General features: G+C 27.0%; 3 protein-coding genes across 3 annotated transcripts; 2 read left to right on the top strand and 1 right to left on the bottom strand.

The window, feature by feature from the left end:
• Nucleotides 1-15,589: 15,589 nt before the first annotated feature.
• LOC135923465 (sodium-dependent neutral amino acid transporter B(0)AT3-like) lies at nucleotides 15,590-38,868 on the bottom strand. Its single transcript, XM_065458222.1, has 11 exons — nucleotides 38,760-38,868; nucleotides 38,179-38,598; nucleotides 36,714-37,738; nucleotides 32,962-33,072; nucleotides 29,271-29,512; nucleotides 28,853-29,000; nucleotides 28,598-28,799; nucleotides 26,157-26,316; nucleotides 18,005-18,167; nucleotides 17,732-17,798; nucleotides 15,590-15,994 (listed from the first exon to the last, which is right to left on the bottom strand). The coding sequence occupies exons 2-11, from the start codon at nucleotides 38,408-38,410 to the stop codon at nucleotides 15,795-15,797; spliced, it is 2,550 nt and encodes an 849-aa protein (XP_065314294.1). The 5' UTR covers nucleotides 38,411-38,598; nucleotides 38,760-38,868; the 3' UTR covers nucleotides 15,590-15,794.
• Nucleotides 38,869-48,772: 9,904 nt separating this feature from the next.
• On the top strand, nucleotides 48,773-58,345 carry LOC135923989 (synapse-associated protein 1-like). Its single transcript, XM_065459032.1, has 7 exons — nucleotides 48,773-48,970; nucleotides 49,012-49,103; nucleotides 49,150-49,299; nucleotides 51,196-51,335; nucleotides 51,560-51,726; nucleotides 52,207-52,347; nucleotides 57,884-58,345. The coding sequence occupies exons 1-7, from the start codon at nucleotides 48,778-48,780 to the stop codon at nucleotides 58,015-58,017; spliced, it is 1,017 nt and encodes a 338-aa protein (XP_065315104.1). The 5' UTR covers nucleotides 48,773-48,777; the 3' UTR covers nucleotides 58,018-58,345.
• An 8,979-nt stretch (nucleotides 58,346-67,324) lies between these two features.
• Nucleotides 67,325-68,734, top strand: LOC135924323 (uncharacterized). The gene is made up of 2 exons (XM_065459377.1): nucleotides 67,325-67,345; nucleotides 67,388-68,734. The coding sequence occupies exons 1-2, from the start codon at nucleotides 67,325-67,327 to the stop codon at nucleotides 68,732-68,734; spliced, it is 1,368 nt and encodes a 455-aa protein (XP_065315449.1).
• The last annotated feature ends 3,355 nt before the right edge of the window (nucleotides 68,735-72,089 follow it).

The raw sequence follows: 72,089 nt of genomic DNA on the forward strand, positions 1-72,089 counted from the left end.
AATTTTCTATTTGCAAAGAAAATATGATAATGATAAGTAAAAAAATATAATTCGGACCTAATTTTATTTAAAATAATCGGGTTCGGGCAGGGCCTAAAATTTTTTTAAAAAATTCGGGCCGGGTCGGACCTTGGAATTTTTTTTAAATATATCTAATATTCTCAATTTTATATTGAATTTTTTATGTAAAATAAAAATATTTGATTTTATTTATTGAAACTAAACGACATATAACATAAGTCTTTTATTTTGAAAAATTATAAAAATTAATTTCTATATTTAAAAAATTTCGGGTTCGGGCCGGGCCGGCAAAACATTTTTAAAAAAATTTCGGGTCGGGCCGGGCTTGAAAAATTAGGCCCGATGCAGATCACTAATTATGATTAGTATATTTTGAAATAGAAAAGTATGTGTTATGGTTATAAATTTGAATAATTAGTTTATAAATATTTCGTCTGTTTTATATTTTTTATATACATGTATTTTAATAGTTTTTTTTATAAAGTTGAATATTTAGAGTTCATTTAAAATTTGAATAAGGAGATATTATTATAATCCGACGATATTATTATATATTATGCAAATAATCATACTATATAATAGGATTTTATATAGAAAGAAAAAAATTATTACTTTTTAAATTTTTTAGTTTCTTTTAATTTTTCTTTTATTAAAATTCAATTTTTTATTAAAATTCAATTTTTTATTAAAATTCAATTTTTTATTAAAATTCAATTTTTTATTAAAATTCAATTTTTTATTAAAATTCAATTTTTTATTAAAATTCAATTTTTTATTAAAATTCAATTTTTTATTAAAATTCAATTTTTTATTAAAATTCATATACAAATATGTTAAAATATAATTATTTAAAAATTAACATGAAAATATAGAGAATATAATAATATATGTCATATATCAATTTAAGTTTTAAAAAAAATACAAATGTATATTTTTATAAAAAGAAAAAAAACATTTAAAAAAAAAGAAATATCAAATGGCAAGGTCGGGCCATGATGTTTTAAATATTTGATAATTCGATCTAATTATAGATACGACGATTTTCTGCTTGAGTTGGTAAAACGGAGAAATGTATGATTTTTTTATTGATTTGGATATTGTTTTAAATAGATCTAAAGCCGCTTGTCCAAAAGAGCAGGTTGATGTAGTTGCTATTGGAACAAAATGGTTATCACACATTAGGTGTGAGTATTTTATATTTTTAGAGATTCGGCTTGTTAAGGGGATCATGGGATTTATTAAATGGAGCCATGGGATCAATGCAGGTAAAATCCCACATTAAAGGCTTTCTCATGAAAAAAGGTACGACGGTTTTGCCGTCAGGGCGTTTTTTATCTGAAAAGGATGTAGGTTCTAAAATACAGGGAAAATTGGCTTTATTTAAAAAAGAAGCTATTATTGCATTTATTTTATCATGTCGGCTGATTTTTGATATAAATTTACAGTGGAGAGCGTGTCTCCCATATGCGTCTGCCGATTGATTGCATTTATTTCAAATATAATGGTTTAGGAAAGGTACGCCCAAGCGTAAATTGATTGCTTAACGAAAAGGGTCGTTATCTATTAGCTGGTTATTTAAAATACTGGGATATGAATCTAACCATTCATGGCCAGAGTTGTTGAAATTAAGAGATCTTAGGAGGGATTTATATTGGTGATCATCGCTCAAGTTGAGGTAAGCTAAGGAACGAGATATCAATCCTTGATCCCAATTTTTTTGTTTCGTTAAATCTGGCGGGCTGTGTTTGGTAAGACATTAATGTTCCAACAATGTAAGGCTTCATCTAATAAATTATCTTTATCGATAATAATAATTTGCGAGGTTATATTTCTTACTGATAAGGTTGATGAGATGAAGGAAGCAAGGGTTATATTTAATGCCGATCTTAGGCCTAGTCCTCCGAATTTACAAGGGACAGTTGCTTGAAGCCATGAGTTAGAATCGAGTTTGATGTTTAATAACTCTATCATCATTTGTAGTATCTTTTGTTCATATTCTTTTAAAAGAATTTCAAAAGAGAAGGCACCAGAAGTAATATTGGATTTGTGGTAATAAAAGGGCGTTTTTGAAAATGTAGTATGCTTGATGGATGGGTAATTTTTTTAAGATGGATAGTATGGGGAATAGTGATTGAAGGTGATTATTTAAAAAATTAAGAACTCCCTCTGTGCCTCCCAATGGGGCCCCTAATATACTGAAATCTTGTAAGGGTACTCGTCTAAAGTTATCTAATATGGTGTCTGTTGGAGGCGGAGAAGGATAAATTTCGCATTTATTTATATTTAAGGATAAATTAAGTTCATCAAAGTGTTTGTTGATTATATCTAGACAATTCTGGATTGAAGAAATGGTCCCCGATATAGTACAATCGTCAAGGTACCAAACATGTAGATTGAGTTTGCATGAAAGAGGTCCTAATGGATCACCCTGTTGGAGGCCTTCTGCAGAATTAATAATATAATAGTTAAATATGAGTAAGTAAGGAATGCCATAGCTAAGATGGATGTAATTGTAGTAGTCAGGGAATGTTTCCAAGAAAGTATCGATCATTTTATTCCTATTAATTGAATTAAAGGCATTGGATATGTCTAATTTTGCTATATAATCTTCAGGTTTGAGGTTGGATAAAACTAGTCGACTGCAATGGATTGCAGCTTTACAGCCTCCTTTTACACCAAATCCCACTTGGTAAGGAGCTAAGCTTATAATATATTTGAGTCAATTACAAATAATTTTTGAAATGGTTCGTCGATAGAAAATTTCAATAGCTATTGGGCGCACTTGATTTTCAGCTTTTTCAAGTGCAATTAGTCGAGCACCAAAGATTATTGGTGCTAGTTTATGTGGTAATTTCCCGTTGATAATAAGATTAAAAATTTTCTTTAAAGAATTAAGTAGGAATTCGGAACTGTCTAAACCCAAGAGGTCAATAATAAATGAAGGTCGAAGGTAATCCAGTCCTGGAGCAGAATCGTTTGGAAAAGATTTAATAGCGGTTAAGGCTTCTCTAGGAGTGATATTTATCTTTGAATTTATTATAGGCAGTATTTGAGGAGTGTATTTGGGGCTCGGATGTTTTTCTAAAGGTTGATTTCTTGTGGTGATATTATCAGGTGCCAAAGTGTTTGCTTTAGCAAGAGCTCGGAAAGCTCCTTTTAGATTGAAATTATTAATCTTATTATATATTAGTTTGTGTGAGGGGTTACTTGAAGTCTTTTTAGCAGGATCATTGATATTTGGTGATAATTTTTCAAAATTAAGATCAAAGTTTTCAATTCTTTCTTTGATGGTTTGGCATAGTGAGGTTGGATTATCTTTTGGTGAATTTGATAATATTAATGTTGGGAAATATATCAATTTTCTCCAATTTAGATCTTCTGAATTTTGTAAAATATTATTTATAATTTTGATATAAAAAGGATAAATTAATTTAAGGGCTGCTAGGATTCGTGATATGGTAGGGCTAAAATAGCTTGTTAAATATTTTGGGTATTCCAAATCAGGTATTGGATAATTTTTTATAAAGGTCTTTTCCTGTGTTGGATTTTCATTTGGTGGATTAAATAATTGATAGTCATTTGGGGTTGAAATTAAAGGTGGTGGTGGAATATCAGGTGAGATGCTAAGTGATGAAGGTTCAAGCAGGGGGGGCTGGAGGTTTATTACTACCTGGGCATCTTGAAGTGAGTGGTCTATGGATGGTTATTAAATTGTTATTTTTTATGTTAATAATTCTAAAGCAATATGAGCAAGTTCTCCTATTGCTCATGTTCTAGTTTTGTGATGTAGTTGGATTATGTGAATTGCCTTTATAATGATCCAAGTATGAAATTGTGATAATGTTAAATTATAAGATACTATTGTTGTAGTTTATAACTATTTTCTTGGCAACATCGTTTTTTATTACATTCGTTTATAGGTTCTTTTAAGAGGTTGACTTCATAATAAACCATAGACAGTATTCAATATGATTTCTATATCATTAATTTCATTGCATGTTTTTATATTGAAAGATTCATGATGTTATTGTCGTTTTAATTGATTAAAATATATTAAAGCTTTTTAATTTTGATTTTATATTGTTTTACTGTATAATTTATTATTGTATGATTAACAATTATGAATAAAGGAAACTTTAAATTATATTTTTATTCAAAATTGATATCTATATTATTTCTTTTTTTTATTTAGAAAGACCCAACTTATCAATTTAAATATCAACTTTACACAGTTTGCACTATAGTATGCCATATACCTTTCAGATGGGTACACTTTAAATTACTTTAATCTTGATTGGATTATTATTTAATTAAGATTTAGATTCAACTTGTTTAATTTGATATTAATTATATAATATGCCATTGACCAAGGAATTAAAAAAAATTTCATTTTTAGTAACTCTTTCCAACTGGTTTAAAATATTAGCCTATGTGAATTTAGTAAGTAAGGTCATGCAAAGTGACAATATTGAATTAGAAAGAACCATTACAGTTATAGAAAGTAAGCAAGATTTTTAGATCGTTTTAAAGAAAAAGGCTTTCGAGCTTCCCTTGACTCAGCGATGGAGCTTGGACAGGAATTGAAAATGAGTTTAGAAGAACAGTGCTTTTCTTCAATAACATTAATTCGTAGAGAAAGTTCAAATATAATATTCCTTCGAAGGAGATAACGCGCTTATATATGATCCTCAAAAGATATGAGATTGAATTTTCAATGTATTACTAGATCAAACGAGAAATTCGTTAGAGGAATGTTCAGCAGTTAAACTTTATAAAAATCATTTTGAATCGACATTCAATATACCAAAATGGATAAGCCAGAAAACGAGTATAAAAAAATTCTGATGCGATATCCTTAAGTCTACTATTTGAAATAAAACCTCCATTGTAAATTTTATGCTATATTAACATTAATTGAAGCTTTACCAAATATATCCATTGCATTAAGGATTATTTTATAATTCCAATTACCGTGGTATCCACAGCGTCTCAATGCTCAAATTAAAACCAATCTGCGAATTCTGAACCGACTTGTTAATCTCTCTTAATCTCAATAGAAAATCTTATCGTCTCATCTATAGATTATACTGATATAATATCCTTTTTTGCAAATAAAAAGGTGAGGAGAATAAATAAAATCGCAATACTTTGGTCTATGATTATATTCATTTTTATTCGGCATGGCGATGCTCCCAGTATATTTATTGTTTCGCGGTAATGCGCTCACAATAATGACTTCGCGCAAATACATTCGCTTTAGAAAACTGCTATAAAGAATTCGCGATAAAGTTTTGCTATAACGGGTTCATAATAAAGGTTTCGCTAAATTCGCTCTAAAATATAAGTGGTTAAGGTATGGAAATAAACTCTCGCGATAATGAGTTAGCGATATTGTCTTCGCTATAAATGTCTCGCGGAAAAAAATTCTGAATTGGTTTCGCGATTTACATTTGCTATAAAATTCCTTCGCGATAAAGGTTTTGCTGAATTGACCTAATACGAATCTTGGGTATGTCAATTAGAGGTGGGCGTGGGCCTAATTTTTTATTCACGTCCCGCCCGCTCACGGTGGCAATAAAAAATATTCACGCCCATTCACGCTTCCCACTAAAAAAAATTTGGACCCCACTCGCCCGCTCACGAAAGGCAATATTTTGATTCACGCCCGAAAATTCATGTTTTTAAATTTTTCAATACTTTAATGCTACAATTTTTTACACTTTTTTGAATTTATTCTAATAATTTCTTTAATTCCATAATCCATAATAACAAAAAATAAATACATATTATAAATCCAAATTTTTACTTAGAAAAAGAAGAATGGCTATTTTTTTTTATTTCAATTATGTACGCCTTTCCTCTAATAGGTGATTGGCTATAGAAAATAACCTTTCACTAGAAGCCGAATTTGCCAGGGATGACAAAATTTTACTCTAATTTTCTCAAAAAAGGAATTAAATTTTTCTGATTTCAAAACTTCAAAATATTGCCATTGTTATTTGTTTTATGTGATGAATCTTTTAAATTCACACAGCTTTCATCGGTAGATGTTGATGCTTTATTAGAATCATCTAAAAATATGTTTCATTTAGAATATGTTTTTATGAATGTAGGATGAATTAGGAAAGTTATATATGACAGTTGGCATTGACTTATGCATATCATCTAATTTTATATCATTTCACATTTTTAAGATTGTTTTGTAAATATTTTCCTTTTCTTCGTCTATTTAAAACTTAAGGCTTTTGAAATTAGGATCTAGAATTAAGCCTACCTACCTTAAGTGCTCGAGAATAAATTTTAAAGTTTAAGTAAAAAATCTCGCGACAAAACACCTAAACATAAAAAGAAAATAGAATTAGAAGCGTGACACCAAATGTTTATAAAATTGTTTTCAAAAATTTTTCTTTTTTAAAAAAGAAATATTAAATTAGAAAATATGTATTATAATTATAAAATTGCAAATTTACATTTATTAAAAAAAATTAAAATTTCCGTGATTCACGGGAAATTCATGTTCACGCACGATCACGCCCGGGAAAAAATTTGGGAAGGCCCGTCACGCCCAGTCACGCCTAATAATTTAAAATTTATTTACACTCACGCCGTGACCCACCGTGACACGATGAGTCACGCGTAATTTCACGGCCCGCGCCCACCTCTAATGTCAATGACATAATATTATTAAGTTGTGAACGAAAAATGAAATTATATCTATAAGTATAATTAAATATATCAGAGACCTGCAGAGTACCATCCCCGAATTTTTTCTAAAATATATTATATTTATTTTTAATTTTAAAATATTTGGTTTTATAATATATAGCCTTGACCGGGGTTTTTATTAAAAAAAATTAAAATACGGCCCGTAGGACTGCGCATACAGGTTTCTGAAATATATTATGTAGCCCAAATTATTAAATTTTTATTGAATTTTCTATTTAATTTATCTAAAGGCAAATTTAAATTTTAGTTAAAATCAAACAATCATATATGATAAAATGGTGAATAACGAGAAGATGGGAATTACTAATATTTTAAAAAGAAAGAGAATGATCCATTAAAATTTCAAATTAAGTTTATATCCACATTGATGACCATTTTTTAGAATTGATCAGTATAAATTTGAGATCTCATGGAGATCTGTGGCATACTACTATAAAAGATTTTAATCGCTAACCATCACCCATGAATTAGATTGAAGGATCTTAGGACCTCTGAAAGCCTTTGGCTTGATTACATTTTAAAAATAATTTTACCCTTTGTTTAAAAAAATATATTTTCTAAAAAATATAAATTCTCAACTACAACTGAAAGAATTTCTTTAGCTTGGAAAGAGAAATGCAGATATTAGTTTTCATATGTAATATGGTTCATTTTAGGGTAGCTAAAAAATAGTTGACCCCGATATTTAATTTTATCTGTTTACAAGAGGGTATCGTACCACTCAAAATCAAACAGATTAAGATCAAAGGAATGAAGATTTTGAGAATGCAAAACTATACTTTAATTTGACCAAAAATTATCAAAAAATATTTTTAAATGTTTTTCTAATTTTTATGCATATAAACCTTCAAAGTTTTTGATATATTTTTGCTCAAAATTTTGGAAAGAAAATATTCTGACACTCACTTGATGATTTTTATGAAATCCTGGCTTGTAATAATTTGTCAAAGAAAGAGCAATTTAAGTTAAATAATATTTTTATGCTCATTTTTGAATAATTATTTGAAGATCATAAAATAAATCATGAATCAGAAAAGATTAAATTTAAAAAAAAATATTTTGGAATTTTAGGTAAAATTAGAACAATCCTGTTTGCACATTCTCACAAATCGTAATTCAGGAAAATCTTCCGAAATCCAAAATTTGTAAAGATTTTTTTATTTCAAAGAGTATTACAAAGATATATTAAATTAAATAAAGTACACATTTTAAAGAAATTATTAACTTACAAATTTTATTTAAAAAAACTTTCACTTCCTGCCATACACCACACTTGGTTTGCAAATGTTTCATTAGTCTAAATTATTTAAATAACTTTCTCTGCTTTTGGGAAAACGAGTAAAATCATATTTTTATCCACGTCGATGTTATATTCTTCCATATAAATATAATCCTACAAGTTTTTTTTATATCATTAATTTTTCCGACGATAACATCCACAACACTTATTGGATAATTTGTTATTAAAAATTTTTTATGAAGCATATATATTTTTTTAATGTTTACCTAATAGATTAGATAACAAATAAAAGTTAATATTTTTAGAGTGCCCATTGTTGAAATCTTTTAACCGGTCCTCTCGCACTTTTAAAAATTATAAAAATTTAGCTAGCCTTCCCAATTAGATAGACGGGTGTGTGCTAAAAACCAGAGCTCGTTTCAGCAAAAAAATTTGAAAAATCTTAAAAATAACGACTATGACTATTGTCACTTTATGGTACATCCATTTAAATTTTAATTTAACATGTTTACAATTTATAATTTTACCCTGTGATGCTTCAAAAAAATTCAAAAAAGATTAAAAATAGCGATTATGACAATTATCACGTTTCTATGGTACATTTTTATTGAAATTTTAATTTAACATATATATTTTTGCCCATTTGCCCCAAAAAAATTTAAAAATAAACAAAAAATATAAAAATAACGAATATGAGAATTGTCACTTTACTTTTGTTCATCTTCCCTGATATCTCAAGTAGTCGGAAGAACTAGACTAATTACAACACTACCCTCCACTATACAGTGATACAGGTTTGGTTCAAAAATTTTATTTTGTGGACTAAATGGGTGGACTAAGCCTACTAAATGAGTTGCTAAAGTTTTTAGTCGATTTCCACGACTACGATTATTATTATTAGTAGTAGAAAAAACTCGACTAATTAAAAACACTATTCTTAAAAATTAGGAGTTGGGATACATCCCAGATTCATACTAATGTGACTGAACTAAGTTTTATAATAAGATCAGACAACACATATATAATAATAACCTCATTATTTATCATTATAGTCTACGAGTTTTAATGATAATAAATCAAATAGATTTCACTATATCTAGATATTATATTATTTGTAATTTGTTTATTCTTATGTTATTTATAAAATAATCTTAAATTTTAAATCATAAAATATGAACAACACATATTATTCAAATTTTTTCTAAATATTAACTAGCGCCATCTATTTTAAATTATAAATTTTATTATATTTTTTATAATTAAAAAAAGGAATGGTAATTAATTGATAAATTTGTTTTTTAGAATATTGGTTAATTTATAATTGAGCATGTACAATTCTTTCTTTCATTCATTCACTTATTTTACTAGGTTTTGCATGCTTGTTTTAATTAATTGAATTTATTATTATAAAATATTTTATGAGTTGCATTAATCCTAAAATTATGTAATTAACGTAATTGATAAAAAAATTGCTACAAAAATAATAATTATAATATTGTTAAAATTAATGGAGATATCAAATATATTTCTTGTCTTGTTTAATAAATATTTATTTTATATTTTGTCGATATTAATTAAATTTAAATCAAGTTATAATATTAATCTATTTAAAAATAATCAAATTTTGTTTATTTAATTTTTTAATTAATTTAATAACTTAAAATTTATTAAATTATGAAAAATTACAAAATATTGGATATTCAGGAAACATTATGATATACAGAATTTGCCGTTGTTTTCGAACAGAAATTCTTATTATGAGAGCCCAAAATACGTAAACAGCAGTTTTTATATTTTGTTCTCAAATTTAAACATCTTATAAGAAATCTAAAAAATGTCAATACCCATATTTTTACTGTTCTCTCCAACAAATTCTAATTTAAACAAGAATTTATATTTTTTACATTCAACTTACAATTTTTTAATTAAAAGTTAGCGGAATATCTATAAAATTATTCCAAAAGTTAAATAAAAAATAATCGAAATAATCTTGGAAAATTAATTTATCTCGAAATAATTAATATTCAATACATAAGAATAAAGTTTATATTGTTGCTTTAATAATTAATGGACGTCATGGCAAGCAAGGATTTATATTTTCCTTTACATGAAACAAATATCCTTCACAATCTAGGGAAAAAAAATATTAAGATTTAATTTTATCGAAATCATAAATTATTATTGTTTACCTTTATATTTGAAAAATTTATTAAATTCTTCAATTCATTTACTTTATTTGCAATAAAATTTCCTTCCACTTTCCAACTAATTATTCACACGTGATTTATATTTTTTCCTTTTAATGTTTTCAAGATGACACAATTATGGTCATTTTAGAAGAGGAAATTGGTTTCATATTTAACCTCCTTCATTATAAAAATTAGATTTCATATTACTTTCCAAATCTTATCTTATAAGGCTAAATTACCCTCCTACGTAAAAATTTATGAATATTTGAGTATTCTTTCTATAAAATAAATCACAACTTTCAAAATAAGTTTATAGATATTCTTTTTATATTAAAAATAAAATCATTTAGATAATTTTATAATATATTTTTATTCAATATAATTAATGCAGAAAATTATTTTAAAATAAATTTTGCTTCGAAATTTTAAAAATAATTTTATAGATATTCCTCTAATAATTAATGATCAAATATTAAGTTTATTGTAAAAAATTATGTTCGTTTTTAAATGAAAATTTGTTCGAAAGAACGGTAAAAATAGGGGTAGTGACATTTTATTATTATTTTTTTATATGATGTTCAAATAGGTTTGATATTTTAATCCACATTTCCTGCCCAAAATTATTAATTAATTATATTTTATGGTTAAAATGTAAAATCACGCATTTTGTCGTAAACCAAGGGAATTTATATTTATCCATTTTTTTAAATAAAAAGAGGGTGAAACATAAACAATATTTTTTAATCCTGGCCAATTTTTTTTTAATATTTATGACCAATCCTGACTTGTTGGCTCTTATCTTATCTACTAAACTAAAAAGATATCTAAAATTCTATCGACTCCTGATAGATTTTATCCTAAAAGGCATTTAAGCGTAGGCTAATACTTTATTTTATCTTATATTTATTATAAAAATAAGGTAAAGTTATATAAGAAACATGGCTGGCTTAACCCCAAAACCGATTTGTAAAATATTATCCTTCTTTATAATCTGGGTAGGGCCTGCAAAATATACCTTTATAAATTTTAAGAATTTTAAAGATGCATTCTAATAAATATATATATATATATATTCATTTTAAATATAAATTAGATTCTCAGTATAATTTAGGCATCGAATATCAGCAATTAACCGATAGTAATATCTATCAAATGTAGTTATGCGAATAATTTATAGGACTTTATAGCGCAAACGAATGGTTTAGCAATCTTTATTGTTAGCTAACACATTAAAAACGCGGTTCCATTTAGGACATTTTAGTCGAGATTTGATAAAACGGAGTCATAAAATATTTTTGCTGGAATCTCTAAATATGGAAGAATTGCAAAGAAGAAAATTCGATATTTTTAGATCTAACATGTAGATGAAATTATGAACTAAAAATAAAAGATGAATAATTAGGGATGCATGCCAATATTTTAATATCGGATTCGCTAAATCATTCTTTTTTTTAAATAGAAACCGATTTGATATAAATAACGGATAAAATAATCTCGTTAAAAAAAATAAACCCTATTATTATTTATTTTTTACAATACAATGCAAAATATATTTTAGAACATATTAAAATGTGACTTGAAAACTTTAACTCATATAATATTTATTTATTTTTTTCTGCTAATTGATGTTTGAATTATTATTTTTATCAGCATTTTTCTCAAAATAAATTTTAATTATTAATTAAGGGAACGATAGTGAACAACTATTTAACAAGATTCTAGTTTCAGGTGCACTTAATAGTTATATAATACTTCCCCAGTCTGACGATGCATTCATTAAATTAATACATTTTGAAGCTTTGTTGAATACAAATCAGATACTCCATTGTGGTTTGCCAAAACTTTAATATCGGATTAGCTAAATCATTCTCTTTTTTGATATAGAAAACGATCCGTTATAAATAGCGGATAAAATAATCTCGTTTAAAAAAAACCCCTATTGATCCTCTGATTTTGAAATAACCAATGATTAGATACCATATGAAATGTTGTAGTTAATGTCCTAATTGCAGAATTCAATCTTGATATTGGAGTTGTTTTGGCAAATCTCTCGCAGAATTTTTATCAAAGAGTGACATGAGAATATGAGAAAGTGCAAGGTGTTACATTTTTTGTAGAAGAAGAACGCCAATCGTTACTTGTTTCAAAAGGTAAAGATTGAACGCAAAACATTACTCGTTACTTTAAATAAAATCAGGAAAAATTATTTTTTATTTTATTAAATATTATATTTTTTATAAATAATTTAAGCCATTTTTTAATTAATGAGTAACTCGCTACTTTTCTTTAAATAGGGTGTAACGCGTCTTTTTTCACAAGGTAACGAGTAACCGTAACGCGTTCCTTTTTTAAAGAGTAACACGTTTTCTTTGAAGCAACGGTACAGCATTAATTAAAATATATTAATTTAGAAAATTTAAGTTAATTGTGGCAAATAAAATACCTTATAAATTTATGGAATATATTTTATAATAAAAATAAATAATATTTTACAATGCAATTGTTTAATGATATTGAGAATTTTTTTTTATACGTTTAACATAAGGTGTCGATATAATAGTAATATTATTGGGAATAGAAATGAAAAAAGTGAGAGATAAAGCGACATGAAGTTATTGAGGGTTAGATGTCGGGGCATCACGAGCTAGGAACTTTGGGTCCTAAAGCTCTTTTTCAAAACTAGCACCAATTTTGAAAAATGGTATAGCACTCTATTTTTTTAAAATTAGCACCCAATTTTAAATAAAAAGGACCCATGTAAAGAAATAAATAAATATTTCATCTAAATAGTTTACGAAATTATAGGGTTTATTTAAATAAATATCCATTAAGTCATTTTATTAAACTTCCTTTCGCCTTTAGCAAAAGCAAAATATAATAAAATATATTATATTATGTGAAAAAAAGTTATATTATCTATTTATGATCATTTATTAATATTTTATGACTGCGACTAAAACAGTGTATCTATTTTCCAATTTATTTAGTTTGATGTTAATTTTTGATTGCTTTTTACCTTTGCTTCTACTTATTTTAATTTATCCATTTCACAATTTAAATATATATTAAAAATGACATATTGAAATAAATATAAAACTCCTCATTCTATAAAAACGAAATCTATAAGCCCAAAAAACACAAATAATAGTATTTTAAAGTTGTAATTTGAATTTTTTGTTTTAAAAACAAAAAATAATACCTTGGGTTCTTTACTGCTTAAAAAATCTAGTTCCGTTTGACATATATCCAAGGAAAGAGATAACCATTGGTAAAAAAAACATAATTTGTTAATTAAGATATTTTTTCTCGGCTATATCAACTGGATTGGAATTTTTATTTTTCGGAAATGAAGAGTCGCATATGAAGTCCCACATATTCACCTAAAAACCAAGGCACAGAAGTTAAACAATCTGACATCAGGCCATCATCTGAAGATAAATCAGCAGATCTTAAGGATGTTTGGTATTCAGGTCCTCATAAGAGTCAGAGCTCTGCAAATGTCAAATCTTCCAGCCCGGCCTAATAAGAATTTAATCTTTGCCCAGCCCGGCTCAGTTACAATCTTTCATTAAGGTTAACCGGTCAGGTTTAAATATTTAGTAAAGTTTCCCGGCTCAATTTTTTAATCCGCACATCTTTCTACCTGAATATTTGTAGTTAAACACCAAAATAAGCAACTATTTATAAATATTGGGGAGTGGTTAAATTAAAAACATTATACTTTATGGATTATCACTTCTATGAAATATCAGAATTTATCAATAAGTCAAATACATTACAAAATATATCCAATTTCTGCCAATAATAATTTGACCTTTGAGATTAAATTAAAATTTAAAAAAAATCTAATAACAATTTGTCATTATTAAAGTTATAAAATTAGGTTTTAGAATAATTTTTTTATATTCTCTAATCTCTATTAAGCTGGCCTTTGCCCGGCCCATTAATTTTTTACTCATATTTGTCCTACCCATATATTTTCCAACGTACGAGCCGGGAACGAACGATGTTATGACAACTCTTAATTTTTCATCGGATAAGAGGTTACCTAGTTACAACTTTTCATTCTGAAGATAAATACAAAATCAAAGAACGAACTGGTAAACATATTATTCAATTTCTTGATAAAAAAATCTATAAGATAAAAGCCTTCAGAATGGGTTTATTTAAGGATTTTTTATTGGTTACGGGAAGGGTAGAACATTTGAGTTAGATTCTATATTAAATATTTTTGATTAGCGATTCATGTATATTATAATTAATTTTAGTAGAAGATAAAAATCTATAAACATGAACCGAAAGCCAAGCAAAAGCGGGCCAAAGGGGGATAAATTATATATTAATAGAGTAATAAATATAACCCTTTTAAAAAAATATTAGCACCTATTATCACCCTTTTTGCAAAAAGCTAGCCACCCTCCCCCCCCCCTCCTCTCGGCAAGATGCAATGTATGCATTACGTTAGACTTTTTTGTGAGAGTGGAGAGGTAATAGGTGCAAATAATATGATATTGGGTAAGAGGGTGGAAGGTAGACAGGAGGTTGGGCATGACTAGGATTTCACCAAAGAGGGCAAAATATAATAAATAATACTGAATTGGTTAAGGAAAAAAATGACTGTTATTTTCGATGGAAGAATAATATCCATGTTATTAAATGTCGGAACCATGGTTACAATCATTAGTATGGCTGAAACTAAAAGATTATGGCGTGAAAAAAAAATCTATCCGCATAAACAAGGGTTACACAAAATTGATAGATCGTGGATACTAATCAAATATGGGTTGAAATGATAGATCGTGGATACTTATCAAATATGGGTTGAAATGAGGAATGCGTAATCCCCAAAGATTATGTAAAGGGGTGACAAAAGGAGACATGGAAAACATAACGAAATAGGATTGTGCTAAGTTGTTAGGCCCGTAAGTAAATGGTTATGGATATTTTCCGAAGGGAAAAATAGAGAAAAAGATTTTGAATGGAGGGGATTTAAAAAATTTCCATGGAGAGGTCCATTCTCTAAAGAAAACATAAGCAGTTTATTTACAAAAGGATAATGAGTGAAAATAAATTCGCCTTAAGATATATTGGATTTGTGATCAATTTTTAAAAGGCCTAGATTTAATCGACATCGTTGAATGATAAATTATTTGTTAAAGACTTATTTTCAAAAATTGATTTTTTATTTCTTAATTTTTTGAAAATTTTAAAATATCTTGATTTATTTTTAAAAAAAATTGCATTCGTTTCGTATCTTATATAAAGACATGAAGAGTATCTTTATTCGTGTATATATTAATCGCCCATCCTTATTGTATATATAGTTGTTTTATTTATAGAAATAAAAAAAGATAATTTGATCACAATCTTCATATTGCTAATGACAGTTTATCTATAATTTAAATAGCTAATATTATACATTATATAGTTTTTATAAAACAAAATTTCAATATATCTATTAACAATTTCATGAGCAATGAAGATTAAATTCCATAATTTTTCTAAACATGGTATTATTAAACAAAGGGATCTTCTTGGTGATTGAAATTAGATTATATAAATGTAACGGGGTTCATCATGCTTATTTTACTTTATGTTATTTATTTTTTTAATGTATATCATGGTATTTCTTTTATAGTTTCTAAATAGGGTTTAATGGGCTCGATTTCGTCTAATTTGTTTAATGTAGATGTAGATGAAAGAATTTTGGCGGTGGATTCACTGGTATGAAATCGCTTAACGTTAGTGGGGATATCGGTTTCGAACTTCATTATTCGAAAGTAGCGAAGGAATGCAACGAATGGTATTGGGAATGTTCCTTAATTTGTGATGAAAATTTTTGGGAAAATAAATAATTTTAATAATTTGATTTATTTTTAGTTATTTCGTATTTGATTAAATCTAACTCACCAATTTAACTGTTCTTTATATATGAAATAAGATGAGCATGTTTATTTGGTATAAAGATTACTAGAGATTCTTGTTTATAAATGTTAAAATATTTTTATAACTAAACAAAGTGACTAAAAATTAAAAAATAATATAAAAGGCTGAATCTTAGTTCAATTTTTTTTGTCGAAGTAAATATTAATAGACTAATTTTTTGCATATTTTTAAAATTGATTGTGACGCCAATTAATTTTAAGCGTTAGAACAAAATTGATTAGTGCCAATGTTAAAAAATACAAAAAAATGGGAGCCTATTAGGTTTTACTTTAAAAAATTATAGGCGTAGTTCAATGATAATAACTGTTATATTTTAATATCTTATATATTTTAAAAGGTTATATTCAACGCTATTTGAATATTATTTTTCATACAATATTATAACTTTCCTACATTTAATATTTTATTATTGAGGTCAATATAATTGCATAATATTAGAAGTTAAATTACATAATTATAAAATACTAAAACAATTTAAAATAAAGATACCAATTGTTTTGACTATAAAAAAAACCTTGATTGATGATTATTATAGTAATCATCTTTTGACGCCATATTGATGTCTACCCGTAGATTAAATGACATTAATTGTTTAAAAATCTTTTTTTGAATAGATAAAATCAATTTAAAAAAAAAAAGTCGTAATGTCATTTAGTCAATGCCATAAAATGCGTATATACCGCTAACTTTATATGTAGATTAAACCATTTAAAAGAAAATAAATTTTAAAAAAATACCTAAAACACATCAGGGCCTGGCTTACAGGTCTCTAGTAAAATTTGCTTGTATATAATTACAAGTGTTTCAATCAGAAGCAGAAAATTTATAAAATAAATTAATGTTTTAAAGTTTAATATAATTGTACATTTCATTTTAATCCCCATTTTATAACTCTCGTAGAAAGTTAGATAATGTCGACAAAACATTTTATGTCCATGTATATAAAATTAAATATTTACAATATTGTCATATATGGAAATATATGCGGTGACGATTAGTAAAGGAGAAAAACAAAGAGACCTTCGAGAAAGAAATTGCGAAGGCATTCATTCATTCTTTTTAGATGTAATTTACACATATTTAATTTTACTCATCCATCCAATTTCATATAATATCACTTATCTCTGACTCGTATCTCATACGATGGCTCATATTTCACTTATTATTTTTTCCCCTTTACTATTCAACAGGATATACTCACTTATGGTTACAAAGTATATTAAAATTAGTTCTTCCCTTGCAGTAATTTAATACTTATGCAATTCATGGGGGTGGGCTATGTTTCTTGCCCATTCCCTTTTAATCAGCTCACAGACGTTTAAATAATAGTCCTAGGACTATTGCGCGTACAAGTGCGGCTTGCCCACAAACGTGTGAAGGTCCTCCTCTTTTTTTCTTTCCCCCTAAATTAAATCAGTTTGATAAATTGAGGAAACCCTACTGCTGCCACAACTAGAGAGCGAAACGTTTTTATCATGTATCACGTAATTTTACTCAGATATAAATGTAGCTGTAAAAATATGGAATAAAAAGTATTTAGTAAATATTTTGCTATCCAATTTCAAAACAAAACAAAATAAATATAAAATTATATATATTATATATAAACCTATTAATATTAATAACGCGACGACTCCTAGAACCCACGTGGGATATGGTGTTTTAACTAAAAGTGCCTGATAAATGAAATGTATAATATAAGACGTATGAAAAAGCAGAAGATTGATCAAAAAATATATAATTTATTAATATAATAATGATTTTATAAAAGAATATGACTAAATATTAATTACTTGCTTAATTAGTATATTCACATAATAATTATAGTTCTAACTTTAACAATAAATTAATTATTGATAATACAAATAATCGCTTATATTACCTTGGCAGAATCATAACTATTATATTGAGGCCGTTCTAAAATCCATTTAATTGTGCTAGCGAGTAATATACCGGCCATAAGAATTGGACTCACATATCGCCAAGTAATTTGCCAATACCAACCAGGATAAGTGCCTGTCATAAATTCTAGATCGCGACTAAATCTGTATGTTATAATAATTACAATATAAATATGCATAAAGTATCAATAAAGTTTTCTCATCAAGTTAAATATTCCTCAAATGATTTATAAGCATTTTTTAAAATAACTTTGCTAATATATAATATAAAATCGTCACTCATAAACCTCGTTGTACGTTTTATAAATTATTACTTACTAGTTTGCAGGGTTGGGCAGTATCGTGGATATTTGTATCTAAGATACAATTTTTTTAAATTTTGAAAAGTATCTTGTATCCAGTATCTACGATACATATTATTTAAAAGTATTTGTATCTTAACCAACTTTGTATTCAAAAAGATACAGATACTTTAAAAAAAAATTATATTAGTTAATTTAAATAGTATTAAAATTTAAAATGATATTGTTTTAATATTTAAATGATAAATTTAATCAGAATTTAGATATTTTAAGATAATGATATATGACGTTGGTCGTCATATAGCAATTTGCTAACAATTAGAACTATCATATTTTATTTGAATCGTTTTATATCAGTCTATTTTAAAATAATGGAAGAAGAAAATAGAATAATATGTATATCTTCGTCTTCAGATGATTCTCCAACCGAAAAATATAACTATAAATTTAAATTAAGTATTTTAAATGGGAAATTTTTACAAGTACTTCAACCTGATCATAATAAAATTACCACAGAATGTAAAGAATGTCACAAATCTATAAGTGGTTCTGCGAACTCGTCATCAAATTTTGTCAAGCATCTAAAAGTATAATATATAATTATATAATAAATCACATTTATAATCATATTCATTATCATTTTATATTCCATATATCTGTTGCTAAAATAAATTTTTATATTATTGATTGATAATGAAATTAAAATGATATATAAAAAATCATCTATGAAAAGAATAAGAAAACTAATATTTATAAAAAAGAGGTTGTTAATTTGAATACTAGGCCAAAATATAATCCAAATATTTGGGGCACTATTTTTATATGATAGATAGTGCTTAGCATTATTTAATCCACCTTTCATATGTATTTTTTTAAATTTTACATAAATGCTTAAAATATAATTTTCTTTATAAAATTAATAGATGATCATTATATTGCATTTAAAAAAAATTCTTACAAATGTATTTTGTAAATAGTTGATTTTACAAAAATTATTTATAAAATTTTAATGGGTATTAATCATTATTTATAAATAAGACAAAAGTTTCATAAATATTTTAATATAAATACATTTCATATAATTTTATCATTTCAAAGTAGAATTTTTTACAAAAAATTAGTAAATTTCTGATATAAAATATATTATTATTTGTTTCACTTATAGAGACGTCATCTGGAATCATATAAAAATTATATGAACCATCATAAAATATTACACAAACAGAAAAAACAAAAAGAAATTGTGAAAACTGCATCATTAACTCAAAAAACATTAGGATTTTCAAATGATAAAAAGAAAAAAATATCTCAAGAAAAATTTAATAATTTATTAACTTCATTTGTTGTTAAAGGAATGCATCCATTATCTATAGTTGAGCAAAAGAAATTTGTCAAAATGATAGAAGGTAAATTTAATTTTCTCTTATCCTTATCTCTTCTACTCAATTTATTAGAAATATTATCTTGTATTGGATTACTATTACCAATTAAAAAATTTTCTCGAAGATCTTTGCAAAGAAAAATTGATGAAAGCTTCATATATGAAACTGATAATTTCAAACGGTTATTGAAAGCTCAGACATATATCTGCACTACTGCAGATATTTGGTCTACTAAGACTAGAAGCTTTCTTGGAATGACTTGTCACTGGGTAATGAAATAATATGCTATTTTATTTATAAATTCAATTAAATAAATTTAAATAAACTCTCAGGCGCCCTTGTTGTAAGAAGATTTTTAGGAAGCCACACATATGATAAAACAGAATTAGTTGATGAAATCCATCGTGACTTTAGAATTGATGTAAAGTTATAGCAACTGTTACAGATAACGGCTCTAACTTCAAGAAAGCTTTCAAGGAGTTTGGATATTCTATGGAAGGTGTGGAGAATGATTTTGACATCAATGAAGATGAATATATAGTATTCGAAATCATTGAAAGCATTATTTAATACTTCTTTTAATAAAATTTATTATGATATCGTAAATTTAGTAAAAAATTTTATTTAAATAAAATTATTTATTTGTTTAAATTTAAGGGTCTAAAGAAGCCTCAATAACATTGCCTCAACACATTCGTTGTGTGTGCCATACGATAAGTCTTATTGCCACAACAGATGTCGAGAAAGCTATTAAGTATTCTCCTAACATTTCTAAAATTCATCATCCCGCAATAGCCAAATGTACTAAGCTATGGAATGCTAGTAATAGGCCTAAAACTGCAGAACTTATCAAAGCAGTTTTAGGAAAACAATTAGTTACACCTTGCTGCACAAGATGGAATAGTATGTTTGAGCGAACTTCTTAAATTATGTCAAAAATTAGAATTTCCAAAATTAAGAGATATTGAAATTCAATATTTAGAAGAATATTTCAATATAATGTCCCCATTGGCTATAGCGATTGACAAAATACAAAGTGAAATCAACTGCTATTATGGAGAATCAGCTCCAATATTAAATGCCGTTAAAAAAAATTACAAATTTAATTCAAACTGATCTACATCTTTGCAAACCATTAGCTATTGCAGTAGAAAATTCTTTAAATAAAAGATTTAAAAATATATATGTTGATAATAACCTTTAAAAGGGCATTTTTGGCAACTATTCTCATTCCTACGTTGGATTGATGGTGAAAAAGAAAAAAATACCTTCAGGATTTGTTAATACATGAAGCTTTAATTTTTATAAAAAAATATTGAAATTAATACGTCAACAAAATCTTCAATTGATGAAGATGATGATTATTTTTGTTTTAAAAGTACCACATCCAATTCTACCACATCCAATTCTAATAATTCAATATATGATATTGAATTAGAGGTCCGAAATTATATGAAAGATGACAGGCGCAGTATAAATATGTTAAATAGTAAATATTTAATAAATATAACACAATATTACCCTCTTCTTCCCCCGTTGAACGATCATTTAGCTTTGCTAATATGGTTAATAGACCAAATCGTCAAAGATTGATAGATAAATTATTTGAAAAATTAATAATATTAAAAAATAATACTGATTTATGATACTGATTTATTAATATTTACTAATTATACAATTATTAAAAAAAATATCGTATTGTCTTATATAATAAATTTGTTATTTTCTACAATTTATTTTCAATTTTTTTATAAATTTATATTATAGATAAGAAAATAAAGCTTTATACATTTTGATTTTGACTATTTAAAGTTTTTTAAAAAGTATCTTGTATCTTAATTTTTTTTTAAAAAGATACAAGATAAATTTTTCTAAAGTATCTTGTATCTTAAATACAAAATTTTATAAAATATCTGTATCCGAATACAATTTTCTGAAAATTTGCCCAACCCTACTAGTTTGTAGTAAAAATAATTTATATGAAGAAAATGATCAGCCAGTTTAATTTGCTATTAAAATATTTGCTAAATAAATAATTTAAAGTTGGAAAATAGCCTCATCATTTATTGAGTGAGGTTTTAAATTTGTAACAAATCTCATTTTTGCGAAAAAAATTCCAGTGTGTTTAGAATATACCTATCCTACAAACTTTAGATAACATGACAATTAATCCTAAAGTCATTTTTAATAATTATTGGCACGTAGACGTGTAGCTAAAGTAGGGGGGGGGGAATCCCCCCTAAAAATTATAATATACAATAATTCATATTTGCTAGTTAGGATGCTTTTTCCGGGCAGATTTGTTTTAGGATTTCTTAAACTATAATATAATATTTTTAAAAATTAGGCATTTTAATGAACTGGAATAAGTCTGACCATTTCTGGCAGGCGCGTACGCAACGGGGGGGGGACAGGGGGACAAATCCCCCCCCCTCCCCCAAAGCCAAAAAATGCAGATGCCGGATTATATTTTTCAAAAATATTAATGTTAATATTAATTTATATTTGTTAATATTTATTCTTATCTCATATATACATATACATATATATATATATTTAATTACATTTATTTATCACATTCATCTACTAAGTTATTTTATCAATCAATTTCGATTTCAAGTTTTCCTTGGCGTAATTTACCTATTATTTTCAAATTTTAGTGGCGTAATATTTATCTAAATTTCTAATAAAATAATAATTATCTCTGAAACTCCTTGTCCAACAGGGAGAAAAAAATTGCAAGCTTGTCCAACGAGATCGAGTCTCCGCCACAGTAACAGCTATTTTGGAGTTAGAAGAGCTGATTATTAATGCTATTACTGAAATATCACAATGGCTTGAAAGAAATATTTCATCAGAAGCAAGAAAATTATTGGATTCAATACTTATTCCAAATTTTTTTTCTCATTAGAATGTATTATTTAATTATACAACTATTTTATGTAATACTTTTCAAAAACATAACATTGACTTGATTAAGAAGATGAGAATAGCGGAGAGCATTTTATTAGAACTCAAGAAAATAGAGCTAGTGTTGTTGAAGAATTTCATATTTTATATGTTATTGTTGAGTCAAAAGCAGAGCTATACGTGTTAAATATTTGTCCCCCTCGACTTGCAGCAAGCAAGCTCATCATCAAAACATTAATATAGGATCAGTAGAAGAGTATTATAAAACAAATGTCCCCTCTCCCAACCTTTTTCATATGGTGATAGAAAAAAAATATAAATATTTGTTAAATTTTTATCATGAAGATGTTAAAATATCTTATGATGCTTTATTAGCTGAATAACTATGATTAAAAGATTAACTATGGTTGATACAGTCCCAAAAAATGCTATGGATGCTTTTTATTTCAAACACATTTTAGATTATACTCCCAATTATTAAAATGGTTATATATATATTAGCAGCTCTTTAGTAAACTAATGAGAGAACATTCACTTTTTTAAGAAGAATAATATAGCCTTGCAGAGGTACCATTGGCAGGACCAGGCCCAGATTTTTTTTTAAAAATTTTTCCGGCCCGGGTTTTTTTTTAAAAAATTTTCAGGCCCGGCCCGGCTGGCCCATCTTGAATTTTTTAAAATAAATTATATTTATTTTTGATATTTATAGCTAATAATGGCGATTTCAAATATTTGGTTTTAAAATATACAACTCGGCTCGGATATTTTTTCTTAAAAAATTTTCAGGCCCAGCCCGGGTGTTTTTAAAAAAAAATTACGAGCCCGGCCCGGGTATATTTAAAAAAATTAAAATACGGTCCAGCTCGGGGGCCGGGCCTGCAAGTCTGTGAAAAACATACCTATGAAATACAACATCTGAAAGTAGATTAAATGATTTGGATCTTTTGAATATTCATAGACATTTAAAGCCAAGCAAGGATTGATAATTGAAAAATTAGCTCAAAACATACAAAATACAATTATTCCTAAGAAACTTTTTGTGAATTAATTTATATTTACAACATTTAAATTTTTTATACTTTATATATTTTAAAAGCTCAAAAAATTCAAATTTCAATTTTGGGTCATTTAAGTGATTCATATCGTGGGTTATATTCACTTTATATTTTATGATTCACATTTAAATGCCGGTTTATATATATAATTTTTTTAATTCACATTAGTTTAAAATTGTGTATTAAAGTTATTAATCCTAATAAATTTATGCTTAGTATTTTTAATTAAAAATATTATTTCTTAAAAAAATTTATTATCCCCCCCAGACCAAATTCCTGCGTACGCGCCTGATTTCTGGGTTAAGTTAATACCCCCCCCCCCTAAAGTCCCTCCATTAAATGAATACAATATGTCATAAATTTTTAAAGAACAAGTAGGTTAATAACGAAATTATTTTTTTAAATGTAACCGGGTGCTATAAAAAACGGGTTTAAGGAGCTCTAAAATGTATTGGGGGTAGAGATCTGCAAAGTTAGGCCCGGCTCGGGTCTAATTCTATTTAGAATAATCGGGTTTGAGCCGGGCCAGGCCTTATATTTTTTAAAAAAATTCGGGCCTGGTCAGGTCGGACCTTGGAATTTTTTTTAAATATATCTAAATTTCTCAATTTTATATTGTATTTTTTATGTAAAATAAAAATATTTTATTTTATTTATTGAAACTAAACGACATATAACAAATGTCTTTTATTTTGAGTAATTAAACAAAATAACTATAACTATTAGTCTAGTCATAAATGATACTTTTCGTTCAAACCTCAATAAATTCAATTCGACTAATCTGAATAAATAAAACATCTTCTGTATATAAAATATAGGCTATTTGAAATATATTAAAATAACTATAATAAATGTTTGTACTTTATTGATTTTTATAATAGATATAAATTTTATTGGTTTATATGTCTATGAAGGTGAGTAAGTACTGCTGATTATTGCTTATATAGGGATACTTGGAGTAATATGGAGAAGGAAAGATGGGAGGAATGTATGATTGTATATATATTTCTTCAACATTTGGTGCCTAAAGGTCCCTGGTTCAGTCCCGGGTTTTGTCACCAAATGTTATGTTTGATATTTCACTGTAATGACAATAATAATTTCGTTGTAGTAATCTTGAATATCGTACATCGTCGTATATATAGAAATAATAATCTATCATCACTGATTGACTGCTGATTGATCGACAATCCTTCACATTATCACGTCAATCACAACAGTTTATATATTTTATAAAAGCTAGACTTTTTTAGAAAATTGAATCTTAAAAAAGAAGAGACCAACTATGCTATCTCTGGGTACGTTAGGACAACTATATTAGTTATAAGATAGGATAAAGGTCTAAATATAAAATTAATATTTTTTTATTATGATTTTAGATTGATAAATATTCATTGAAAATTATTTGTATTAATCAAAATAAAAAATAAATATGCAATAATTAATAACTATCCTATGACCAAACCATGGCTTAGTCTAATTTAGAAATATCATTTAAAATCTCTTTAATTCATGTTTTATGATTTTGAACAATTTTTTTATTAAGATTTTAAAAGTCTTATTTACAAATTTGAACAATAATTTTTTTTGTTACTTTTGGTATGCTAAAACAAATTTTCCTCTGTAAAAATTAAAATACTAAATATTTTTCAAATGTTTTTTAGCTAATCCTATATGACGTAATATTAGTTTAAGTTTCCAGTGTTATAAATTAATAGCTTAAATTATGTTATAATATTATATTATCTGTTTGTATATTGTTTTGCGGCTATAACTTAACATAATGAAAAGTTTATATATTAACTCTCTTTTTGTTAAATTATACTATATGCTAAATTGATTTAATATAATATATTCTCTTGTTGAAATAATATTCAAATGTTTTATATACACAATTAACTTTTACCGAAATATATATATATATTGATAAATTGTGATAATTATTATTTATCACCCCTTAAATAAATATCTTTAATTCTTGTTTAACTCGATCCTTAAAATCCATACAAATTATAATTAGAGTGGACTAACGTCCCGCAGTTTTCATCGTATCCCGGTTTCCCCTATATGTAGTTTTGGGATATGGAATCCATTGGATTCAGAATCTGAATTATAATCATATAAATCCTGTACTTAGATCAATTTTTAATTTTGACAAATCTGATTTGACTCGAAATGTATTTCAGCAAAAGCATGTGAATTTCAGATAATTTTGTCATGAACTTTAAACTAGATTTAATTTATATTAATTTTTATGTATATTTTACATACAAATTAAAAAAAATAAATACAAAAGTTCATGGCGAAAATTATCTGAAATTTCGATACTCTACAAATGCTGAAACATATTACCAGTCAGATTTTTAAAATTTAAAAAACGTCCTCAGTAAAAGATATGAAACTGTGAGATTCCGAATACCCATAGATTCTATATCCCAATATGACATATATATTATAAAATAATACTAGTAAAATGTTTCATACTTTTTGTGGCCATAGATGTAAATAACGGCAATTATTTCAAAAAACGCCACTATAACTAGGGTTAGAGTTCCGGCAAATGTATCGAAAAGTTTCACCCAATACTCTCCGGAAGATAGGACGAAAATTAAACCGGTCAAGAATGAGATTGTACATAGTATGGCTTATATAGATATTTTTTTATTAGAAAAAAAAATTAGCACATTTTAATACTTGATTTAAATTATATATCAAAATATATAATATTGTTTGATAAATTGTCCAAATTAGAACCGTGCACTCGAGCCCGATACGAATGTTAAATTAAGCCTGAGTCAGGCTTTAAAATGTAAAATAAAATAAACATCATCAATACTTTATCCTAAATCCTAGTAATATTTTATTTTAATAAAAGAAGAGGAAGCATAATTTCTATTTTCAGTTACATTGAAACTCGTTTTGTAAAAAAAAATTAATCCCAGCCAAATGACTATCGAATCGAATTACTAAATTAGGAAATTATTTATAATTGTAAGACAATTTACCCTACACCCGTTTTTGTTCAAATTGTCCGTCCCCGTCCTATTAAAGAACAGGTTTAGACCGCGCTCGAACAGTTATGCGCAAAGCTCTAGTATTTACATTAGAGATCTTCAAAGTTTAATTCTATTTAAAATAATCGGGTTCGGGTCGGGCCGGGCCTAATATTTTTTAAAAAATTCGGGCCGGGTCGGGTCGGACCTTGGAATTTTTTTTAAATATATTTAAATTTCTCAATTTTATATTGAATTTTTTATGTAAAATAAAATTTGATTTTATTTATTGAAACTAAACGACATATAACATATGTCTTTTATTTTGAGTAATTATAAAAATTAATTTCTATATTTAAATAAATTCGGACCGGGCTGGGCCGGTAAATTTTTTTAAAAAAAAGTTCGGGTTCGGGCCGGCAAAACATTTTTAAAAAAATTTCGGGATCGGGCAGGGCCGGCTAAACTATTTTAAAAAAATTTCGGGTCGGGTCGAGCCGGGCTTGAAAAATTAGATTTGATGCAGATCACTAATTTACATTGTTTTCTAACTATTTATTTTTAATACTTTATAAATATAATTATACCTAAAACGAATTATTTGTTATAAGATATTCAATTCGATTCGATTCGTATTTTACGAATACGAATAATATTCGATTCGAAAATTCGAATCGAATTCGAATAGGAAAATATATTATTCGTCGAATAATTTTTTATCTATTATTCGATCGAATTATTCGAGATTATTCGATTAAAATAATTTATATTAATAAATATCGGAAAATAATCATATATTATTATTCCTATTTAATAAAATTTCCTAGGAATAATGAAGAAACATTTTATATTTCTAAATGTTGCTAACGGCTGTTTTTATTCGAATAATTCATAATACAAAATTAACTTCCGAAAATTGTTTTATGATGGACGAAGAAAGTATTTATTTATATGTAATTTATAACAAATATACAATTATAAATAACTAGTAGCTATCCCGTCAAGAATGACGGGCGAACTAAATATTTCTCTTTTGTTTGATGATGAAGAAATCATTAATGTGACTTTTTGCAAAAACTTTGTGTTTAAAAAATTTGTTGGTATATTTGTCTTCTACATGATATTAATATTATATTGATTTTTCTACATTATATATAAATATACTATATATATGCTTCTATATTATCTTACTAATTAAATTTGTTTGTCTTTTATCCATAGTTAAATTTTACAAAATAAATTTAATATGCTATCTTTTTTAATTTATGGTTAAAATTGAAGAATATTCGACGAATCGAATCGAATAATTGTATTATTCGTTCCTATATACTCTTCGAGCATTGGTCGACAGAAAATTCTATATTAAAAACTCTGATCAAAATATATAAATGACCTCTTTCTGTTTTTATGTTTTTTTTATCATCAATAGATAAAATTATTATATGATATACAATGCATAATATATATATTGTAATGGGATATATGGAAATCATTGAGGTTCGGAATCTCTCAATTTTAAATATTTTCTGAGAGCAATTTTTAAATCTGAAAATTTTATTTGCCAGTTAATGCATTCCAACTTGTACAGAGACCCAGTTGTGAATTTTAGACAATTTTGCTCAAAACTTTCGAAATACATTTAATTTATATCCGTTTTTATATTGATTATTCAGATAAAATAAAAAAAAATACAAAAGTTTATGGCGAAAATTTCTGAGTTTTATTGGGTAGGTAGTCTATATATGCTGGAATGTGGAATTAGATTTTTCAAATTCTGAAATCGCCTCAGTACATGATATAAACTTGAAAGATTTCTATTCACGTGGATTCCATATCTCAATACGACATATTTATTTTATAAAGTCAAATTATAATACTCGCAAATAAACCTTTTTTTCATAACAAATTAAAAAATAAAACTGATTAACCTACCCGAAAGATATTCTTTTCGCAACCAAGGAAATAAATGCAAGTCATGTATCGATGTTATAAGGCCCTCCATGATTCCAAACATCGTGCCCAAGCCTAATGTTATAAGCATAGAAAAGAATATGATTGACCAAAATGGAGATCCGGGGAATTCTAAGATTGCTTGTGTGAATACTATAAATGCTAAGCCGGTCCCCTCGGCTGCCTTTATTTAGAATTTATTTTTACAATTAAATTAATAATTTTATATAGTTATACCTGATTTAAATTATCTTGTAAATTACACCTTTCTAGATCAAGGACGGAGTTATTTCCTGAGAATTTCTTAACAAAAGTATTGTATTCAGACTCGATAAAAGATATATTGATGCTTCCTTTGTAGTATCCATATATAGCTTCATGATTTCTTATATAAAGTCAACAAAACAAATTTTTTTAATTTATTGATTAAATTTTATACAAAGGTATTCCATTTCAATATACACGCACGATATAAATGGTATATAGATAAAAGAAATTTAGAAATATTAGTTATTTTATTTTAAACTTATTTTTAATTTTACAATCCATAAATCAACTAATAGAGTAAAAAAATATTATATAATTGACGCTATCTATTTATATGATAATAGCCTGGACTAGGTGTAATATAAAAATTTAATTTTTATATTATTACAATTTGATGCATGTTTCGTAATTGTTCAAAGCTTTGAAGCCTAAAACCGAAAATATGACGATACATGCGAAAATTGAGGTTGAGCAATTAATACATGACACAAGAATAGCATCTTTTTTACAATTATTTCTAGGTGGATTATAACTAGAAAATGCGATTATTGAACCAAATCCTAAACCCAGGGAATAAAAGATCTGAGTAGCGGCGTCCAACCAGACTTGTGGATCCAATAATTTATCAGTCTATTTTAATAAATGAGTTTGTATAACAATAGTTAATCTATAATAGAAAGAGTCACGGTTCCGTAGCCCGCAATAAATAAAATATAAATAAACAATTTTATATCAAAGAAACAATTAGTTTAATCTTTTAATCTCAATTCATTTTCAAAATTCATTATCACTTTTAAACTTAGTTGGAATTAATTATTTATTACATGTATAATTAAAGTGACCTTCTATTGTAATTAAATGACATGGTCAGTTTAAATGTAAACTCATGCAAAAACTGATGAAAAAAAATATTTATGAACCAAAATTTTAAGCCCGACGAGGTGCTCAGAGAAGATAGAAATATAATTTTAAAAAATTTAAAATGTAAATAAAATGAAAGAGATAGTGACCATTCGATTTGTAAAAGACAAATCATTTCAATGATGTAAGTGTACATTTTTTAAACTTAAATATGATACAATGGATGTAACCAAGAGTGGGACTTAGGGAAATCTCCATATGGCAAATTTACAAGTTTTCAAATAACACTTTAAGGCAGTTTGAAACCTGCATTGGTTCCGGTTTCGAATATTTTTTTTAAAAAAGTGATTCTCGTTCTGGTTCCTTAAATTTTGAAGTTGTTTCTGGGTTAATCCTGAATCACATAAAATTTTAAATTTTAAACCAAATATTCAGTGCCATGCTGAGATTTTTAGCCGTCCAAGGCAAATTCGGCGACCCTTTACAATAAATACAATTTATCTAAGCTTTTGTAAAAAAAATTCGTATCTTACAAAGACTAAAAGCATGTAATATAATCAAATTTATGAATTTCAATCTAAAATATGTGTAATGCACATTAAAAAATAATAATATAGTGCGTGTACCGTGTATATAATACAGACTTATCATATAATAATCATTACTAAATAAATATTAGTTTAAAATTTATCCTCCTCGCCTTTTTATTTGCAAAAGAGGATATTATGTCAGTATAATCTAACAACGATGAAATTTCATTTTCGATTAAAATTAAGGATATGCGAGGCGGTCTTGCACCATATAGGATCTTAAGTAAGTCTTGATCAGAACTTCGAGAAGCTGCGTCCCTCAAAATATGGATATATGGCTTCAAATATGTGTTAGTGTAAATATAGCGCAAGATTTCTAAAGGACTTTTTAATTGTGCGCTTACACAATATATTTATTAAAATTTTTAATCTGGTAAATTAATATCGTTTTCCAATGAATCTTGATCCGTTTAATAAAATATTTAATTGATTACAATATTCTTTTAGCTCAGCTTCAGGTGCATCCAATTCAGGTATATTGAATAAAAACCCAAAAATGATCCTTGAAAATTTTTAACTGCGTAAAAAGTTCTTCCAGCGAAATCTTCACTTGATAGATACGTTAAAAAATTCAATTATATTAATGTGTTCATTAATGATATCGATTATTTCTCGCATTTCAGATGTGGCGCCTGATGCACTAATAAATTAAGCTTCTCGCTTCTTCGTATTCGTTTCTCGGCACCATAAAATTTGTTTCCTCTTCCCATTCTTCATGAAATAAAAAATTATATGGTAGTAACAGATTAGTTCACTAAAACAGTATTATTTTTTAAATTTAATTTTCTTTATTTTAACAATATGTATAAATTTATTTAATTATAGTAATATTAAAAAATTACAATAAGATAAATTTTATTTATAAATATTTAAAATATACAATATTTATGTTTAAAAAAAACATTGTTTATAAGAGGCAATGTGTATTATTTTTTAATTTTGAATTCTTTTTTGAGCATGTCTTTTTAAACTTAATTTTACTGAAATGTATTCCATTATGTTTGGAATAGCCACCCTATGAATATCAGGAAATGTGACATGCCATAGAAATATAAATTATAAGTGACTCAAAGAATAAGTGCAAAATTGTTTATATCATAATATAAGTATTCTAAATATGCTGGAATACATTCCTGGTAATATTAGATTTTTAAGTTTTAAAAAACGCGCTCAAGGAATGATTTAAAGTTGAAAAAATAACACATTGCCGCTGTACAAAAAGAAACAAATCAGAAGTATAAAAAATATAAATTAATATACTTTTTTAAATAATGACAATAATTTGAAAATTCAAAAAAAAATAATTTTAATATTTTAAAAAAATGAAGGTATATTACAAAAATTTAAGCCGGTGAAAAGTCTGCAAGAAAAGGTACCCATTAAATTTTATAAGACGTCAATGATTGATAGATAATTTTAAATTTGAATGGCTGATTAAATTAAAATATTTTGGCAAAATTATTATTAGTGTTAATAAACGGCTTAGCCAAATACGCAAACCTGAATCTTGCGGCTTGTATTTTTAAAAATTAGGTATAATAATTCTGAAAAGTAGAAATTGTTATATGTATTAAAAGGTTATTTATATTAGTGATCTGCATCGGACTTAATTTTTAAAGCCCGGCCCGAACCCGAAAATTTTTTTAAAAAATTTTGCCGGCCCGAACTACCGGTCCGAATTTATTTAAATATAGAAATTAATTTTTATAATTACTCAAAATAAATGATATATGTTATATGGCGTCTACTTTTCTATAAATAAAATAAAATATTTTTATTTTACATAAAAAATTCAACATAAAATTGATAAATTCAGAAATATTTAAAAAATTTCTAAGACCCGACCGGGCCCGAATTTTCTTAAAAAATATAAGGCCCGGGCCGGGCCTACTTTCGCAATCTCTAATTTATATATTAGCTTAACGGGAAAAAAAGATTTACACCTGAAATACCTAAATTTATATATATATTATTCATTTCTATTATACCACGCAATCGACAATGGATATAATGAGAAAATTTCAATATCCTTTAGAAGTGCTAACGACAGTTTGAACTTAACATCTATTTAAGTTTTCTCCCGCTTCAAAATAGCAAAAAATTTAACCAATAAAAATTCTTGGAAATGATAACTTATTAATATTTAATTTTATTCAAAGCAGGAGGCGAAAATATAATTTTATATAAAAATATGTTGATCATTGAAGAAAACATTATGATTTGTCTATTAATTTTTATAATAAATATGAAACATAAGAAAAAAGGTGTGTTTTTGCGAGTTCAAGCATTTTATTAAAAGTCATTAATTTACTTTATTTTTTTAAGCACCTAAATTATGTTTTGAGAACTTTATAATAATCTAAGGCAATAATCCATCAAATATTATGATCATATTTTATGCTAAAGGCCGGGAGGTTTTAATTAAAATCTTGTTCAACATTATAAAGTGTTTTTTTAAAAACTTTTTTCTCGTTTTTCCCGTCATGTTTGAATGTTATAATTAAACTTACAAAAAAATGTAATCTAAAAAAACATAAAAGCCCTAAGATATTATTATATAAAAAGTAAACGTTTACAATTTATATTATACATATCAATTTCAAATTATTAACAGCAATTTTTTTTTACCCTGGGGTAAAACATGTGCCTTAGTCCCAAACCAGCACCTTTTAGGGTTATAGATCTCCCAAAAATGATGATGAGTACGGCATATGGAAAAGTAGCGGTAAAATAGGCTGCCTTTAAATAAAAAAATAAAATAAAATAAAATAAATGCAATTATGTATATTTTATCAGATTCTAAGTCAATTATAGTAGACATATATTCACTTATATTAATAATAAGCAACTCTTGTTTATAAAAACAAATTAATTTATTATTTCAATTCTATAATGTTTAAGGAAACTTTTAAATTTATCTCAAATATTTATAAGAATGGAAGATCGAATTATCAGGAAATATAGGAATAAATCAATATTCAAAATATTTAAATTCATAAAACATATATATAATTTAAAATTTTGGCTCGGTTTTCAATTTCAAAAAAAAGGTCAAATCATCTTACTTAAGGCTTATTTTTAACTTGTAAATTAAATCTTTCAATTCAATTAATATAATTTAAAATGCAATTTGGATATATAAATAGTACATGGTTGGCAGGCGCGTAACCAATGGGGGGGGGTGGATCCCCCCCCATCTCAAATTTGACTGTTTTAATAAATATATATCATTTTAAGCTAATAAAAATTTTACTCCCCCCACCCCCTTCCCCAATCAAAATTTTACAAATATTTGAATATCAATTTTCCAACATAAAACTTATTTTTTATAAATAAATTTTTTTAAAATTTCCTTTCCTTGTGAGTACATTAACATTATTCAAAAATATTAATTAAAAATGGATAAATTTTTAGTCAAAGACAAAGATATTGAAATCAAATGGTATATAATTTATTATTAAATATATTTATTTTAAATTCAAAATTATTAGTTAGTGAGTTAAAATTAATAAGTATTTTTAATAATATTTTAATTATTAATAAATATCTAATTTTATATTTTTCATTTTTCTTTAGAACAGAAGATATACAAAATTTAAATATGTCTGATCATCTTGGCTCAATTTCCCGATATTTTGAAGTTATTTTATATTCTTGCATGTTTGCCTATTACAACGTGCACGAATGAAAGAACATTTTCAAACTTGAGAAGGCTGAAGACATTTTTACGAAGTACTACTTCAGAATCTCGGCTAAATGGATTAGCTATGTTAAATATTCATAGAGATTTAGTTCCAACGACGAACGAAATTCTAGATGAATTGGCAACATCCACACGAAAATTAAAAATTACATTATAGTTATAGTGTTTAATAAACTTTTTGATAATATTGTATTTGATAGAAGTTATAAAAACTTGCTTTTTAAATTATTTTCTAGTCAATATTTTATACACTGTGCACAATAAAAAAAAATTTATTCTACTTATATTGTATGAGAATTTAAGCTGAGGCTAGTTTTAAAAGCAAATTTTAAAATAAAATGACATTAAACTTTATTTCAACTTTACATTTAAAAAAACTTTATTAAATATAACATACCTAACTTAAAATAATAAAAAATATTAAAAATTAATTTAATAGAAAAGATAAAACATAAGACCCGGCCGAAGGCCAGCTAAGGGGGTTTGGGAGCGAAACCCCCCAAAAATTCCCCCCCCCCATAAGAAAATCCTGGATACGCCACTGAGGGTTGGGCACAATTATCCAAAAATTAGCATTTAACATTACTTGGAGAAAGATTATGGTTGCCGCTATTTAGTAAAAGCTCGTTTCGTTAAATAATTAAATTAAAATAAAATATATTTTTTGATTTACATATTTTTTGAAAAACATACACAAAAAAGGTCTAATTTTAAACTATTCTCGGGCTTTATTTGAATTAAAATTATCAATGATAGTGAAATATAATCACCGATATTTCAAAAATTTTATTTTAATAAGCTTTATGGCCTCGTATATTTTATTTCACACTAAAAGCCAAAAATAATAAAATGGATTATATATAATAAATTATTACAAGTTTATTCATATCTAATACAATAAAAGTATACAATTTTAGGTATTCAGATCAAATGGCTGATTTCATTTGTAAGTTTAACAGTTTTAATAAAAAGATTTTGAAAAAGGCGAAAATTTATAAAGTAATAAAAATAACCATTTTGTTATTAGTAGAAATGCAACAGTTACAGTGCTCTTAGTTATATTTCCAAATTAATATATAAATATATGAGAGTTAGCAACTTAACAATAACAATACCTATTATGTAACACTATATCTTTTTGCTCATCCCTAAGAGTTTATAAATGTTGGGATATAAATTAATAATTAAAACAAACTTAAATGGCGTTTTTAATATTTATATCATAATATTAACTCACTTGGCAAAAATTAGGCCTTATGAGAGTTGACAGGAATTTTATAAACCGATTTCTCCAAGTTAATAGTTTTATAATTGAGAGATTTGACTACTCGTAACGTTATGTAATTATTATATTTTTAGCCGTTTAAGCCAATTTTTAGCCAGCTAAACCAAATTTTAGCCGAAACTAAATAATTTGAAAGAATCTAATATAAATTAAAACGCCTTAATGTTAACGGATTTTCTCAAGCAGGCGTCGGAAGATTGCACCGAATTAGCCAACATTCCCGTTACCCAACGTAAAAGTATTAATTACACTTTTTATATTGTATAATTACCTAGTGTTTTTTTAAAGATATATTAATTTTTTTTAAATAGTATAATTTTCCTAATGTTTTTTTAAAGATTTATTAATTTTTTTAAAAAATCTGCTGATTATATTATTTTTTATTTACTGTTCTATGTAGCCAGGGGGGGGGGAGGTCTCAAATTTGCTTTTATCATTTTAAGTTAATAAAAAATTCCCCCTAACATACCCCCCTTTCCCCCAAAAATGTATACAATATATCACTATAAAAGAGAATTTGAAAAAAATTAATAAAGTTAATAACTTTTTAACAAAATGACCATTATTCAGAACTTATTATTTTTATATAAAAAATAAGTGAAAAATTATTTTTATAAAAATATAATATAGCCAAAAGCCTACAATAAGTTGGCCTAAAAACCTCCAATAAAATTCATGGCGAAATAATTAGCCTAATAGTGCCCTCCCCCCAACCATATGGAAATCATGGATAGCCTTATGTTAATGTTAATATCTTATTTGTGGTACAACTCAGGGAAATAACTGTTATAAAAGCTGATTTATTCAATTTATATTCGTCTATATATAATCGCATGGCCTCTCAGATTTAACGGGTTATCAATAGAATTGATTAAACTTTGTTAAAACCCAATATATCTTAACCTAGCCCATGTCTCTCAAACCTTAATTAACTCTAACCCATATCTTTCCATCCTTTAATCATACTCCTTACCTCAGATATTTGTTTAATAATACATTTCATGTAAAAAATTTCCTTCGAGTTTAGATATTATTATAATAGCTTATATAATAAATATATTCTTGCTCTGCACGGAGATTCAATCAGATTCTGTTGGATCTCGGACTTTGATTTTAGCATTTTAATTCGGATCAGCAGCAGGCCAGACGTGGACCTAGGAAGAATTTTAAAATTATTTCGTTCTTCTAACGTTTATATTTTTTAGTATAATTTGGAAAAAAAGATATTATGTAAAAAAAATCGAATAGACCCATTTTCTAAACTGAAATCTCGGATCATCGAAAAAAATAATATTTGGATTCGAATATAGCCGGACCTGAAAGAATAGGTCCAATGCAGGGCACTAAAATATATTAGGTATTAATGGTGTTCAATTAAGTAATTTTTGTTACCTTTCCACTCGATTTAATTCCCTTCATAATGCAAATGAAGACTGTGAACCACGATAAGGCCAAGCATAACATAATTCTCCAATTAAAGCTAGTCACCGTATCTATCCCCGACGACACATCAAGCGTATTTCGATACCAAAAATATTGAGTCGAAGAACTCTTTTGACATTCTGGCACAGGCTTTTTGACCGGTATCATGGGATAAGAAGATACGTTTATATTTGACTTAGGATTAACTAAAATTAACGTATTTTGTTTAGAATCAAGCAATTGTGATAATTTGATATCATTCAAATTTAGAATTGTGTCCCTGTTTACCCTAGTTAAATTCGAAAAAGATAGATTTGAGCTAGATTTATCGTCAATGATGCTATTTAAATAGTCCGTGACTAAAGGTGATGTGGCAATTTTTAGATCCCAATTGTTCGTATTAATTAAGTAAGATGAGTTCCCTATATTTAAACCATTTAAATTTGGTAATAAATTTTTGTGATCTGTTAAATTAACGTTGGATTGATTGTACTCCAAATGTTTAATGCTCATTAAAATCATAGAGTACAAAGTTGTGTTTAGTATAGTGCTATCACCCGGTGCGAATGTTGATAGAGAATAGTTATTCCTATTTATCATATCAGCTGGATTGTATAAAAATAGTTTATCTTCTAATTTATTCAAGTTGGAAGTGAGAAATGATAGTGTTAAAGGGGTAACAGGATCAACATGTTGCACACTTATATTCGGATCAGGAATATAGCTTATATATGTAGGACAATATGCCCAAGGTAATGTCCTGCGAAAAGACATGAATATATAATACAAGCACCACGCTATTATCACATTATAGTAAAGTCCTATAATGAATGAAACTATACAGGCTGTGATTCCGAGGCCTCCTAAGATAGGGCTGATTTCATTCCATACCCCTATACTTCCTTTTCTAATTCTTTGTCCTATACCTAGTTCGAGGTAAAATAGTGGAATACCCTCGAGAAACAACATCAAAAAATAAGGTATCAGGAATGCCCCTAATAGTATTTTTTTAAACAAAAATTTAAGGATTAAAGAATTGTAAAAATTATTATCCCACATCAAAAGTGCGTCGTCGGCCAATTCACGTAATCAATGAATACGCGTGTTGACTTAGATATGTGCAGGTATTTTATATAATCATCCTATTTTAAAAAAAAACACGTTAAATAAATTATTTATAGTTGCTAAATAGCAAAATAATTTGTTGAGGACGTTTAATATGAAAAAACTGATTTTGTCGAAAAATATATTCTATTATGTATAAGTTATTATTTCAGACAATTTAATCATAAATTTTTGTGTCATTTTTTTTATACTGGCATTAGGCAAATCAATGTTGATTGATTACATGAACTGACTATTTAATAATATATTATATTTTGCAAATAATTTTTAAGACTATACTAAAATATGAAGAAAAAAGTGTTATATTTACCTCCACCGTTTTGTTGGCATAGATAAGGAAACCTCCAAATATTTCCTAAACCCACAGCGTAACCAACTATTGTCAATAAATATTGCAATTTGGATCCCCAAGCTGCCCTGGCAATTTCTGGTTCATTATCCAACCCATCATCAGGATCCAGCCAATTGATCGTCTGGAGGTTGAGCTCATTTAAGGAGGAATCCTTGGAAGAATTTAATCGAGATTTTTTTTGGACTGACATTGACGATACAATTTTGATAGATTTGGAATTTTTTTAATGTGGTAACTAGACTACTACGAGTGGTTTCATTACTCTGAGTAAATTATATAGTAACAGGTTTTTAATTGTTTGAATTTTCCAAAATTTGTTCGACATTTGATACCTTGATTTATTTATTCTATTTGATCTTGTACATTATGTATATTTATCTGTTTAAATTTAAAATAAATATTATTTTTTTAATACTTAAGTGTTAGTGTTAAAGTCAATAAAAAAAAATAATGATAAAAATAATCGATAAAAATAAAAATTATTTTTCCGCATTATTTATATGAGTTTATTTCTATTAGATTCGATTCTGTTTATTTACTTTTTCAGCTGGTTTTTCCCAATCATTTAATCCAAATGAATGAATGAATAATTTTTTCACAAAACAAATTAATACAAATTAATTTCAAAAAGATTAAACTGTTTTAAAAATAAGTATAACACAAAATTAATTTTTTGAAAAAAATTTTTTTTTTGAAATATAATATTTTTCTGAGGTTGAATAAAAATATTTTTTTTTAATAATTTATTTATCAACTTATTATCTCTTATTATTTATTAAGTAAGAAAATATATAAAAATTTAGCTCTAAAACATTCGAAATATGCCAAATTTATATTTTCTCATATTTATCAAAATGATGGATAATAATACAAGATAATTATTTAATTTTAAAATGTGAAGATAGTATTAGATCTATTATAAATAAAGCTAACGGTTTTTTGGGACGATCTTATGAGAGACCGAAAATCGCATAACATAAAGAGGTATTGATGCGTTTCAGAATTTTTCTAGAGAAAGAAAAAACTAAAATAATATTGAAGATTAAAAAGTGAATGTCAGAAAAAATTAAGCTACCCATTCATTGGCGTATTTAAGGGGTGGGGTCATTCGGGCATTTGACCTTTTCCCCCACCCATTCAAAATATTATTTTAATTTATAAATGCTGAAATATAAATCTTTAAATCAAAAGTTAAAAAAACATTAAGAAAGAACGAAATAAATATATTTTTCAACGATTTTGTTTCTATAAATATCTTTTTTTCCTTGATAAGATTTGATTAAAATCGGATGTCTATAAATTATGAATAGTGGATATTATCATTTTTAAAATTAATCTTATGGCTGATGTAAAAAGATATAAAAAACTAAATTGGTTTCAGGTGTAAATATTTTAATGATTATTAATGTAATTTTGAAACCAATGATACGAACCGCAACAAATATCCGTTATATTTAGCTAAGAATTGGTTCAAGTTCGGTTCCTTAATATAATGGTTCGGGTCCAGTTCTTAATAAATAATAATGGTTGGGGTTGAACTTTCAAACCTTCAAAGCCTAGTTCGAACCCTTTCGCGGGCAAACAAATCATGTATAGAAAAAAAGTGACACATTTTTTTATTTTTCTTATCAAAATCCATACATGAAGCAACTATTTTAATTTATTATTGTATATATGAATATGCCTAATTTATTAGTTGTCGCGAAGAAACAATATTTATTAACTATAAGATAATTATATAATTATTTAAATTATTTTCTTTAAATAATACTATTTAATCTTACAATTATTTTCAAACTTAAGAACACTTTTCAATATTTCAATATTAAAGCTGGTACCGCCAAATTGCAATATACATATAATATATAAAAATACCGACTGATATAGATTGATCTAAAGTTTTAAGAATCTTTAAAACAATTAGAATAGAGGATAGTATAGGTTTCCTGGTTCAAAAACATTTCAAGGCTTAGATTCGGGTTGAGTTCGATAAATAAGGTTTATCAATTTGGTTTTGATCTTTTATTTTTATTCCGACAGACAATAAAATTTTATTTGTTTAACCCTGTATATGTATTGCATGAATAATTAGTTGAATGCAGAAAATTGGCTCTTATTTGTGGCTATCTTTTACTTTCTACAACAACCGTGATATAAATTAATTTTATTAGATATAGATATTGTATATGATGTGTAATTAGATCATATAATAAATAACTTGTTTTATTTTATATGAATTTACTATATTATTTATATATTTAATATTTTAGTTAGACAGCTAATATATAAAGAAATGAGGATATTGTAATTTATTTCAATTAGTATTAATCAAAATATCAGCTAGAAATTCAAATTTATCAAATGTTCCCGGGGTGGCATATAAATTTTATGAAAATCAGAGATTTGCGAAGCACTGCTATTTTGTCCTGCCCGGCCCCGCCCAAATTTTTTTATGTACAAATTGCACATTTCGGTTTGCGGGCAGGGCTTTCGGGCTGGCCGGGCTGAGATTTGCACATCTATAATTTAAATTTTAATTAGATTTTCTTTTTCTATTACAAATTTATGCATGTTCTACAATCATTTTTTCCCATTTTTTTCTAATATTGTCATTTTGTATAAAAAATTATTTTGATAATGAATGATTTATTTTCCATGTATAAATATTCACACTATGCGAAAAAAAGAGGGAGAATTTACAATATTTAAAAAAAATAATATTATTCTATTCTATAAATCAAATCGGTTTCAAAAATCGACCTAATCGCCGTTTAACAAAACTTAAAGCAGGTTTTCGTTCATAATTCGCAATTAATTGAGATGGGGGGGGGGGGGCATAGATTTATTTAGAATGATCTGATTCCCTAATTTTCCAGTTATGGTCCTCTCTAAAATCATGATTATAAAAGATTTCGATACTAATTATTAGAATTTGGTCTTGTATATATCTATTAATATTACCCATATTCCATTGTCTATAAAATATTATATTGATACATATACTTAGTTGATTTTTTAGTTAACTTCATCATAACATATTAAAAGCGTTGACAATTCAATTGCCTATCATAGCGCAAGAAATTCCAAAGTAATGCTATAACCTAAATAACCTTTTCTTTTGTTACCAGACATTCCGTTTCTATTGTTTAATTCGGACTTTAAACCCTCTTTTTTTAAAAACTACCGATAAAAGCCTAATCTAACACAAATCACAGGTTAACCAAGCGAGGGCTACTATTTATGGCAAAGAAGCTTATTTGATTACTATCGCTCTAATTGCATTTCAATTCATGGATCATTCAGTCCTATTGACATAATTGTGTTTTTATATTTTTTTGTAGATAAACGACCAAATTTTATTAAAATGCAATAAGACAGACTTATTTTTAACAATATTAGTGGATTCACGCGGTCGCCCCAGATATTGCATATATAATCCCTCGTAGCACGGAATTACCTAGTTGGCTTTAGAAAAAACCTAGTCCTTACTAGATTCGCACCTAGAACTATGGGATTGATACACGCACTCACCTACTGGGCCATAGATCAACTTGGAAACAACAACTATTTTCGTATATAAAGTTAAAATTACTATGCTAGCTAATATTTTAATAAAACTGAAAAAATCAATAATGTTCTATATCATTATCCCTATTAAAGTATGTAGGTTTCAATAAAAAAACAACAACCAAAAGATTTCTACATTTGGAAACTTTAGCAGGCTTAAAATTTAATTATGCCACCCGTCTAAATTACTCCATATTAGAATAAAGTTAAATAACTGTTGCCAAGTCTCTGTCTTTATACAGGCACGATAATTTGTATATTTCCTTGGTTAAGGTCTAGATTTGATGAAGGCCATTTCAATACCTTTATTTTATTAACTAATAATAATATTTTGTCGATTTTGATTAATTACATGGGTTATCGTTAAGCAGATATTCCCCTTCAGAATATATCTTTTTTGATTGGATAAGCTATTAAGGATATTCTTAGTAATTTTAAAATGTTACAATGCCATTAATAATCAAAACATCCCCACACCCTTGCCAAATATGTAACCTCAGATAATTATACTTTTAGTAATTTCCTAGCCCATTTTATTCAACTTTTTTTTTATCTTGCCGAGATTATTATTGGTTTCTGTATTCTCTCTTAAAACGAATTTCATGTGCAAAATAATAAATTAATGTTCTTATCTTACAAAAAAATAAAGCAATATTAAATTCTTCTATTAACGAGTCATTTTTAAGCATTAGCATCTGTTCTCGTAAATATCAATTTTAGCTAATACTTCCTCTACACATCTCCCACCCTCCCCTTCCCCAAAATTGTATACAATATATCATTAAAGAAGAATTTGATAGAAAAATTGTTATTAACTTTGCAAAATAACGACTATAATTCAAAATTTTTAGAAAAAAAGTGAAACCCCCAAATTATATTTTATAAAGACCTCCAAGATTTGGTTCCCCTCTAAATCACTAACAAAAATAGCTAAAAATTGAGAATCTTGCTTATATCTCCTAGAAAATTTTTTAAAGTAAATTTGAAATTAATATCATTAGATGCTAAAGTGTAAACACTTGTATTTAAGTTGAGAATTTTAAAAAAATCGCTAAAAATTGAGGAAATATTATCCATATTCCCAGTTTGATTTTCAAATTGGTAATCAAGGGGAGTAATAATAATATTTCCACTATTTTTAGTAATTTTTCTGATAATTCGACTTAAATACAAGTGTCTACACTTTAGCATCTAATATCAATTTCAAATTTACTTTAAAGATTTTATAGGAAATACTAAAACTTAAGTGGAAAACTATACCTAAAGTGCTCCCATTCCTCTTGCCAAAATCCTGGTTACGCCTTTGCTTTTATAGAACCTCCGAGAGAACCAAATTAGAATTACACTTATTTAGGATATCTCCCAGTTTATAATATTTATTTTAATTATTTTAACTAGAACTCGATTATATATTTCAAATATTTTCCTTCTAACTCTATTCAGAAATATGTATGCTATTTAAACTTCCAATAATTTCTTGAACCCAGCATTTTGAAATTTTTGTTCAGTAGCTATTTTTATTAGCGATTTCGCTTTTGTATATATCAATAGCTAATTTAAGAGAATCTGCCTTTCAACACACTTGGCGAGTCAAAAGAATTAACATATTAGAAAAAAGGTTAAAGATTTTAATTATTTAAAAGTGATTTTTAAAACAATTAAACTAAAAATAGATCTGCTGGAATTATCATGTCCTATTAGATTTACTCGGTAGATTTTTTTATTAAGTCTAGTCCCAATTTTTACTTTTGTCATAATTGGAAAATGACAGGAGAAAAAAGGACTCTTAGTAATTATACGTAAAAGATTGTACCATAATGTTCAAGAAAGAAGGCCAGTTGACCCTTAATAAAATTTCGGACTTTTTTTAGCCTCCAATAAAAAAAATGTAATTTTTATTTATTTAAGAGCTTTTATACAGATTTCTTTTTTAATCCTAATTATGCTACATACAAGATGAAACTATGTATTTGATAAATGGTATTATGTGACTAAAAGAAGTTATTGTATACACATATAAGCGTCAATTAATATTTTTCGGAAAAGATGAGATGTATCCAAAGTCCCAAATTAAGAATTTACTGAAGATATTAAAGTTAAAAGCAGGCTCCAAAATGTTTGATATTCGGGCCCTCATAAGACCATTATTAAATATATACCTGCAGCAGGCCATGCATCGTAGGCGTCACTAACCTTTACAATCTTAGGGGATTCAAAAAATAAATTTTAAGATTGTTTACAAAATTACCCTTTTTAAGGTATAAAGTTTTCAAAATGCCCTTCAAATTTTTGACGGGGCTTGAGCTCCTATTCACGTGACGCTACTGCCATGCATATTTACCTTGACTATAATGAGTGGCCAAAATATTTTAAAATATTTGTACCTCTAATTTTTTAAGTAAAAAAATAATACATTATATCTAATAAATATTGATATTTATTGACAAAATAAAAATATAATTAAAGTCATATTTATATTATAAATAGGATAAAAAATAAGATTTTCTATATAAAAATAAAATTTGCAAGTTATTTTTTTACAATTAATTATATTTGAATAATTTTTTTAAAAACGTATTTTTAAAAAAAAAACAGTCTCAATAGACATTTTTTTATAAGTCATCGCTAGCGTCTACATAAGTGGGTGGGGGGGGGGCAGTTTGCTCCCAATTTTTTAAGAGGGAAAGGGGTAGGCATATAAGGAGGTAGGCTAGGGGTAGAATAGATTTATTAAGGGATTATTTATTAAATAATAAAATAGGGCAAAATGTAATGCTGTAAAAATTATACTTTTAATATAGACCTATTATAATACATTGATATTGTTAAACATCGACCATCTATATACTGTATATAACCATGATCTTATTTTCCAAATAAAATTATTTTGGATAATTTTCTGCTAACCTTTTAAAATTTATGTAGGGATAAGGAAAACCATTATAATTGAAAAGGTGCAATTAATAATGTAAAAGCATCGTCACCGAAGGAAGCGGATTTTTTTTGAATGGGGGGGGGGGGGGATAAGTTTAGGTTTGCATCCAGTAAATATCCTGACATGTAGACGCTGGTTACCGTTTCTGTATGAAATGTAATTTAATTTATTCCAATTTTTAAATTTTCTTAGAAGAACTATTTCATTAGACATTTTTTGTCCAGCATTTATTCATTTAATTCCATATAATTTTGCATTTAGCCAAGAACTACCATTATTTATATTTCTGTTCTTTTTATTCTGTACAGAACTTAATCTTTTACAGTTCTCATCTAAATTTTTATTTTTTAGCTTAAAACAACTATTTATAATATTTTTTTAATTATCTTTCTTAAATGATATGTTACTCTTTTAAATTATTCACGTGTACATCTTTGGGTTAACTTATTAAATCTACTTAACAGTATATATTAATTTTATATTTACTAGCATCCGAATTATATCTTAAAAATTTTAATATAAATAGGATGAAGAATTGAATATATTTTAATTATATAATGTTACAAAATATAATATATTTCAGAAATTTAAGTTTTTATTTTCAAGTTTATACAAAGATGTCAGTATAAAAAAGTTAAAGATTATAAGTAGATATTATAATATTTAGTGTGATTCATTTATTATTACAATTAGCTATAATAATATATGTATATATAGATCCAGATATCACATCATAATAGATGCTATGGGTGTTAGATAGTTTACCTTTAACCAATATTATATTAATCAAAAATATATATAAGCATTATAAATCATATCTAATTAACGAATATACTAATTCATAATATACAAATAATGTAATACCTCATATTCATAAATTTCCATAATATCCATAGTAACTATATATCTATAATTTCCAAATTACTATATTAACCCTTTATTAATTGGGAAACCTGCATATCCTAGAGACATCCACGACTTAAAGTTTCTCCTAAAAAATCTTTGTCTTTGGTCTCCATTTACCTTTACCGTAATATTATCTTTTTTTAACATCCACTCTTCTCCCCCAGATTAAATATTGATTTCTTAAAGAGCATCAATATTTGCCTAGCTTCGATTAATCTCACCCAGAGTATCAATATCGTTTCCCTTGTTGATTTATCTCCCACCGGAGCATTAATATCGACGCATTTTCTACCAGAGTACACATACCGATTTCATTGATGATTAATCTCCCATCGGAGTATCGTTATCGAGGCCATTGTATATTTACAACAAGTCCTTTAACCAAAATACGGCTACATCTAGCTCCCGGAAGCTCCATTTGTTTTTGCATAGATCACGTGATTTGAGAGCCCTCTTATAACTTTATGTCAAAATTAGCCAGGTTTATTTATCAGTAACCTTTCTTCTAAATTTGAAAGAAATTAATGTAAATTAAAACGCATCAATGTTAACGGATTTTCTTCGGCAAGCGCTTGAAGATTGAGCCAAGTTAGCTTGTATTTAGCCATCACCCAATTATAGCAATTATACAAACTTTATAAAAAATGTAAATTGATGATTTTTTTATATTTTGACTTCAGAATAATATTTTGACTTCATAATAGGCAGGAAAAAAATATGCTTATTTGTACCCCCCCCCCCCACCTAAATAAAAACGTTCCAAAACTATTCTAAATATCCCATTTAGGCATCTTGCCGAATTTAGGAACTAATGTTATCAATTATACTTGAAGGTACATTTCTAAAATTAGAAAAAAATCAATGCATGTTTAAAAAATAGCGATGAAATTAAACAAATCCAACCAGAAGGTTCGTATCTAATTCTGAACTAAGATGGTATAATGAGCGCTCGACTAACAATATAATAACTCATTTTAATTTTATTTTTTGGTATTTCTAAGCCCTAGGTAGTCCCGATTAAAAAAAAATTTTAACACTAAGATGAGTTTCTCAGAAAATGCTATTGCATTTTGTTATTTATATATTTTTGGTAAATATTTTTGTTTGAACTATTTAGAATCACATTATTCACCTGAACCCCGGATCTGCGCTCGGGGTTCGTGCTCAGAGCTAGTTTACTCATTTTTGACCCAAACCCCGGGTCTGGGTTTTACTTAACCAACCAATTAACAATACTATCTGAAACCTTTATTTTGTTGAATAACCTGCCATCTTTTTCTTTTATTAATGACAGATAAATAAGCGTCTGTACAATCATTAAGAAAGAGTAAAACGGCCTGTTATCTAAAATAAAAACAAAAGAAATTTTTTAAAAAAAATAATGCATTTAACTCCCAGAGGAGTTACCATTAGATGTGTCTTTTTAATTGATATCTAAAATAATATATATAGATTAATTTCCTTTAATATAATATATTTACTTCAAATCTGTACATCACTGTAGTTAAAAGATTATGTTTGACCCATTTTCTAATTTTCCTTGAATATTAAATTTTACTTCAAATCTGCACAACATTGTAATTAAAATTACATGTGACTAATTTGAATTGAATTTACTTGAATACTGTTGAGTTGAATTTAGAATAGTATGATTTGAAGAAATAGTATACTTTATTAGAAGGTTGGAAAACTGAAAATCACATATATATAATTAAATTTACTTGAATACTGTTGAGTTGAATTTATAATAGAATGATTTTATGAAACACTGTGCATACAAAACATATAAATAAAATATTTATTTTTATATTTTTATTATTTTATTTAATATTTTTAATTAAAAATAAATTAATACTTATCAATGACATGACATAACGATGAAATGGTAGATCGGACAATAATAATATAGAAATGATCATTATGAATCACATTTAATACTAATTCATAATAAACAAATAATATATTACAATATATTCATAAATATATTTTCATAATATCAATAATTACTATATGTGTATAATTTCCAAATTACTACAGTTATTATATATTAAATTATATTAATACGCTCCGTAAATCTTAAAAGCTTATATATATATTAATATTTTATATATATTTATCTTGTATTATAAAAGTTGTCCTTATTATTCCGTAATCCTTATTTTAAGAACACGGATTTAATGTCATTATTAAATATTCCAATAATTATAATTTATATTCCATGATTCAATGTCTTTATTATATATTCCAATGATTATAATTTATATTCTTCCATATATTTTTTATATAAATCTTGCTGAAAAATAAAGAATAGCGATCCTTTTACAAATATTGCTCTTTATTCCTTTCTTTGTCCAATATATTTATTTCTTTTTCATAATGTCAATAAAATAAATGGTTGAGGATATTTCATATATATATTGAAAAAATTGAATAAGATCATCGTTTATTTATTATTACCATGATGTGTTAAGACAGAATAATTAAACAGAATAAGACAGAATTATATTATCATAAATCACATTTTATTTTTATTATAAATTACATTATTTTTATTCACCCCTTTAACCAAAAACAATTTTTCTATTTATATCTTTTTCTTAACAATAAAAAAATCAATTATGTGAAATACAAATTGATATTAAAAAAAATGTATGGTCAAAATGATATATAAAAAAATGTTAATATAAAATTTTCACCGATTAAGTTATACAAATTGATATCAAAAAAATAAATCAATTGCCAAAAAAAATAAAACGTTGATATAAAATAATCGATCAACATATTAAACATATATATTTATTTAAACTTTTAATACATATAGATTTATTTAAAACTTTTAATACATATAGATTTATTTAAAACTTTTAATACATATAGATTTATTTATTTAAACGTTAATTACAACAATAACTGTATAAATATTTATGTAAAACTTAAATACAACAATTAGGATATTAAAATGTCATTACTAATATAAAATAATTTTATGCCAATAAGAGTTGGAGAGAATTATTTACACAATATTTTCTTTTTTAATATGGTTTATTTAACATTCTCAAAATGATCTATATTCAGATCAGTCATGCTTTAGCAATCGATTTGAAAAGTGATAGATCAGCTGTGGAATTAGTAATTACACTTTTTTCGGAATGTATAAAGTTTTTGATGGTATAAAAGACAAAACATATAAATACTACAACAATTTAAAATTGAGTATCAACGAAGATGAAGATAAAAATATGGAAAATCTGGAAATTACTGAGGAATATAAATTAGAGAATAAAAAAAACGCCTCTGTTGGAAATAAATTTAACATTTTAAATTATGATATAAAATTAGAAAGTTATATTAAAATATAAATGTTTTATTTGTATACTTGATAGATTTTGTTGGGGTTGCAAATAAGGCATCTCATTTGTTAAAAACTACTCTAATAGACACTGCAAATATAGTAAAATCAAATTTAGAAGAAAATGTAACAATGATAACTTATGACCTAATTTAGACAAATTTTAATTTAGACTATTCTAGCTGATTTCAATAAAGAGCAACAAAATTTTGAAAGTGAGCTCAAAAAAGATGGTACTAAAGAAAGTGAAAATTGTTCATCTTTATGGCAGGGACATCCTAAAAAAGAGATATTAAAGAAACAAATTTTAGCCCTCTCTCAAGTTTCACATAAAAATAATATAATTTTATATAATTAACATTCTATTTTTTGATCAATAATTTGTTTTATACAGTGCTATAAGCTTCAAAAAAGATCATTACTACCAGTGGTCTTTTGCTTAAAAATGTGGGGGGGGGGGGGGCTAATATATTTTTTATATACTATACAATAATATGATACATATGAAATTGGTAAAAAAATTCTTACTAATAGAAAACTAAGATAAACTGATGTAATAACTAGTGGAGACTTCATTAAATTTCCTCAAAAAACGTTTCTTGATGAACAGCCTAATGTAATACCTATACCTGCTTCATTTCTGTCATAACTATTTCTCTAACTTCAGATGAACTTTCTAATAATTGAATGAGATCTTAGCTGATTTGCATGTTTCCTCCTTTCAAATGGAAATCATGATTTTGACTTAGTTTTTCATTTGCCTTTTCAATCTTATGTTCACCTTTGGTCCAGGTTTATTTTTCTAGCATCCAGAACATCTTTTGTTATAATTTTCTATATCCACATTTCACCTGGGTCACCAACAATACAATCTAAAAATTGATTTCAATATATTTTCACTAATGTATCCCCGATGAATTAATTCTGCACCACATTCCTTATTTTATTAAGTATCACCAATCTTCCATTTCAATCTATAATATCTTGGTCATCATATAACTCTTCCCTTCCATTTTAAAAACTAAAAATTTCTTTATCTCATTACAATCAAAACTCACCAACTTTGCTGAATATGCCATGCTATATTTTTTAATGTTAAGCCCTGATTCATTTTTTCATAAACTATTTTCTGACAAATGTGTGTCATCTAAATTTATCAATCAATCTCCAAAGCATGTTGAGAATCTTGATTCTCTTCCATGTCCAATATCAGAAGCCTTGATGCATTGCAATCACATTTTTTTTATCATAGGATAATAAATGCTGTGATCCTTTTATTATTGCATACAATAGAGGGTTAGAAAATGTATTTTGTTATTTCATAGAGATATTGCACATAAGTCTCATTCTAAACTATTTGTTTAAAATAAAAATTTGAATTTATTTTTAGGCCCATCCCTGGTCTAATCCATTGTTTGTCCCAGTTCGAATCATACTTTTATCAGGAATGGGCCTGCTAATCTCTGATAAATATTTTATAAATTATATTCGAATATGTCATAAAAATTTTATTTTTTGGCCTTATCTCAATCAAAAAATGTTTTTTATAAACCAATTTTAAAAAATAAAATTATTATGCTTCCAAGTTCCAAGCCAAAATATGGTCTTCATAGATATGTCACTTTATGATATGAATACTGCTAGTTTTATTTAAACGATAATAAATTTTCACAAATTATAAAAATGTTTATCATAAATTTATTTAGGAGTATAATGTCAATATCATCGAATTTTGAGACGAAATTAATGCCAAAATAAATATAAATTTTTCAAAAAAAATATTCATATTTAAATATTACAAATAAAGCTGCATTTTTAGTAAACATGATTTCTCTTCTCTCATATTTTATATTTTCACAAACAATAACACGCTATAATCGCCTCGATTTTACTTATAACACCTTACTCTAACTGAAGATGTTTTTGTTCATTGCAAATATATAAAAAATTATGACAGTATAAAAAAATTTAAAAATTATTAAATTGAGGGTGAGTGAAATAAATATAGAAAATCTGATACGACCACTAATTTGATTTAATCAGCACAGTTTTAAGTGCAATTACAGTGAAAATTCCTTAAGCTAGAGAATAGTTTTGAAAATGATTAACAAATTAGTATAGTTGAAACTTCTCTCTTTCGAGATTTTTTTCTGATCATTCTTATGAATCATTAATGAAAAAATTTTAATTATTTTTTTACGTATGCATTTTTAAAAAGGATGCAAGGAATTTTCTTCGAAACCCCCCGGAAGGTTGTGATTTTCAATTCGATTTCCACCAAAATGCCCCATATGCCATGTGCATGCTAAATGAAGACCCTAAATTGTCCCTAATGCGATTTAAATTGGTTCCTACTAAGTAAAATTAAAACACGAAGGAAAAAATTATATTATCATTTTAATCTCTGTTATACTTCATCCTCATTTGCTTATGTTATTAATGAAGGTTAACGGTCCAACCAAGATTTATTCTGAGTCGGATAAAGACTGTGAAATAACCATCACTACCTATAATTTCTAAATGTTCACATAATTATTTCAAATGTGTTTCTTAAATTTAATTACTACCTTTTAAAAATATAGAGTCAAAGAAGAGATATTCTGGAGAAATTACTTTTACCGGGTTTCATTGATCAAGCAATCGATAAATCTATATGAAGAAATAAATAACAATCCTCCAACTATCAAGGAATTGGACAATAAACCAATTAATCTTAGCGAGAAATCTAAAAAAACGGAGACACCTTCAGGTTATATAACAATTAAAAGTTTTCATTTTAAGCTTATTGCTACTATATCCCCTAAAAGCCTTGTAGCACAATCAATGATTACTTATGTTTAATTACATTATTATTTAATTTCGAACATATCTCTGTATACATAACTTTCTTATGTCTTTAAAACATTGGTTCTACATTTATTATTAGGAAGTTTCCATATAGAGGCTAGAATGTAAATCTTACATTATATATATTTTTAAACTTATATTTAAAATCATTGTCCCTATGAAGCTTTTGTGCTTTTTTTCACATGCATTATGGATCTATATATTATACTTATAAACTCATAATTTTATAAATCTAGATTAATTATGAAATGTTTTTTTCCCATTGCCCATCATTTCACCAATTTTTAACAAAACCATATAAATCAAATATCTTAAATTACTTGTAAAGGTTTCACTAAAATATACAAAGAAAAGATGATATAATTCATAATTTAAAATATAGAGGGAACGGAAGATGAATATGATATGGCATCCAACCCTCCAACTGAGTTTATAAGCGATAATATTATTGATGAGGATACTCTCTACGAAAAAGATGGCTCGCATGACAAGAAAACTAAGTCAAACACGACTAAAGTCAAAAGTAAAAATTATGATTATTTAGAATTTAGCTATGAGTTTTGTTCAGGTATCCTATCCTGAACCATTAATTAGTTTCTATACGAACTTGACCAACCGTTAAGAATCCATAAACATTTTTGAACCTCATGATTCTATGCTTATAAGTGAAAGTTATTACTGGTATATTGTTAAAATTCAATTTATATCCGAATTGGTTTTTTGTAGTGACGATTTTTATAAATTTTGTATATTACTATTTTACAACATTTTTAAAATATTTTTGAGTTCCTTTTTGTATATTAAAATTTTTAAAAAGCTTATAATAAGGATAAATTAAATCCACTCTATAGATCATTTACACATAGTATTATAAATGAGACCTTTATATGTGAAGTTGAAGATTGTGATATTATGAAAAGTCTTGATGGTGCAAATCTTAAGTGTTACATCAAAAGAAATAATTCTTTAGAATTCTCGAAAATTAACAAAATATTACAATAAAAAACGAAATAAAAATTAAATAATATTTTAGATAAACGTATTTTTTATCATAATTAGGTCCCTTTAACTGAGGGAGAAGAAAAATCATTAACTAGGGAACATATATTAAAATATAGTATAACATGAATTTAAAATATGTTATAAGAGTGGAAGATTCTAGTATGAATTAACATCAATGAATGGATTTTTATCTAAAGTTGATTCATAAAGTTTTGTTTTAAATAATGAAGTTATAAACAAAATCTATTTGAACGATCAGAAAATATTTTAGTTAATTTTTTTAAAGATCGCCCAAATAAAGAAATGAATATCTTGAAATATTGGCAAAATCAGAGTAATCGATACCTCCAATTATATAAATTTTCTAATGTTATTGACTGCCGGTTACTCAAGCATGGAAAGTTTTTCAACAATAACATTTATCCTTTCTTCATATTTGATTTTTGAATGCCCCCTCTTGTAAAATTAATAAATTTAAACCTGTTAAATTTTTGAACCAATTTTTTAAATATAAAGACCTATAAATAAAAATTATGTAATAATAATTTGAATACCCATTGGAGGAGTTCACATCTCAATTTATTTCACAAAATGAAAAATTTTAATGAAAATATATTAAAATTATAAATTTTAATAAAGAAAAAATGAAAAGTAAAAGTTATAATCATAATAATCATCCGCGAATAAAATAATCTCTTATATCTTAAATTATCTTCTAATTTACATAACTAAATATAAAAATATCTATACCCTTTACATCATGTGTTGCTTCTAACCATGGCTCTAAAATGTTCTCTTTCGTTACTTCTATGACCGTTTGCCTAGATATCGATTCTATTGTTACTTTATCCTAGCAATTGATCCTAGTTTTTTGTTTTATACAAAAGCCAAATATACCAAAATAATTTAAATAAATATATCAAATTCGACAATCCTTTTACCCTTAGTGTAGCCTAATCCCCTATTTTTATTGAACTATTTCATTTGCCTGTAATCGTCCTATATCTATATCTTGTCTACCCTGTATAATGCTAGATTTATACCTAAAATTATCTTGATAAATTTGTACCTAAAAATCTTTTGTAGGAATTTAAAATTGAATTAGACAAGCTTTTATTAAATTTAAGTAAAATGAATTGAAAAAATAACTGATTTGGATTATAAAAAGATATATATTTTTATATGAAGAGTAAATCAATTATTGATATAAAAAAGTAAATTATCGATATCAAAAAGTTAATATGTTTTCTTGTTGATATGAAAGTAAATTGGTATGTAACAAAATTACTTTTCTTGGTAACTAAATAATATAGATACAATATCCTAAAGGCTTAATTTTATACATTATATATGAAAATATATAAAGCATCTTTTAATTCTAAATTTATACTAGAAATCTCCTTTTTTTTCTTTTAGTGCCTTGCACATTTATACTTTGTGATTATTGAACTCCCTCCCAGCTTTTTTCAATAAAAACCAAATTATCGCTTTTCAATAAAGATTATATTGTTATCATCATTTTACAATCTAAGCTTTCATTTTTCAAGAAAATCTATATTATTATTATCTTTTCATAATCTAAGCCTCGTTGTTTAATAAAAACCATATTATTGTCTTTTACAAACTAATCCCACGGCACGTCTTTCTTTATTCCTTTTTTAAACTTCATATTTTACTTTTAATTTTCATACTCTTTGAAATCCTTCTTACAACTCTTTTAACTCTCTTATATTAATTAAAAATCAAAACCAATCCTTTAGGGATCAATTATGGAATTTTTGAACCAGTTTGTTGAATAATAAAGTATCTACAAATAAAAATTTAGAATTCACATCTCAATTTATTTTATAATATAAAAAATGTAAAAGAAAACGTATTAAAATTATAAATTAAAAAAAAAGAAAACAGGTCAAAATAAAAAATATATAAAGTTTAAAAAAATGAAAAAGTAAAAGTCATGATCATAATAATCATCTCACGAATAAAATAAGCTCTATCTCATGATAGTCTATACATAGTAATAATTCGCCAAATATACATCATAAATTTTAATGAGCTACAATATAAATTGTAACAGAACTAATAAACAAATTGAAAATTTCTAGATTATTTTTTTAAATTTTCTGAAAATATTGTTAAACTTTGTAAAGATGCCCTAAATTAGCTAAAAAATATAAAAAATGGCAACATTATTAAAATTTATAATGAGTAATGGCTCCTGTATATAGGATACACTAAATATAATTAAGGAAAACCGGGGTAAAGCGATAACCGGGGTAACAATGTTAACGCGAATAACATTTTAACTCTTAACCATAAATACCTTAAATTTGGTGTGAAGATGTATTTTTATATCTAGTTTCTTACTATCTTTTGAAAAACTTTCCTAGTTAGAATCATAATTTAAAAATTAATATATTCCTTCCCCTAGAGCAAGTGGCCCCGCGGGACTACTAGGATTCCATGGACGGGTTGTCGTTCATCCATTTATGGATACCTGAATCTGCGGACATCAGCGAAGCTGCTACATCTTATGTGATTTCGGGGGTTGACTGGCAACAGTGGCATCATCAGGAAACGAAGGCATGCTCGAAGTGTAGTTGTCGCTAGATCCGCTAGATGCACACTCGTCAAGTGAGAAGATGTGTCGCCTCAGTTCCCGCAGGTAGTCATTAACATTTTAACCTGCTGGGAACTGCAACCTCTCACCTCTTTGGACCAGAGGCCCATAGTTTTTCAGTACTATGGTCGTCATCTCTCGGTATGTCGACAGATGTTATTAAAAAGGCTGTTGGGTATTTGGCCCTAAAAAGGGTCTTTGGGTTTTGTAGATAGCGAAGAAGCAGTATTAAAAAAAGAATTGAAAAAAGGTTTTCTAATTCGTGTGTATAGAAGTTAGAGATTAAATCTTGTATATAAGAGTCGGAGATAATTGACTTTATTAAATTAAAACTAATATAAAAATTCTTAAACGTAAAATTAATAACTAAAAGATTATAAAAAAATTGTTTCTTTATATACACTTTTCATGAACTTTAAATAATTATTCAAATTTTACAAAAACTATTTATAAATTCAAAAAATCGTCTGATTATATTAACCCCCCAAAAAAATCCGAATATATAAAATAAATAATTTAAAATACAATATAGTCTGATTCCAAAAACAATTAGAATATGCAAATACATTGCATGATTTATCCAAAGGTATAAGGCCAACCAGATTATTTCCTCCGTCGGCCTCTTACAGTTTTTTTACGACGATACCTTAAAATGACCTGTGACGCTCGCCTGTTTTTACAAGAGGGGCGATCGGCGATAATTTTTACCTTTTCGGCATCTATAAACTGCGCCTGACACGTTGCATCTTTCGCTCAGACTGTAGGCCACTTCCAATGAATTGTCATAGCGAGCGTTTTGACTAATTCCGCGGGGGCCTCGCATATAAACATGTTGGCATTTGGTGCATCCTCTTAACAATTTCTCACAGTTGCTTGATTTCGTGCCTGTCACGCTCTTTTGTTTCGCACTTTGGCTCCTTGAGCTCAGTTTGCAGGCCTTTCCAAAGCTTTTGCTGCTTAAGTACCTTTTTGGTCGGGGAGAGCGGGCGCGTAATTTCCGGCAGGTTAGTAAATCTGATTCGTGAAGTAGAGGCGCTACCGGTTCCCATACTAAGGCGGTCATCGATGATAGCCTCTTCGAGGCCTAGCGGCCCCGACATCGGTCTATAGTGCCTTAGCGTGCATATAAGCTGTTGTGGGAGTGTCAGAGACTGCGGTGGGGCGAATACCGGCATGTTTCCATGCATAGAGGCAGCAGTCTAGGCATTGATTCGAATGGTGAGGGCGGTAATTGTTGCCATCATGTTTGCCATAGGGTCAACGGGTTCTTTGTCACCGTATCATCGCCGGGTCGGGTTGACCTGTTCCTAAATTGTCGGGTGTTATTAGATTTTGGAGTGGAAGATCCAGATATTGAACGTCACAGTCCGGACCTGGCCGATATCTTCGGATCGGCCTAGACCATGGTCTTTTATAAAAACTCGATCCAGACCGTGGGCCTAAATAATCCTGGACCGGTTTTTTATTTTTTTGATATTTTAAAAATATCTTGGTTTTTACCTAATTTAATTCTTGTTTTTTGGGACTATAAGTAAAATGCTTCTATGGATTACTTATGGTTTTCATATTGCAAAATAAAAATGAACTAAAAATACAAAAATAGGTAAAAAAAATAATAATATTAATTGAATACTAGGACCGTAAAAAAATAAAAAGACCTGTCCGGACTATGGTCCTTAAAAAATCGGTCCATCCATCGGTCCCGGCCTAAGACCGACAGGACCGGATTGTTGATTTCACTAAGCCAGGTGAGCATTGCTCCGAGTAGAAGATTTCTTCATTATAGTCATTCCGTAGGGAAGAAAGAAATTTCAGATGGAGAATATAAATTCCAAATAAAAATGACGAAAGTAAAACAACATGTAAAATATAGCAAGGAAACGGAAATACTTCCTTTCCTTCGTAGTCTCTGGGGATGTGAAAATATATCGTTCTCATGCCAAGATGTTATTCTCCTGTTCAATAAACCAGAACACGCTATAAGCCATATTAACGAATCAATTTATCTTTTTATTGGCATTTCCGGACCGAGTCATGATCTTCGTTTATATTTATATTTTTCTATAATATACTGCATATTTTTATTTATTTATTACCTAATTTATCTTATTGAAAATATGACAAGATGTGTGTGACATATGCAATTTCTGATCGATCCCCAATCTCCAGTTCTATCTATGGGGAAATACTAGTTACAGCCCTGAATAACAAATATATTTTTTAAAATAGTTTTGAACTACAGTAATGCTCTTTTATAAAATTTTTCCAATGACCTATAAATTTTATAACGTCATGCACGATAAACAAACACTAAAAACCATATAAATTTTATAATATTTATGGGACCTAAAATCAAAACACCAAAAGTGGGAAAGTCAGTTCAATTTTAATTATTAAATAATTTTTAATTATATTTTAAAATTAATATTAAAAAAAGGAACAGAAAGAGAAGAAGATGAATTAGACAAAATTATGGAATTAAAGGATTATGAAATGATTAAATCGAATGATGCCACATCTGAAGAATGGGACCAAGAACTCCAGGAAATGCTGGAAAATCAAAAAATATGAATTATTTATATTTAATTTATTCGTTTTATTATTCTTGGGTTTATCAGCCATTTTATTATCGATTGCGACCAAATTTAAATCAATTCGTCTTTATCAATGAACAAGGGTTTACAAAGAGCTTAAGCTCGTTTTTTTTATAATATCTGTCTTAATTATATAATATTTATTACTTTTTTTAAATAAATCTAATGTTTTAATTTAGTTTATCATAGTTTACTTTAAACACGAAATATAACATATTTATTGTCTTACAATTTTTTATTATGTACAAATATAATATTAATATATTCCAAAATTATATATCGATAACCATTATTCCAAAAATATAAATATGTCCAGTTTCAAAATAAATATTTCCCAGTAAAGTAGTATGTTTAAAAAAAAGTAATACATATAGTGACTCCCATTGAATCTTTTCATTGCTAACAAATAAATGTAATCCAAATCGGCACAACCTGAACCAAATCCATGAATTTTTTTAAGTATCTCTTTATCAGATAGAATCAGGCCCTCTATTAATTATTTCAGTGCGGAGGCTTTAAAAAGAAAACTCCCTATAAATTAAATTTGGGGTTCATTCCAATCCGAAGACCTTTACTTTATACATTGTCTTAATTTTTGGATTTTAATTACACATTCTCAGCTTGATATGGTTAAAGTATTTAAGGCATTTTTGGTTCATAAATTGTGTAATTTTCATTTTAATATTTATACATCAATATTTTACTGGGAAGAAAAACTCCGGGAGAAGAAGGCTTAGGAATATTATCAATTTTAAAATATTTTACCAATGTTTGAATTTTCAAACATCGACTTTGACTTACTATAAGTTTTTTAATTTATGTCTTATTAAAGGATTAACCTATTTAAGCTACATCTTTCTCCCTCTGTATAATAAAAGAAGAAATTTTGAATTTATTTTATTATATTTATAACCTCTTGATATGTTATATGAATTATATTCAAGAAACATCTCTGATTTTGAGCGAGCGGACATAAGGATGACTCCCTAAAGGTATATCAAACCATAAATAGTGTGTGTACGTGTATAATATGTAATAAGCGTTTAACAAATTTAGTGGTACGCTTCAGTGACCCAGATTTTTTTCCTGATTTTTGAAACTAAAATCATGAGCGTTTTTTTTAAATTTGGATAGACCTGAATTGACCGAAAGAATATTCCAGAATGTATAGAGTATCTACCCTGTAAATTTTAGTCCATTATGGCATGAGTATTTGAATATTTTTTTTAAAATTAATAATTAAGGGTAGTTCAAGCTTGCGAAAAAATTAATAAAAGAGTTGCATTATTTTCTTCTCTTCGATTCCAGTTTTTCTTCCACACCGCCGCCTATTTTAGACTGTACAGCGTTTATTTGTAATAGAACACAAAAACTTGATAAGAATATTTTTAATTAATAAAAACTTATACTAGTATCGATATAATCTATATTTCTAGCTATAATGTGACTTATTATATACAACCCAAATAAATATGGAATCATTCAATTTTTAAATTTAATTTATTCCGGTCAGTTCATTTAATTCTTTCCTCATTCATTAAATTTAACAAAATTTAATTATTTTTGAAAATTTAAGCAGGCGTTCGTTTTTTCCGTTAAAGAAATGAATTGGAAATTCAATAGAACAACAAGATTAACTTTATGCATACACTAGATGATGAGATGCGATGGACATTAGTTATTAATTATATATATATGTGTTTTAGATACCTTCAGCATGACAACAAGATTTTCAATTTGTTCAAACCCAACACCAACAGAATTAACTTATTTAAAATTATAATCGGCCCTTTTCCTGCCTTATAAAGTAATTAAATGGATATGCAATTATGAACACCTTTTATCTCAGCCTATAGACATCTAAATGACAGTATTCGGACTGTTATGCATATAGGTACGTGTGGTCTGTTCACTAATGGGTAAAAGCTCATTTTACTTAAAATCCAGTTTGATGGAAATGAGGAATATCATGCATAGCTCTTTTGTATCTACAACGATTAGAGGGCGATGCGCTTAGTCTATTCGACTCAAAAATGAATGATAGGCAATATAAGTGAAATTGCCATAAAATTAATATTACATTAACAATAAACCACAGAACTCAAGGTATTTATTCTAATCATTTAGATTATTTTATTTTTTTTCATAAATTGGTGTTGCAGTCTCGATTTCAACGACTTAAATTATTAACCAAATATTTAGAAAATGAAAACCTAATGCCAAAGTGATTTTTATTTAAACAATTGAAAAAAATATTCAATATCGACAAGACAATGTATCTGAATTGGATAATAGTGACAAAAAATTATATCATAATAAATAAGCCCAAAAACATTCGAATCAATAGTGAGATTATTTTTAACAAATAAGAGCAAGCATGCTATTTGCTCTTAGTACAACAATACCAAGTTGAAATTGGCGTGCTTGCAATTGGAAACGCAAAGAGCTAGAATTATCTAATTTAGCAACAGTTGTCATGCAAATACTTTCCGTCCCAGCTACCAGCACCTTGAGTGTTCTCTATTGATGGGTTGATATTGAATTCATTAAGATAAAATTATATTTATGCATGATAACTACAAAGATATATTGATGTAAATTTATAAATTCAATTTGTATATTTATATTTGTGTAAAATTTAATCATCTTGTCACGCATTGCTTAATCTAATAATTCAATTCTTTATCATTTGTTAAAGATATTTTATAAACATTTATAAATATTTATAATATTCGGTATCCAATAAAGATAAATTTTTTTTTTTTATTTAATTTTGTTGGCAATAATATACAAAAAAATTTACACTCTTTATCATGTATGTTGTTTTATCGTCGGGCCAATTTTTTAAAATTTTTATCGGTACGTCTCCGGCCGATATGCAAACGCGCCACCGAATAATATATCGGTGTAGAGGTTTATTTCTAGATAATAGAATTAAGAATAATTAAATAGTAATTTGCGTCGTCATGAACTATATCATTAATTTAAATCGCTTAGTTTGAGATCAACCTAAATCAATTATTTCTTCTTTGCATTAATATACTCGTATATCAATTTATTGGTACAATGTAGTGTTGTTATAAATTTGAATATCGAAAAACGTATGACATTTATCCAGAAAACAAATCGTCTATTAAAATTAAAAGCTATTTTTTCTCCTACATTTCAAACAAAAGACAGTAAAATTATTTTAAATTTGATAAAGAAAATAATATATTATCATCTTTTTTTACTTCTTTTTTTTATTGTGAATATTTTATTTAAAAAAAAGGTTTCAATTATATAATAAAATACAATATAAACCTGCCCCCGGACGACAACCCCGCCATAAATCCATCAATAACATTCTCCTAGCTTCCCTCAAAAAAATTAATATTCCTTCCACCTTCAAACCAGTAGGGTCTTTCAAATAAAAACGCCATACGCCACGATAGTACATCCCTCAATCCCTGGCATAACAGTCTCCCGCTGACCTGGGACTATACTTGTGTCGATTTTCCGGCAAAGTCCAACATCTTTTGCCATCGAGAAGGCAGAAGTCCTTAATAAAAACAAATATGCTGGCCTCAACAAAACAGGGTTTATACCATACCAATACCTTAAGCATGTTCAGAAGTGAGGTCCTCAATTTCATTAAAACCATTGGAAAATGAGACAGATCCCCCAATGAAGGATTTTACCTTGGTCAGCACATTTCGAGAGAAATCTGTCGGTCCAATTTTTTAAACATTCACTCTTCTCTAGGGTGATATGTACATTTTTTGATATTTTTTTTAGTTCTTTTTAATGTTTTTCTATATAAAATATATATTTTTTAAAAAAAATACAATTTTAATATATTCTTATGTTTTTTTTTAAATATATTTTTAATTTGATTGTTCTTATTTGTATTTAGTTTATTTAAATTGAAACCTCTTTTTTTTAAATTAATAAATTTGATATATATCTAAATTTTATAAATAAAAAAAACATTAAAACAGAATTTAAAACATTCACCAGAGAGGAATGAATACTTAGGAAATTGGCGAAATCTGCTGATGAAGGTAAAATCCTTCTATTGGGTCACCTCTAATCTGTCCTGCCTATGGTTTTGATAAAAATGAAAGCCTCATTTCTGAACATACCTCAGGTGTTTATTATTAGTATAAAAACTGTGTTTGTGAGGCCAACATATTAAACTTTTTAAGGACTTCTGCCTTTTAAATGGCAGAAAATGAGAGTTCGTTGCAAAATCAATACAAGTGTTGTCCACAGGTCATTGGGAAATCTTTCTTCTAAGGGATAAGAGATATACCATCCGGAGGTAGGGCGTTTTCATTTGAAAGGCACACTGGTTCAGGAGTAGATGGGATATTAACTTTTTTGAGGCAGCTAGGAGGATATTGTTAATGGGATTTATGGCGGGGTTGCCGTCCAGAGAAAAACTTGCAGTGCAAGGGGTGGCTGTTATTTGATTCTGGACTGGTCACAATCGAATGGAGGGCACAACTGCATTACAGACAAGACGAAGAGCTATGTGCATATTTTTCCTCCTGAGGTGGTCTAGATTAGAACTGGGGATAGATCATGGCCGGAGTTTGGATTCCAATATTATGTTATTAGGGTTTTCCTCAAAGCGCCTGTTCAAAATGAGGTGTTTTACGGAACGCCCGATCAAAGGAGTTATATTTTAAATAAGCATTTGAATAAATTAAAAGTGACTTCTAATAAATATGATACAATGCCGATATGAATTACTTCACCGCTAACAATTCATAATAAGATAGAGAATGCCACTATAAATTTTTGACATTTATTTATAACTATAGAATTCGATATATATATTTGAGAGAATTATTAGTTCTTCTGAATAAGCTGTTTTTTATCATTCTATAGTATTGAAATTATTATCATATAATATTTAAAAGAAAAATGATAAAAGACTCATAATAATCGTAAAACAAATTCAAAATATTATTTTATAAATTACTAAATTTTTATTACATACTTTACTTTCATCATATTCTATCAAATACAAAATATATTTATGGTTAATTTATTAAAAATATTAGGTTGCCTATATTAAGTTAGATTAATAAGTATATAAAAATATTAAATTTGGAAATAAAAGAAAAGTTTAGAATTAAAATATTCACAATTATTGGAAGAAATAAAATATAATATTAGTAAATCATAATTATATAAAGTCATTTCTTGTCTTTTATTGATTGAGACCCAAGTTCCCTTTTATCGTTAACATTAAAATAGGGAGCAAAATAGCCCAAGTCTATCCTATGCATAGGATGTTCAATTATTTTATTGTTTTATATTATTTTCTTTAAATATGTGTGAATTGTAGAGGCATAGGGTCTCTGCCTTTTGTCATTAAATTTAAGAGACTTTAATTTGTGGTATCGTATTTCAGCATGTAAAAAATTACACTGAAATTGAATTGAATTTAATTAAAAAATGAATTAAAACATGTATTTGAAATTAGTTCTCTTTTATTGTAAATCTTAGATTCTTCTATAGCCAAATAACAGAATATTAATTTTTCAAAAATTTGATTAAAAAAAAGTATTCTTAAATGATAACGCGAATTTACAATTCAAAATTAAACACGTTCTATTCAAATAAAATATATATAAAATAATACAAATTTTATAAGAAGTATTGATTGATCTTTCAAAAATAATAAAAATATTACATGATCAATAATTATTTGACTTGATCATTCAAAAATAACAAAATATACTCTTTAAAATGTATCGAAATATTGATACATTTTTTAAAAGATACATTTTCGATAAATTTTTTATTATATAATAGGAATATGATGTTAAAATCATATTTTGAAGAACCAAGCTTTTTTTATTCAATGTATTAAAAAAAATTTGATGATATTTATACATTTATTTATTTATATAATATGATATGGGAATTCATCAATTTGTAAAGTATTTTATTTGAGATATTTAGATAACTATTTGTTATCTTTGTCAACAATCAGAATTACAATTTTTTTTTAAAAAAAAATATTGTATAAGAAAAATGTCATTAGCTAAATAAGAAAAAATTGTCATCGTGCTAGAATGAAAAATATTGAAGCCCTAAATATTTAGTTAGTTTGCGCTTATACATTATATTTAGTGCCTGATTTGATTAGTATTTATTAGTTGCTTAATCAGTTTTGCCAACTAAAACAAATAAACTTAGCTAAACTATGACGTCACTTATCGTGAACTAAGCTTTTGAAAACACTAATTCTGTACATCAAAAACCATTAAGTATTGCTTAATTAATAAAATTTAATTTCTGTTTGTTTGAAGAGAAAAAAGATATTTTGGGCAAAATAAAAGAAAAATGTCAAGATTTGCATCATACCAGATTGAAAATTACAAATAATCTGAATATCGGGTTGCTTCAATATTTAATGCCTTATTGTACTTATTAATTTATCAGTTTTGACAGTCACAAAACAGAAACCGAGTTATAAGTGAAATAAAAACTATTACCGCAACCTTATGCTGCTTATTTGAATTTTGAATCTTATGATTTTACCATCTTTGCAGATATTAATTGTTCTTTTTGGTTTATTTAATAGATAAAGAAATATAGTTTAAATTTTATTCGATTTCGAATCAAGTCTTATTTTCAAAAATTTGATATAAATCTGACTCATATTTAGACGCAGTCCTGAACATTGATATGCAACGCTTAAATACTATTCATTTGTTTATTCTATAATTCATTTGATAAACAGTATAAATACATAAATTACTAAAATTCACATCAAGATTCGAGATAGAACAAAGATCTAAAAAAATCACTATCATTATAAAAAATCAACTTTTTAGCATATTTCAAAATATGATACTCGATACCTTTGACTGTAGATTTAGTATTTTATATTAGTGATGATATAAAACAAATAATCAAATAGACTTGTGAAAATTTTGAAAGTGATACCAAAATAAGATAATTTAAATTTAAATTGAAAACGATTATTTTTTACCCTCAGGAGATAAGGTGGGCCTATTGTTGTAAATTTCAAGATATTATAACGCACATTAAGAAGTAATTTAGGAGATTATATTATAGCAATAAAAAAAATAGAAAAAAGGAGAGGTTTTTATCTTTTCGCGATTTAAAAATAAAAGGAAATTATGAAAGCAAATTTTATTCCTGTCATATTTTCTAGAGGGGCGGGGGAGGGGAGGGGTCAACCTTAAACTCCCTGTCTTTTCGTAAATATTAATATAAAAGTATTATGAAAACACATAATTTTCCTCTTCCATATCTTTGAGGAGGGCCCCACCCCCATCTATCCCACTGCTTCTAAGAGTTGTTTAAGAAAATAAAATATTTGACCTTTAGATGTCTGAGATTTAGAGTTATCCATTGTGTAAAATAAAAATTTGTCTTGTTTGTTTTTTTTGCAGAGAAGCAAACTCGGAGAGATTTAATATTTAATACAAAAAAAGGGGATTAAATATATTTTAAAATAATAAAATACCCCCAAAACATTATTCCACAAAATGTATCTATATAAGCTATAGCTAAAAATGTTTATAGATATTTCTTGTAAAAATGTATCAATAATCAAGTTTTTCAGAGTTAAATAAATGTGCTATAAATAATTAAAATTTTAAAAATTTGCAACGTCTAGATCTGCTAAACCCCTACGACGTATACCACGAAATAGAAATATTGTGTCATGGGTAATGTTTCTCACTCAAATTTGAAAAAAAGTTTCAACCCTAAGGATTAAGGAGTAAAAAAAGGGAAAATAGAAAAATTATAAATTGAAAACATTATGAAATTTATAATTGCTTGCTTCCATATTCAGCGTTTATGTTTTTGGGAGAAAAATATTTAAAAGATATAAAAACAAACAAATATGTTTGTGTTTTTTGTTTTTAAAAAAATTTTAAATATTTTTTAATATTTAAAACAAAATTAAAATTTTAATCGATATGGAAGCACTTATTATGAATAATATGCATTAATTAAAATTCTGAATCATTAAAATGTTTACCTATATCTTTAATTATTTTAGTCACCCAGTTTTAAATTGTGAATCTTTGTCCTCGATTATGTCAAATAATTATTTTTAATTTATGACTAAACTTGACATTGAATCAAGTGTTTTTTTCTTCTCTTAATGCGATATTTTGACTTACTTTTCTTTTGTTATTTCACTCATTTTAAAAATTTAGATTTAAGAAAAATAATTGAAATATAGGAATAATAACCCCTTCAGGTTCGATTCATAAGAGTATAAAAGTGAATGAGATCGGAGATAGATTTTATAAAAAAAAAAAATTAATTTAACGAAGTTTTATATAAATACATTCCTCCTCCTAACTTGGACCCACATTAATCCCTTAGCAGGTTGTTAAATTTTGAGAATAATTTTAAAAAATGTATAATGTTAATTGTTTATAATATTTTGAATTCGATTTTGATAAATTTTTTACTTTATTATTACTATCAGAGACCTTAAAATGGTAAAAGTTTATAAATCGGAGCCAGGCTTAAGAATAAAGTCCAAAAATTTATCCTAGCTGGACCGGGGACTTGAAAATAACATATATTAAAAAACAAAGTCGGGCGGGTTTAAAACTTTGACTCTGCAGGTTTTTTCATGTTAATTCGAAAATATTTTATAAAACTATATGTATTATGTTGTGGGGTTTAGAAAAATTGGTTTAGGCCAATGTTCCATTGGTTTGAATATACTATTAAAAAAATGAAAGTAGGTATAAGGGTTTTAAACATTTTTTGACAAATTTACAATTAAAATTAGATTTATCTCGATGATTGATTGCATCCAATTGCTGTAAACTTTAAGTATAGTATTTTATTTTTAAATTAGAAGGGCATATAATATATTGGATGTGTCTTGAGTATTAAAAATAATTGAGTCCATATTATTTAGAATAAAAATATTTGTTTATAAATGACATTAATTTTGTTTTTATTATAATATAAATATAAAAGGTCTATAAAGAATAACGAAATGATACCCAAGACATTTCTAATACTTGGATTGGTAAGTTAATTATTACTTATATAAAAATTAAATTTTTTATTTAAAAACAAATTAATTATAAAATTCCCTAAAAAAATTTAATCAAAAATATAATCTTTTTTATTATATAAACATAAATTTCCTTTGTTCTATATAGAAAGACGGGCAAAAATAATAAAATATTGAATAAAAAATATCTTGTATAAAAATTTATAAAATATTTTCAAAATTTTATCATTTTAAATAAAAAAGATATATATTTTTACGTGCTATGCCTTACCTAACCATAAACGTTTTTTAATTATATAGCAAAATATATATTCTTTTAAATCAGGTAACTGCCAACTTAGTCTACCGTACATGTGGAGGTGGCTTTGCCCTTCAACCTCCAGGAGGTGGATCTGATGAATTTCGAGAAAGAGGTGGTGGGGGTTGGAGCCCTCATGGAAATCTAGGGGGAGGAGGTGGTCGCTTTGTAAATAGAATACCACAAGGAGGATCTGGAAGGGGAAAAGGAGGATCTTGGAGGCAAGGAGGGGATGGAAGAATCAGAGAACGATTAGAGGAGAGTTTCGGGGAAGAAAGATTCCCTCGAAGGCAAGGATTGGGTGGAAGGATCAGGGAAAGACTAGGTTTCGAGGAAAGATCACAAAGAGGTTTTGGTGGTAGACGACAGGAATTCAGACAAAGATCGGGCAATGTCAAATCTTCAGGTCCACGACAGCCCTTACGTCAAAGGGCACGTGTGCAACAAGCCCTCCAACAGTTTGAAGAAAGGAGATCCAGTTATGGTAGAGGAGGTGAAGGGGGTGGTTTCAGAGAAAGAATTCGAGAAAGATTTGAGGACGAACCACAAAGAGGTTTCCGTCGCGGTAGAATAGAGGAATTCAGACGAAGAGCTCAAGGCAGTACCAAATCTTCAGGTCCCCGACAGCCCCTGCGTCAAAGGCCACGTGTTCAACAAGCCCTCCAACAGTTTGAAGAAAGAAGATCAAGTTATGGTAGAGGAAATAGAAGGGGTAGTAGCTTTAGAGGAAATAGAAGGGGTAGTAGCTTTAGACTTCGAGGTCGCTACCATCCTCTCCGTCAAAGAATACGAGCGCAACAGGCCTTTGGACAGTTTGAAGAAAGAAGATCCAGTGTTGGGGAAGGAGGTTTTGGACGGGGTGGTTTTGGTGGAGAGGGTTTTAGAAGGTATAGACCTCAAGACAATGTTAAATCCTCAGGGCCTCGACAGTCTCTTCGTCAAAGACCACTTGTTCAACAGGCCCTCCAACAATTTGAAGAAAGAAGATCCAGTTTTGGTGGTAGGAGTTTTGGGAGGGAGGGTTTCGGTGGAGGGGGTTTTAGAAGAGGTAGCCACAGACCACGCCTTCAACAAGCTTTCCAACAGTTCAGAGGGGGGCCCAGTTTTAGTGTAGGCAAGAGTAGTGGAGGGGGTGGCATGATGATGATGACACATGAACAACAGAGACAGATGACCCTGACAGCGGTGAGAAGTGGAAATATACCTGAATTCCTCAAATCGCGAATTCAGAGTTTTTGCCAAACTATGAGGAGTCATGGCCAATTTCGAGATAAAGATAGAATCACATGGAGGAATTGCTGCGATGGTTTCCTTGACCAGACCGGGAACATGGATGAAGCTATGGGAATAGTCATGGCTAATGGTGGGGATTAAATAAAATGATTGTTAAATCATTAGAAATAAACTGTAAATTAAATTTATAGAAAAACTCCTCTTGTTAGAATTATATATTCGATATTTTTATATGTAACACAAATATACAATATCGATATTTTTACGAATATTTTATTACGTGATATCTTTTTTAACCCTTATACGCTTTTATAATAGCTTGTAACGCAAAAACTTTAATAATGTTAAACCTTTGTGTATACATTGAAGAAAGAAAAATAAAATTTATGAAAATCTGTCTGAAATCACAATATTATTACATTTTCACATAAAAGTTAAATTATTTTAAAAAAATGTAAATTTTAGAATAGAGGGTTAAACTGTCCTATTATAAGTTAAGCGACATTAATGAATTATTCAGAATCCAAGCCAGAATTCATAATCTCAAACTTAAATAAACTATGAGGACCAATATAATTTTATAAAATCTGCATGTATGGTATTTTTCCTATAAATTTCAAATTTGCCAAAATTTTTTGTATTTATTAATTTATATGAAAAAATCTGATACATATAAATTAATATAAATTAAGAGTAGTTTAAAAATTTAAAGCAAAATTATCTGAAATTCTAGGGTAGGTATCCCACACATGCTGGAATACATTTCCGGTTAAATAAATATTTACATAGAGATCTATTTTTTAAAATATTTTATAGTCTGCTTGGATCCAACAAATAAGCTTCAAAAAAATATTTGATCTAACTTAATATACTTTTAGATTTAAAAAAAATTTATAAGGATAGTTATTTTTTTTTTGAACGGAAAATTAAAAATATTAAATTAATGTTAAATGAGTTATTATGATTTTCCCATAGACCTATAAAATATATTGTTAATCATTATTGATTTTGTGAAAATGAAAAAGATATACACCTGAGTTCTGCAATGGACAAATTATGGGAGGGTAGGACAAAAAATTTTAGAAAACGGGCGTGCGATTGGGCGGGTTGCCGGGTGGGTAATTTTAAAAAAATCAGTGGGGGCCTACCAAAATATTTTCCAATATAATTTTAATATGCATTCATAATTATACAATGTTTTTTATATATTATATATGATATTTTTGTCGGTTAATGATATATGGCGTTAATCCACTCGCTAAAATTCATCAAAATGCAATAAGACCCACTTATTTTTTAATATATATTAATGGAATCACCATGGTCGAGTCCGCTTCCGCTGCTATCATCCCCTTAAGGACGGAGCCACCTAGTCGACTTTAGAAAAAACAAGGTCCGTCATGAATTCAAACCCAATCGAATTGCAATGCACATACAACCGATAAGGCCACAGACGCTACTCGGAAGAATCAAATATTTTTGTATAAAAGGATAAAATTTCTAATTTATCTAATATCTTAATAAAACACAATCAATAACGTTCAACGCTATATATCATTAACCGTTATTGTCATCGTTTATCCGAGATATAAATACAGATTATAAATCTTTTCAAAGTAATATTTTTTAATAAGGCATACATAGTTATTCAATCAATTAAAATTTCTTGGAAATTAAATTTCATATTACCTATTTGACAATATAATTTTATACATAACAGTATACTTTTTTAGTATGGCAAATCAAATAGCTAATATAAAAAAGGCTTTGAAATGATAAATTTTATAAAATTCTTCTTAATTTTTGAGATAAGCTTCTATCTAAGCTCTTTGCTAAAATTTTTATATAAATATTTTCCTTTTATTTTTAAAATATGAGATAGTATATTATTCATGTTCAGCTCATATGATGACCACAATTCTAAGGAATACATTTCAATCATATTAATTTAAGAAAATACTCTCAAGATAAGCTGCGTTTATCTTCCTTTCATCTTTTTTAAATAGTCGTGCTATTATATATCGCATTATCTTTCCATTCAGATTTAATTGTCGCGATATTATATTATATTTTATCCATTGGTGCCTTATTTTATTCGTTATTCATTCGTGCCTTGTTGAATTACCGAGATATATTAAGTATTTGTGGGAATATTAATCTATTTCTATTCATTCGGGAGATATATTTTGCAGTTTTCACTCTCATTTAACTAGCGTGATATTATATTTTTTATTCACTTTTCATTTTGCTTTAAATATCTCGAGAATTTCTTTTTTATCCTTTTTTGCCATGTTAAATATGCGTCATTTTATTATTTTTATTCACGAGTCTTTTTATACTGATTTAGGTCCATCTATGGTGGTAGTCACCACTGGTTTGGCCTTATATTTGCTGTTCTATAACTTGATGCTATCTCCCTTGATTATCTAGCTTCATGTACAAATTTTTACTTAACCATTTATTCTCTTTTGTTTTCTTCATAAATTTGTCCTTCATATGAAATGAGTACATATTAGATATAATGATTGTTTTCAAGTTCATGGACCACCTTCAGTCAAGGTCTACTTCTAGTCTAGCTCCACTGTCCCTTGTCAGTCAATCAATTATTCTTCTGAAAATCTTTGTTTCTCCTCTTCACATTTCAAATTCCTTCATCACAGATTTTTTCTAGAATATTCCAAGTCAAATATCATTTCGAGGATCCTCATAGGTTCAAGTTTGCTAATTGCTAAATCATTTTTTGATTGTATATCCCTATTGCTATACTTTAGCAATGAGAATGAATGTCTTTCCTTTTCTATGTATATAACATCTTCAAGATACGACAAAATTTTCATAAATCCCTAACTCAACAAATGAAGGATGTTGCATCCATTATTGCCACTTATTTTCTGCATTATCAGTAATGGGGGAGCGTAGAGGCTCGAGCCTAGCAAATTTGTTAAGTTCCTCCACCCCCTCCCCATTTTTTTATATACCAAATGCAGCATCTTTATGAACGGAGGGGGGGGGTGGGTAGGAGCAGTTTGCAACCTATTTTTTGAGGGGGGGTTCGACGGTTTTGATGGGGGTAGGATACATTGGGGGGGGGGGTATCTATTAAATTTTGAGATAAAATAGGACAACATTTATTGCTGTAAAAATTAATACTTTTATTTAGACCTATTATAATATAATCCATCAACCAAATCTATATATTGCAAACAATCATAGACATTATTTTCAAAATAAAACTTTCTGCTATCCTTATAAATGTAATTTAAAAAGTTTGGGCATTTTCAGCAAGCCCAAGCTATTATAATGAAATCATTGTAAATGATGGGGGTTTTAATTGAATTTATTATCTAAAAAATAACTCTTTTATATTCACAAAATGTTGATATTTGGTAGTAGAGATAAAATAATTTAAGTTATTCTTTTTAAATTTTCTGATAGAGTATCATTATAATTAAAAATAGGAAATAGGGGGGGGGGGGGGGGTTGTAGCCATAGATTT

The sequence above is a fragment of the Gordionus sp. m RMFG-2023 genome, chromosome 2 (assembly GCF_954871325.1).
Source record: "Gordionus sp. m RMFG-2023 chromosome 2, tfGorSpeb1-WG-v2, whole genome shotgun sequence".
Lineage (NCBI taxonomy): Eukaryota > Metazoa > Nematomorpha > Gordioida > Chordodea > Parachordodidae > Gordionus > Gordionus sp. m RMFG-2023.

What these genes read in the sequence shown, in the direction of transcription:
- LOC135923465 (XM_065458222.1), bottom strand. Translation starts at nt 38,410, where the DNA reads ATGTCAGTCCAAAAAAAATCTCGATTAAATTCTTCCAAGGATTCCTCC. An exon ending in GAATTAAATCGAGTGGAAAG is followed by an intron (nt 33,073 to 36,713) that starts GTAACAAAAATT and finishes TTTTATTTAAAG; the next exon opens with GCAGCCTATTTTACCGCTAC. An exon ending in CGCGTTATTAATATTAATAG is followed by an intron (nt 15,995 to 17,731) that starts GTTTATATATAA and finishes TCACAAATTAAG; the next exon opens with GAACATTCCCAATACCATTC.
- LOC135923989 (XM_065459032.1), top strand. Translation starts at nt 48,778, where the DNA reads ATGTATAAAGTTTTTGATGGTATAAAAGACAAAACATATAAATACTAC. An exon ending in AAATTTTAGCCCTCTCTCAA is followed by an intron (nt 49,300 to 51,195) that starts GTTTCACATAAA and finishes ATTTTTAAAAAG; the next exon opens with GATGCAAGGAATTTTCTTCG. An exon ending in TTTAAATTGGTTCCTACTAA is followed by an intron (nt 51,336 to 51,559) that starts GTAAAATTAAAA and finishes TTAAAAATATAG; the next exon opens with AGTCAAAGAAGAGATATTCT.
- LOC135924323 (XM_065459377.1), top strand. Translation starts at nt 67,325, where the DNA reads ATGCCTTACCTAACCATAAAC. An exon ending in TGCCTTACCTAACCATAAAC is followed by an intron (nt 67,346 to 67,387) that starts GTTTTTTAATTA and finishes CTTTTAAATCAG; the next exon opens with GTAACTGCCAACTTAGTCTA.